Source organism: Sciurus vulgaris, assembly GCF_902686455.1.
Source record: "Sciurus vulgaris genome assembly, chromosome: 11".
Lineage (NCBI taxonomy): Eukaryota > Metazoa > Chordata > Mammalia > Rodentia > Sciuridae > Sciurus > Sciurus vulgaris.
Window position 1 is genome coordinate 17,398,186 of NC_136472.1, and position 72,089 is coordinate 17,470,274.

Genomic DNA, 72,089 nt, shown 5'->3' on the forward strand with positions numbered 1-72,089 from the left:
TCACCAAGACAAAACTGGGTTGTTATCTGATCTTCTGAGAAGTTAAGAGAATGAGAGGTAAGAAGCCAAATCCTCAGAGGAGCTAGCTGTACCCAGGATTATAAGAAGTTCTCTGCTTTAACCTTCATGAGAAAGCAATATTGTAATGAGCAATCTGCACTTGGTCTGTTTCTGCTTTACCAAGTCCATTTCTGTTCATAAAACCGAACGTTGGGGTGTGGCTTATTGTAACACTCATTCTTGCTGTCCAATGCTAGTGACAAATAGAAACCAACCAATATGTTAAATGCATTTCTTGTCGTTTTGCCTTTTGGCTTTTGGTCATTCCCACCATGGCAAGGATTGGTGATTCTCCCACTGAGGACAGAAGACTCAACTCCTAGCAACCTGTGAACGTTTGGTTATGGCTTTAGCTGACTCAGATCTGAGGTCGAAATGATGTCCCTGTGCTGTGCTGCTCTGCGGTAAGCAGGTTGCATCCAGTTTTGTCTATCTGCCTGACTCTCACTGGGACCCAGAGGATTTCTCTTTTCTCTTGAAGAAATTGCAGTTGCTTTCTTTTGCCAGGTCATGCTACCATGTTAGATAGAGTAAAATGTTTGTGAATATGGTTACTATGGAGAAAAATACTGAAGGATGACTTTCATGGTGAAATCATTCAGGTCTATCCACTCCAGAATCCTCCTGCAACTGCCACAGCCCTTGGAGATCTTTTCCCTTCAGCTCCTCCAGATCTGTAGGCTGATTCTATGTATCCTTTTCCCTGGCATGTAGCCAAGGTGACTTTGACCTTTAATTACCCAGTGAACAATTTCTGATGGAACACAAGGACCACAGCCATAGAATGTCAGATGAACTTAAAAGAGCAAGAATCGGAGAGATCTTTGAATTCAATTCCTTCATTTGACAGGTCAGGCACACAGAAGCTGGGACTTATCCAGTATCACACATGCAGTAAATTCTAGATCCATGCTATACCCATGCTTTTATTAAGAGGTCAGTGACCTCTTAATAAAAGTGATTCCTGAAGATAAGGGTGTTTGGTCACATAACACGATAAGTTAAGATTGCTAACTGTGAATCCAGATAGATCTAAGTTCAAATTCATTTCATTATTAAACCAGCTTTATGACACATGGAAAAATTTCTCATCTCTAAACCTCACAATTCATAGATCTACTGGTGAGGATTCACTGAAACAATGTATTTAAACTGTTTAGGATAGTCTTGTCCCATAGCAAATATTTCAGAATTCTCATTCTTGTCCCCATTATCACATTGAGTGTTTGGAGTTTGTAAAACTCTTTCACATACATTTAATCTTATCAACCCACACAAGGCTTTTGGAAGCAGGTGCTAGTGACATTTTATAGATGAGGAAACAGGTTCAGAATGGCGAAGACAATTGTCTAAATCCACACATCCTGTCAGCATGAAGCACAGGTCTTCTGACGTGAAGACGTATGCTTCTCTCATGTTCTGTACCTCCCAGTTAAGAGTTTTGACCTTGATGATTATTCCAGGGTTTTGCATGTAGTAGGTGTGGAGTAAATAGTTTTTAGGGACAATTCTTCTCTTGTTTCTTGTGTGTTTATCTCCTCCCCCATGGACACATTTAAACTAATGCTTAGCGGGCAGATCTTATCTCAGGTCCCTAATCGGCCACCTGTCGTTTGGAGCTGAAACCACAACTGATGTTCCATAAATATTTATTGACGTTGTTAAAGTTGTAGTGACCAAGGGAGATGTGATATGAGCGCTGATGTCCAGGAAGCTTACTGCGTAGGCAGCTTTGTAAAAACCAGAGACAGGCCCACATGGAACCTGAGGTCAGATAGGTAGGGTAGGGCCAGAAGAGATCACCCACTGGGGCTCATTAAATGCTCTTTGTCACATGGATCAGGACATACAAACAAAACAACACAAAACAGTGGTCCAAAGAGGAGAATTCAATAAAAAGGTATTGCTGCTATCTTCAATAATTCAAAATGCTCAAAGGCAAATGTACTTTTACCATATGATTTATAAAAATGGTATGTTCCTTTGCCTTTTCTTGACATAGCCTAAGTAATAACAATAACTCCTATTTAAATAAGATTTTAATATATGACCTTGTATTATTCTTTAAGGAAGAGACCTGCCTCCCAGGCCAGAGCCACAGAGGTAAAAAAGACTAGAGAAAGAACTGAAAATGAAGACCTTTGTGCCTGGAACCTTGGAGGAGAGTTGGGTAGTGGCCTGGAAAGAGTACGCAGGCTATGGATTCAGAAATATCCTGGTAACCGGGTGGGGTAGGGATTTTTATTTGAGATACAACCAGTCATCATTAAGAGGTTGTACATAGCTGAGGGACAAGGATCAATTTTGGATTTTCAAAAATTATTTATTCTGGATGCTGTGGAGAAAGATGCTTGAGAAGAATGTATGTGCAGAGACCAAGAGGAAGCCCGTGTAGTAATCTAAGCCAAAGGTGGTGGTAAGAGTAGAGAAGACAAAACAATTGAATTCCTCCTTCAAGATTCTTTTTGAATATGCTGCCCTTTTTAACCAGGAAAATATAAAGTTCAATTGGAGATAGGTGGCACTTGGTCCAGGTAACATTTTTGTTCAGTATAATAAATAAACTTACATCAGTGGAACAAATGCTGGTTATGTGCCACCTTTGTGGATGTGCTGGTTCCTATCCCACCGTACGAGTCTCTGATCATCTGGCTTTGCCAACATACAGGGATATCCTCATTCCCATTAGAAGCAGAACCCTGACTTTCATATCCACATTCCTAACATCCTACTATTAATCTTATTTTTAGTGATTGGTTAAAGAAATAAGGAAAGGATAAGGAAGGAATAGAAAGGATCCTCCTGTAACTCCTACCAAAATCCAAGTGGATGTTAATATCATCCATTGAGACAAATTCCTCGGAACATTAAGGAAATAGTTTTAAAGCTCAAATTGGGCTTCCTCTGTGGTGTGGCATTATTTTCCACGTTTGGCTCATGCTTTGGAACACCTTCTGGAAGTAAATGGCCAGATTCTGGTTTGCAGTCTCTATGGTGGCGGCTGGGTAAATGACCAGGGCATCTAAAAAGTCTTTTGTCAAAGGGAAATTGGCACCTGGTGATCTGAGTAAGAGCTATGCAAAACAGCATGTGTCACCTGGGCCTGCAGCTCTGTGGGGTAGGTTTCCTGGAATGGAAGGTTACACTGGAATTTCCGCTGCTAATCCTATGAGATCCACCATCACCCTGTCAGCAATCTAGAGCATGTGATTTCTGAACCTTCTTCCATGTACTCTGGGTCAAATCCAAACCACGGTCTCTGTAGTATAATGATAAACAGCATGTTGCTCTCCTTTCACAAGCAAAATTTGTAAACACACTCAGGCACATTTGTTTGAAATAATGATGAAAATGGTGATGACCATAATAGCAATAGTAAAACAGGAATGCACCTGAGATGTGCCAGCACTATGCTAAACACTTCACATGAATTAGAAAAGTCAGTCCTACAACAGTCCTATCGGCCAAGTACAGAAAACATCAGTGACTTGCACAAGTATGCACAGCTCATAAACGATAGGGCTGGGAGTGACTTCTGTAGTGATTTTTTTCTCCTTAATCTTCCATCCACAGTCATTATTTCACCTTCCGACCATGAACCATGAAAATTCCTTCTGCTGCACATCTCATAACTTTATTTTTTATGATTCACCTTTTTCAGAAAACCTCCTAACCTAAAAGCTGTTTTGAAGCCATGAACACATAGTTAGGGAAATTTGTGAGTGCCTCTATTTCCTGCCAATTTCCTTGGTGGGTTGGTACGTGTGTCTATAACATTAAATTACATTCAGTCTCTGCTCTACCGAACAGACTTCTAAGAGGAGCAGCACTATACTTCTTTCTTCTCCTCTTCCTTGTGCTCCTCTTCTTCTTTCTTCTTTCTTCTCCCCAAGACCTGGACCAGATCAATGCCCAAAGAAATATTTGTGTGTGTGTGTGTGTGTGTGTGTGTGTGTGTGTGAGTGAACAATGAAAGAGTGAATAAAACAACTCAATTGTCTTACAAAAATCAAAACAAAACCCCGAACAGCCCAAATGAATGGCAATGGCAGAACATTCATGCTCAAAAGTGCCTATCCGTCCCAGAGAAGTGCTGTTCAAATGTACAAAACTGTCTCTTTATCATTTATGTCCAGTGGCATTGTCTCAAACATTCTCCAAGACTATGGTTCCGCTGGAGCAGATGCTATGACCTCTTTCCTCTGAGCCACAGCATCTGGTCCAGGAGAGCCGCCCAACCCAAGTTGAGCCTGGGAATTCATGTTGAAAGTGGTCACTATCTTGAATGGGGATGTTATTTCAAGAACTGTCGGAAGTGGTTACATTCCACCATTTGGACCAGGCAACCACAAAGCCTTGTTTGTAGCAAGTGAATCAAGTGAACTGATGCTGGAGGGAAAAAGTCAAATTTACAAACTCTGGTGAACCTCTTGGGTGGAGCTTCCTAGTACTCTAGTTGCTGAAGTCTACATGACTTCCATGAGAAAAAGACCATTTTTGTTAAATTCACTGTTGCATTTCCAGCTGTAGTGTGGTAAACATGTTTAATGATTGTGCTCAATGAATGAATAAGTAGTGTCTCAAGCAGAGGAAATAGCTGGGTGAAGGAAAGGGCTTGCTGGTTCTGATTACCTTGTTTTTGGACAGTTTTATATCTCATGTGAAATTATAATTGACTGCCACAGTTGATTTTATTATTTTAACATAGAAACTTTTGCTCTGAAAAGTGTGGCAAAGGCTCACTTAGGTGGACTATGTTATCCTAAGAGTCACCTGTGAATGTCAGGTTCTGGGTTTTAGACTGTGGAAATTCTGATTCAATTAGTTTGGGGTGGGGTTCCAGAGTCTGTATGTTTTTGAAAAGTTCCTCAGATGATTCTGCTGAACAGCCAGGTTCTCATAGTTCCATGAGTACCCACACCCTGTGTGGCTCACTCATCACCTGATTCAAAATTATTTATTACATTAAATGGATATGAAGGTGATAATTTGTTATTCATTCTGTGAATCCTTATTGTCATATATAAGTAAAGCATGGCACAAAATGCTTGCTTGCTATGCTTTTAAAATCTCCTAGCAAGAAAGCAGTTACTACCTCCCTTCAATTAATAATAAGAAAACAAAATGCAATGTATCCTTTAAGGTCAGAAGTTTTATAGTACCATCTTCTATGATCCTTGAAAAAGAACCAGGGAGAGACATCAAACACTGTGTTCCTGAGACCTACCTTTCTATTTCCAAGACTCTAGTCAAGTCCAGGGGACCAGGTTTAGCTGAAGGAACACTGACTCCATCGCACGTGTACTGGGAACTAGGGCAGACCAGTGTTATCTTTAGAGGCTGCTTTCTTGCACGTACGCCAAAGCAGCTGTTCCTATGAATGCTGGTCACACAGTAGAATGCAGTAAGCCAATGGAGTCACTGCTTCTGAACCCTGTGAGGGTAACTGGCACAGTGCAGAGCACTGTGGAGAGGGTAAGTGCTCATTCAACCAGCCACCACCACTGGGCCTTCTGGCAAAGCACCATGAGGGATGCAGGTGCTACTTGTTCAGTCCATTGCTGCTGGACCTTCCCCATAGCGTGTATGAATAAACCTTCTGTCTTGCTCATCCTTTCTAGTACTTTCTTCCCTCTCTCGGCAATCTATCCTGCTACCCCAGCACACTGGGCTTTGGACTGGATACATCTCCTCACCATGTAAATAAAATTTCCTTTTATATGTAGGAAATAAAAAAAATTCTACCAGAGGATCAGAGAAAATAAGCACCATTTTTATTACCCTCGGTTGGAATCATTTATTCTTACCTGCTCTGCCTGTTTCTCAGAGGGGCGGGGCAGAGAATGAATCCAAGATAAACCAGAAACTGAAACTCTGAACATGAAGGCAAATTGCACCACTGTAAGGTATAAGGTGACTTCCAAATTTGGATCTGTTCTTAGGGATCTGCAAAGGCATGGTGCTGACTATTCAGACAGGCGGTTGCTGAACTGTGGCACCTTACACATTGATCCCAGCACCTGGGGTTCAAGTTCCCATTATGGAGTACCTGGGTGCCATACAAAGTTACTTACCCTTTTTGGGTTCTCTATATCCTCCTCTTATCAGATAAAGTTGCACTCGAATTTGAAGAATTGGGGGCCCCAAAGAATACTGTATTATGAGTCAAAAGCTATCCTTGCTTCCTTATTTGGTATCAACCTTTCTCTATCAAAACCACAAACACAAAACTCAAGTGTCAAAATTCCATGGCAGGACTTAATAAGATGATTATCCAATAGGCATATTATTTTTACAATTTGAATGAAAAAGAAAATTTTCATAAAGTTGTTGAGGATGCCAAGTTAAGAAACAACCTATCGGATAATATCCAACTTGTGGGATTCCCTTGCTGGGGTCTGTCTGCTATTGGGTCATCTTCAGTTTTCTATGATCTATAGATAAAGTATGGTTCTGCATTTGTTTGTCCCCCCCATGTGGAGATTGTCTACAAATAACAGGGGTTGAATAATAAGCATCTCCTGAAAACATACTAAGTGCTAAGCACCCTACTGGAATTCCTGGAAGGAACACAAGAAAGGGAGACCTGTGGTCAGTCTCTGCCCACCAGTAGTCTGCCATCTGTCACCCACTGCCATTTTCTGTGCCCCCACATTTCCCAGGAACTGGACTCTGCATGCAGTCATCAAGAGCTCACTCTATCCTCCCTTGTGTGGCTTCTTTGGTCTGCTTGCTCCACACCATCCTGCCTTCCCAGGGAACCCCTTGCTCATTTTAACCTATTTTAAAATTTAAATGAAATTAACTGATACATGAAGGCAAAACTGTACATGTTAATGGGGTACACGTGTACAATGTACCATCTTTAAATTGGGTTAAACATATTTATTTTTCCAAATATTTATCATTCCCTTATGGTGAAAATATTCAAAAATCCCTTTCTCTAGCTTTTAAACATAAAAACTACATTATTCTTTTCATCTGCAGCCACCCTACTGTGCAATCACACACCAGAACTTACCCCCATCTGTCTGTAGCACGCACCATCCATCAACATTTTCCCATCCTTCCCGCTCCCTGATATCCCAGTCTCTGGTAAAACCACTCTTGTCTCGAGTTCCATGAATTCAACGTTGTTAGATTTCTCATATGAGTGAGATAGAACATGCTTGTGTTCCTGTCCATTCTGGAGCAGGGTGTGACTGTACCAGGACAGACCTTGCTGGCATTTTTGGTGCTGCTGTGTCTTTCCTCCATTAGAACATGCATGGCAGGAGGAAAGGGCCATGTCCTCTTTACTTCTGCGTGTCTCCGACATGGCACTAATTCGTGCTCAGCACTCGATTACGGAATGAATGAATGGATCAATGGTGAATCAAGACCCAGGATATTCACATCCTGCTTGGTTGTGTTCTCTAGGATGAAGGTGGATGGGAACAAATGTCAGTCAGGTTAAACCCCCAAGTTCCCATCTCCTCTTAGCAATGCCAGGGCTCTGTCTCCTTTCAGGGTCATCACTGATTATTCTCCCCTGTCCTAATTAGAAGTGTCCTAAGGTCTTTCATTCCAGGTGCATGCTTTTTTTTTTTTTTTCTGAGGTGCTGTTTACACCCTCATGTCATTTGCATTATCATCTTTAGATCTGATGATAATTGCAGAGCCTGCAAAACAAATTCTCACCCAGGGAGAAAGGCCTAATGAATCCTTCAGGTGACAAGATAATGACACAATCCCCCTTTTCTAAGAGGTGTTCGCTGTAAGTGGCAGTTTTGTGTCTCTGCAGGGTAACGTGACGCACATGCAGCTCTGCTGTTGATTTTCTGATTCTTAGAGTTTTTTCACTTTTCACTGCATAACTACAATGTGCCAAAAGGTTAGTGACAATTTTTCCAGGGGTCATCACAGCTGACCCATGACCTTATTTTACAGGTGAGATTCAGAACCGACAGGAACCTGCTCAGTCACACGCTGGAAAGTGACTGGGATTCTGACGTGTTTGCTACTGGCTTCCTGGTTGAAGCTCTTTCCATTTTGGCACAGTGTCATTCAGGTATGACTAGTTTTATCGAATGTTTATTATCACACTGCATCCTAATGAGCCTCCATCTTCTCCCCTGTCTTTGGGCAGAGCCTTTGAGTATTGCATAAAGGGAGCTCTCCACTTTCTGACCTATTCTCTGTGGGCTGGTTCTAAACTGAAATTGAATACTAAGGATCTCTCAGCCCTGTTCTTTCACCTAAGATGATACTGAACACTCACTGTGCTCCAGGAGTGTTACCAGGTCCTTTAGGAGATACAGAGTAGATTAGTTTTGCCCTCAGAGAGCTTACCATCAAAAACGTGATTTCCATAAATAAACGTGATTTCTATTTATGGAAATCTCTACCCATTTATGGAAAGTGGGTAGAGAGTCCACGCTGGAAGGATTCTCACTTGATGGGATCAAGAAAGACTTCTGATCAACTACAGTAGTAAGGGAAGAACCAGTGGGCAGTGGTAAAAGCTGAGGAAAGACCTCCATTTGTGAAAATTAACACAGAACTCAGACCAGGAATGGTGAATGCTCAAGGTTTCTGGATGAGAGCATGAACGAAAACATGAACTTGGAAACAAAATGAGAATTATAACATGGGCGTGGGATGGCAAGAGTCTTTAAATGCCATGTTCAGGCAACTGGATCTTAATATTCTTAGAGTTTTCTTTTTCCCATTTCTATAATTTTATCTGGAAGGTGAGCTTCAGACTGTATGAAGGAGAATGTTTCTAGAAGAGGTTACTTGAAAGCTGATAAATTGGGCAAGGTGGTAGAGAGCAGAGAGAACCATGAGGAGGTTTGCACAATGGTTCAAGGTGAGAGGTAATGAGGACTTGAAAGAGGATGGCCGGTGGTGGGAATGGAGAGGTGAAGTTGTTGGCACCTCCTGGCCTTTTCATTCCAACCATGGAAGCATCTATTTACTCTTCTGGTGAAACCCCAAGAAGTAATAATTCTCATGGAAGCTCTAATTGGAAGACCTGTAGATGCAAATGAGTCACCTTTTCTTTATCAGTGTACACTGAGGCCAATGGAGAACTTAATGCCCTGAGCAAGTTTTATAGATCTTACCTCTTTGTTTCATAAGATTGGAAGAAAACAGAAATGGAAGAAAATCATCTTCCAGCCATCCTGTTTTGAAAAAGAAGATCTAATATACCAAAGACAATGCATTGGAGATTAGGATTGGACATGATAAAACGTAGTGGAAAGAGTCTTGGAATAGGAGCCAAGAGATTGCAGGTTAATGGTAGGAACCTGCAACTTTGTGTCACCACCTGATTTCAAATAGGTTAGATATGTATATTTTAGAATTTGGATAGAATTTGGATAGATTTGGATAGATTCTTTTGAGACTACAGTCTGATGTTATGGTATAATCAGAGATCATAATTAGATCTGGATTCAAATTCCAGTTCCTGCAAATTATATTTACATCCATTGCCATACACAAATATAAACTCCAGGTAGTAGAATGATATCTTAAAAAAAAAAAAAAAAAAGCAAAACCCCAAACATTGCTTGAAGGATGATGCAGGGTGAATTTTTTTTTATAATAATCTTGGAGAGTCTTTGTTGCTGACGCAAATATCTACATGCAATAAAAGAAGGGTTGACAAATTTGATTACCTTAGAGAACAAAATCAAAATAAAAGGCAAAATAGATTCATCCACATGGCAACACAAAACAATGAAATGAGAAACAATAAAATGCCAGCCATGCTGTAAGTAAAATGGAAAGACAGATGTCATGTTGAAGAAAAGGATTGCAACTCGTATGCTAGAGAAAGGATTCAGTTCCTTAACATAAAGAGAGTTGCCACAAATTAAGATCCACACAGAGATGCCATTTCTTACCTATCAGATGGGCAAAACCCAAAAGTTTACAAAGTACTTTTCTGATAAGCTTTTGGGAAAATGTTCCCTGAAGTAGTAATGGAAGGAAAATTTACTACCCTAATGGAAGACTGCAAAGCAACTTTCATCAACTTCTCTGACCCAGTGATTTCACATATACATGATGGAGTATATACAAGGCTATTCATTGTCTGTGTTAGCAAAGACCTAGGGATAACCTATATTTCTATCAATAAATGATTAAGTACATAAACTTCTGTTCACCTCCTCCAGAGATGCTCTATGGTACTATCATAGAAAGGTAGTAAAATAAGGAATATGCAGTATAGTTTATTCCATTTGGATAAGGAAGGAAGGTAAGGATATAAAATTGTATTTACTTGTATATGCATAAACACTTGAATAATACCAAAGAAAACAAAGGTATGTGATTTTAGCACTAGCAAGTGGGAATGAAGGATGGAATGGTTTAGACAAGAAAGTTAGAAAACTTCCCAATGAATGTCTTTTTCTAGTGCTCTATGGAAAATATAAATATTGAGTCTATCTAAGAGGTCAGAATAAAGTTAAAGAGAATTTCCAGCAGTGGGATGTATTTATAAAGTAACTTTGAGAAAGTTTCTTGAAATTCATGTGCTTCAACTTCCCATCTATAAAATGGGGGACATGACATCTCCTTCACACACATTAAACTCATTCTTGTTTCAGGCAATTACATTCTGTGCCTTCTGTGTGGTTTGGGGGAGTTCCTGCATTTGATCATTCCACACTCAGTTCCAATTCAACCTCCTCCTCAGAAAAGCCTGCAGTGGTCACTCTATATAACAACAACCCTGCTCCACCCATTAGTCTCTGGTCTAGTTTTTCTCCATAACTTTTTCATTAGTGGGACGTCTCTTCATTTTTAAACTTACTCTGATATTTTATGACTTTCTCATTATAAACACCCTGAGAGAAGGGCATTGCCTGCTTCTATCATAGAGTCCCTGGAAACTGGAAGCAAATCCCATGTCTCAGACATGCTTCTTGGATGAATGAATGTTTGTACTCAATGCAAGATACATGGAGGAGGCTCAGTCAGAATTAGCTGTTTCTATCATTGATGACACATCAGAGGTCAGGCTGTACTGGACATATTTCATCACTTCAGAAACCCAGGTTGCTAGTTTGTAAGGATATAGCTATTTTTTGGTTTAATCTTAATCTAAAGAGTAAGATTGAAATGGATAGCATTTGGGATAAGAATTAAAGAAATGGGAGACTTTCTAAAAGGTAGGCCTCCCCCTTGGTATCTGATTCCACCCTTCATATTGAATTTGACCTCTGGCATTCTCCCAGACTCATGATAATCTCATTCTGCCTTTGGCCCAGAACAGTCAGAAGCACAAGAACCATGTCCTCCCCAAGGTGTGGGCTCAGAGCGAAAGCAGCCTGCAGCTGCTTGTGCCTTGGCATCTGATAATTGCTCCTAATCGTTTACATATCTTATCAGAGAGAAGAAGCCTAATTATCTCCTCCCTCTGCAAAGTCTCCAGAGAGACCGTTCCATCTCTGTTTTCTTTTTTATTTTTCCCTTCTTAAGAAAAGTAATATGTTTGAACTTGATTTCACCTTGGGGATGGAAGCAGGAGTGCAAACACACACACACACACACACACACACACACACACACACTCAATTTTTTAGGCAAATGAATTTTTAACTCTGTGTTTTTAAACTCTTCTCTTGCATAGGTATTTAGAAAGGCCTGAGGGAGTAAGACCCTTCAACCTCTCCTGTGCCCCGCGCCTAAGTTGAGCTGTCTCCAGTGCAGATGACCTCTGCATTCCACTCTCTGTTCCAGGCACAGTGGGGCCTGTGGGAAGCTGGTTCTCAGGCTCAATTGAAAATGTATATTACCATGTTATATTTTAACACTATAAATATATGTATCTCTAAAATTATGTGTACTTACGTTTGTGTCATTCTAGCAAAATGCAGTGGAGAGTGAAACTATTTTCTGAACCATTTGCCTGAGGTCAGCAGCTTATCTGGCTAATTCCAAGTCCCCCAGTAGCAAATGTTTAGTTGTTAATTATTTGGTTTATTTCTTCAAATTTCCACTGGACAATACAGATTGAATTCATGAGGTAAACAAGCTGGAGGCTTACGTGTGGTGTTATAAAAATGAGTCAAGGAGTCAAGGGATTCTTTAAAGAGTCTGTTTTGTACTTGGAGCATTAACAGATCTCCATGCTGTGTCTGGGGAGGAAGGTGCTCTCTGAGCCATCCTTTCAGTCCCTAGCCCTGTCCAACAATGTCCATCACTGTCTTTGTTACAGCTCTTGTTTGCCTGGTGTATGAAGAAGTGGCTCTCCGTGTGGGTACTGCTTTCATAGGGCAGGCTATTGTAGACGAGAGTGACTCACTTAAGGACAAGATTCCGGAGCCAGCTGTCCATATTCTCTCTGTCCAGGCATTCTTTCCCAGCATGAAATGAACAGATTTCTCATAAGCCAGAGCAGGATCAGGAAAGCAAGCCAGTGGGCCAGAGGCTTTATTGCATTCAGTTATAAAAAGTTCAAGGCAGGAATGATATCTTGTGCAAATTTAAACCCTCCAGTGGTATGTAGTGGGCAATTAATTGCCAGTATATTTTAGTATTCATGGTAATGGCCGGGTTGGGGATATAGCTTAGGGGAAGAGCACTTGCCTAGCATTTGTGAGGTTCTGGTTCCTATATCAGCACTGTAAAATAATAATAATAATAATAATAATAATAATAATGTCTTGTTCAGGCCATAATAACAATGCCTTATGTTTACAAGTCACTTTTCAGCATTCAAAGATTTTTCATATTTATTATATTATTTAATAAAAAGGCAGTTTTTCAAGGCTGCTTATGGTTTTTGTTTTACAAATAAGGAAACAGAGAGTTTATGGAGTTGCCCAAAGTCACAAAGCAGTCAGTGGCTCTGAAGTCTGGCACTGGCTCTTCTATCTCTAAGTTGATTCTTTTTTCTATGCCTGTGCTGCCCTCATTTATTGTATGAATGGGAAAAAAAAATGGATGAATCAAAGCATGATGCAGGGGAGTGCACTTTGCCTCAGGGATGAAGGGACTAACCTGGCAAAGTAGATCCAGACAGAAGACCCATCAGGATTCCCCTGGGAAAGCCAAGCAATCGACATTAGATTGCAAACTGCCTATGTAACAGGGCTGAACTTTGCTTATCACACCTGGATGTGCAAATAATCTGTATTGCAATTTTTTTCTGTAATTAATTTTATCTTTATTGTGAGCTCACGTTCTGCTGGGTAACAGGGTCCACTGCACTGAGTCTTACTTGTTAAACGTAGCTGGACTGGTAATCTCTAACAGCTCTGGATTTCAGATACCACTTCCTCTTCCACCTCCTCTCTAGATTGGCCTCTAGGAATGTGGGAAAGGAGCTCTGGGAGATTTTCTGGGAGAGGGATAGAGGAATCTCTTAGGTTAATGTGAGTCCTTTGGATTTCCTGGTTTTTATGATAACTACATCGTCAACCTGTTTGTGTCTATTATGGTTGGTTGGGATATGAGATGTCCCCTGAAAGCTCATGTGAGACAATGCAAGAACATTTAGAGAAAAAATGATTGGGTCTGGAGAGGTTTAACCCAATCAGAGAATTAATCCCCTGATAGGGATTAACTGGTAATTGAAGGTGGGTAGGGTGTGGCTGGGAGAGATGGGTCATTGTGGGTGTGCCTTTGGGGTATATATTTGTGAGCTAAGCTTAGTCTTTCTGGGCTTGCTGATCATCATGTGAGCTGCTTCCTCCACCACATTTCCGCCATGATGTTCTGCCTCATCTCCAGCCATGAGGAATGGAGTCAGCTATCCATAGACTGAGACCTCTGAAAATCTGAGCCCCCAAGTAAACTTTTCCTCGTCTACAATTGTTCTGGTCAGATCTTTTAGTCACAGGAGCGAAAAAAAAAAAAAAAAAAAAGTTGAATTAAACAGTGACCCACCCCACTGGGCTGGCTTCCACAGCTGGTCATCTCATCTCGTGGGTCTTCCCTGTTTTCAAGACCCTGATCCCGTCATGCTGGCAATAAGAGTATGTTACAAGAAGAGGTGCAGAGACTCTGGCAAGTGTGGATTATCTGTTGGTGTAGTCCATAGACAGAGTCAACATTGCTTATTATGTGAGGCAGAGTAGAACTCAGACTGTTCTTACTACCAGACCCAAGAGAACACCTCAATTAAGTGCCCCACCTGTTACAGCTCATTCCACATTGGCTTACATTGAGTGAACAGGGATGAAGGGGAGGAGAAGTGACGAAAATGCCTCAGAGAGTGAAGGAATTTGGGGAGTGGCCAAGCGTCCTGCTACTAGGAGGATTTGATTAGTACCTTATGGAAGTATCTTAATGAGATTGCAAAGACCAGAAAATGTAGTCAACTGTATTTCACCCAACTTCTCAGGATGTGCCCTTCAGAGGTGAGGTGGTCTTTGTGTGAGGGCAAGCCTTGAGGGATTCTGGCTCCTGGAGAGGCTGGATATTGTGTGAGATGATCATCAGAAATGTTCAAATGTTCAAATGTTACAAAAATAAATGTATTTTTGATCCAGAGCTATTAACCTCAAGGTCTCTAGAACTACACCAGGGAAATTTATTGTAAATTCAGAGGTAGAGTGAGTGCATTTTGAAAATTTAGATAAAGCCATTAAAATAAAAATTACTATTTATCAAGCATCTACCTTGTACCTGATACTTTCCAGGCACTGGAGAGAAAAGCAATAGGGTGGTAATTGGGGGTTAGGAGATGAAAAAAAAAATATAGACAAAAAACATCCAACTCCATGGAGCTGATATTCAAGAAGGAGTGTTAGAAAATATATAAAAATAAGTAAAATATATAATGCATTAGCTAATGATAAAAGTAGGGAAAAGGCAGGGAAAGAGAATAGAAGGTGTGTGTAGGGGTGGTGCAGTTTAAGTTGGTTTTGTCAGGACATATTTCACTGAGATGGCATTTGAACAGAAACTTGAAGGGTGTAAAGTGGTCCGTGAGGGTATCTGGAAGAAGAGAATTCCAGGTAGAAGGAATACTGTCTCTGCTAAATGTTGGGGGAACAGGAAGGTGGTCAGTGGGCCTGGAAAATAATGCCTCAAGAGAAGAAACATGGCAAATAAGGTTAGAGAAATAGTTAGGGCTATGATTATAAACTGGCTTTGGGTTGTATTCCAGGTGAGATGCAATGGAAGCCATTAAGATTGAGCAGAGGAGGAACCAGGTTTGATTTTTTAAAAATTAATTAATTAATTAATTAATTTTTGTGCTGGGGATTGAACCCAGGGCTTTGTGCATGTGGGGCAAGCACTCTACCAACTAAGCCATATCCCCACCCCTGGTCTGATTTCTTTTCTCAACTTTATTAGCTCTTTATACCTATTGACTGATTCCAGTAAATAAATTGACATCATAATTTTAAATTGATAAATTTATTTCATATAATGGAGATGCTAAAATTTAATCCAGGCCTTAGTGTGCACACGTAGAAGCTACACTCAATTTTTGAAATATATAATGTCATTAAAACCATTTTTGATATATGAATTATGGATTTTTTTGTTCAAACTTTTCATATTTTGGAAGAATATTCATGAACTAAAAGATGCTCATATTTTTAAGTCCTTTTTTACATCAGAAAATACATTAATTTGCTCTTAGATTAGTTCATTTGCATTTTAACTTTTGCCTATTTCCCTACATCTTTTACATGACAGGTCTTTTCATTTATTAAACTATAGAAATAATAATGACATTATTCTGAAACCACTCTGAGTATACATAAAGAAAATTTAAAACTATGTTTCACTAAGATAAATCCTTAAATCTTTGTGATAGTTTAGTTCTAGGTTCTAAACTGGATAAAATCCTAGGCATTTTTATAAGTTGCTAATTATCTAACAAAATAACTCTATTCTTAATTTTCCTATTTATATCTAATATTACATGACCTTTGTGAATACAGTGGTAATGAATTTATTGTTTTCCTCACCATAAGTTACTGAACTTTAAATCGAGTAAATTTGATCATTCTACTATGCATTGTTTTTGAAATTTTTAAAAAATTTGTTCTAATTTGTTGTTCATGACAGTAGAAGTCATTTATACATTTTGATAGATCATACATAAATGGAGTGTAATTTCTCATTTTTCTGATTATAAGTATTGTAGGATCACATGGGTCATGCAGTCATGTACGTACATGAGGTAATAATGTTTGTTTCACTCTACTATCCTTCTTACCCCTTTATTCCTTCCCCTCCCTTCACTCCCCTCTACCTAATATAAAATAACTCTATTCTTCTCGATCCCTGCCCCTTCCATTGTGAATTAGTATCCACATATCAGAGAAAATATTTGGCCTTTGATTTTTGGGTTTGGCTTATTTCACTTAGCATGATTTTCTCTAACTCCATCCATTTACCAACAAATGCCCATAATTTTATTCTTCCTTAAAGCTGAATAATATCCCATTGTGTGTGTGTGTGTGTGTGTGTGTGTGTATATCACATTTTCTTTATCAATTCAATCCTATTAAAATCCCAATGACATTCTTCATAGAACTAAAAAAAAGTAATCATGAAATTCATTTTGAAAAATAAGAAACCCAGAATAGCCACAGCAATCCTTAGCAAGAAAAATGAAGGGAGGCATCACAATATCAGACCTTAAACTATACTACAGAGCTATAGTAGTAAAACCAGCATGGTATTAGCACCAAAACAGACATGTAGAACAATGCTACAGAATAGAAGACATAGAAACAAACCCACATAAATACAGGTATCTCATACTAGATAAAGGTGCCAAAAACCATTCACTGGAGAAAAGATAGCCTATTCAACAATGCTGCTGGGGAAAATGGAAATCCACATGTAACAAAATGAAATTAAGCTTTATCTCTCACCCTGCATGAAACTCAACTCAGTGGTTCAAAGACTTAGGCACTAGAACAGAGGCCCTGCAACTACTAGAAGAAAAAGTAGGACCAGATCTTTACCATGTCAGCCTAGGATCTGACTTCCTTAATAAGTTCACTAAAGTACAAGAAGTTAAATCAAGAATCAATAAATGCAATGGATTCAAACTAAAAAGCTTCTTCTCAGCAAAAGAAACAATCAATAATGTGAAGAGAGAGGCTTCAGATTGGGAGAAATATCCTTACCACATGCACCTTAGATAAAGCATCAATCTCTAGGGTATATAAAGAACTCAAAAAACTTGACACTGAAAAACAAATAACCCAATCAATAAATGGGTTAGGGAACTGAACAGACATTTCACAGAAGATACACAATCAATCAACAAATATATGAAAAAATGTTCAACATCTAGCAATTAGAGAAATGAAAATCCAAGCTAAGATTTCATTTCATTCCAATTAGAATGGCAATTATCAAGAATACAAGGGAGGGGGAGTATGAAAAGTGGTGGAATGAGACAGACATCATCACCCTATGTACATGTATAATTATGCAAATGGTATGAATTTACATAGTGTACAACCATAGAAACAAAATGATGTACCCAATTTATGTACAATGAATCAAAATGCAGTCTGTAAAAAATAAAAAAAGAATACAAGCAACAATAAATGTTGGTGAGGATGTGGAGAAAAAGTTACACTTATACATTGCTGGTGGGAATGCAAAACTGTGCAGTCACTCTGGGAAGCAGTATGGAGATTCCTCAGAAAAGTTGGAATGGAACCACCATTTGACTCAGTTATTCCACTCCTTGATTTATAATCAAAGGGACTTAAAATCAACATACTACAGTGACACAGTCACATCAATGTTTATAGCAGCTCAATCCTCATCTGATTTCTTAAAGGATAATTTAATTGCTATGCTGAGAAACTACTACTTTAGGGGGAAAGGTGGAAGTAGAAAAACCAGTTAAATAATAATTTTTAAATGTAGCAATAACTCTAGTGGTTTTAACCAGAGTAATAACAAAGGAAGGACTGTATGAAGATATTTTGTAGTACAGTTGACAGTATTTATGAATGAATTCAATGTGGGTAGAAGTGAAGAAGGTGTCAGGGTTGACTTTAAACTTTTTACTTGAATAACCAGAAAAAAATTGAATTACCATTAATTTATTTTAGTCAGCTTTTCTGTTGTGACTAAAAGATCTGACAAGAATGATTATAGAGGAGGAAAAGTTTATTTGAGGCTCATAGTTTTAGAGGTCTTGGTTTATAGACAGTCAGCTCCATTCCTTGGGGCTCCAGATGAGGCAGAACATCATGGCGGAAGAGTGTAGTGTAGGGAAGAGGCTGACATAATGATCAAGAAGCAGAGAAGAGCCTAAGCTCAGCTCACTAAATATATACACCAAAGGCACACCCCCAATAACCCACCTCCTCCAGTCACTCCCTATCTGCCTTCAGTTATCGCTCAATTAATCCTGTTAAGGGATTAATTCACTGATTGGGTAAAGGCTCTCATAATCAAATGAACCATAAAATCATAAAAAATGAACCTTTTTGCATTATCTCACATACGAACTTTTGGGGGATACCTCATATCCAAACCACAACAGACGTGGAAGATTACAAGTGGATCAGGTTAAGAGGGTAAGTTCAGGAGTTAGTTTTTGAGATATTAATTTCAAGATGCCCAGAAACTGTCTACAAAGTGTTGAATAGGTTGGGTAGGTATTTCGAATTTGAGTGTGCAGGAGAGTTCTGAGCTGATCATTTAAATGTGTGGGATATTGTCACATAGATGGTTTTGAAAGATGTGTAACTAGATGAATGAGTGTATACAACAAGAACTTAACATGGCAGAGACTTCCCCAGCATTTCAGATCTTTAAATCCTGCTCAAAAATTATAATGGGCAATACTTTTGAGTTCTTATTATGTTTCTGACATTTTGCTAAACACTTTACATGCCTTATTTAATTTATCATCAATATATAGTCTGAAGTAGATATTATTATTTTCTTTGTACTACAGGGAAGAAGAATAAGGTTAGAAAGTTTGGATAAATTGTCCAGGGATAGACAACTACTAAGTGGTGAATTTGGATGGTGATCCCAGGTCTCTTGGAGTCAGAAATTTTAATTATAAGCACGAAGTCATATAGTGTCTTGATATTCAGGAAGAATAAGTCTAATGACTTTTCTGAATACTCAAATGTGTGACTTGTTTTGGGTCATGGGGTCCTTTGATAATCTGAAGCAAATATGGAGAAATTCTTTGGAAATATGCACATATGCAAAGAGATTTTATATTCAGTCCATAGGTTTTATAAAAATCTTTCAAAATGTTTTTATCAGTGCATTACATTCATAAATAATAGTGGGGTTCATTCTGACATCATCATTCATCCCTAGATATAATTTGCTCCACTTCAATCCCTAGTTATCCCCCTTTCTCTCCTCTCTTTCCTCTTCCTATTCTACTTCTCTACTCTGCTAGTCTTCCTTCTATTTATGTAATTTTTAAAAATGGTTGCTTTATAACTATACATATAGTTGGAATGCACTGTGGTATATTCATATACCTATGTAGCATACTTTGTTGAATTTCATTCTTCAGTTCCTCTCCTTTTCTATTCTTTCTCCCTACCCCTTGCTTCCCTTCTACTGCACTCATCTCCCTTCCATTTAAATGGGATTCCCCTGTTTTTCCCTTATTTTATTCTAGCTTCTGAATATGCAAAACCATTTGTCCTTTGACTTTCTGAGTTCTGACTTATTTCACTTAGCATGATTTTCTCCATTTCCATTCATTTTCTAGCAAATGCCATAGTTTCATTCTCCTTTATGGGTAAGTAGAACTCAATTGCATGATAAACCACATTTTCTTTATCCTTTCATGTGTCACAGGGCACCTAGGTTGGTTCCATAGCTTGGCTATTATTAACTTTGCAGCTAGAAACATTGATGTGGCTGTATCACTATATTTAAATATTTTGGATAAATACCAAGGACATGGGATAGCTGGATCATTTGGTGGTTATATTTCTAGTTTATTGAGGAATTTCCATACTGCTTTCCAGAATGGTTGTACTAATCTGCAGTGACATCTACAATGTATGAGTGTTCCTTTTTCCCCATATTCTTGCTAGCATTTATTGTTAAATGTATTCTTGAAGGTTGAAATTTTGATGGGAGTGAGATGAAATTGCAATGTTGTTTTGATTTACATTTCCATGAATGCTAGTTGTTAACAAGCTGGTGCTGGTGCCAATGAGCTGGGGCATTGTGCCTATGTTTTCTTAAATCCCATCAATGAACTTGACCATTAAAAGATCAAAGGAACTTCACCGGAGAATTTGTGCACTATGCCTCCAACACTTTTCTCACGAATGGCAATAAACATTGGAAATATGTATGAGTCCTTTAGATCTTATTTCATTTATAAATTTAAAAAGTACCTAGGTCAATACTACATACACTACATTCACTGAGAAAACTCATTCTTATCAATATTCCAATCTACTTTATCCTGCCCCCACCTCTCATATTGCTAATAATTTCTGTGACTTTCTTCAGTAGCTATTTGTGTTTTCTTCATGTTAATGTAGGTATGAATTTATCTGTTACTCTCTCACCCAACTTCTTTCTTACATAAAGGCAACATTCTTTGCTTTTAGTTCTTTACTTTGCTTTTATTAATATATTTATATTCTGGGCATGTTTCCAGATCAATATGTAGAGAGCTTCGTTTTTTTTTTTTTTTTTTTTTTTTTTTTTCTTTCTTGCAGTACTGGGGATTCATTTATTTTTAAGTTGTAATATATTTCAGTGTTCCCTCACTGTTGAAAGTCTAGGACGTTTCTGATATTTTCCATCAGAAATAACACTGCAGTGAATAAGTGACAAAAGTCATTTTGTAAATGTGAAGGACTATCAGAATAAGCTTCAGAAATACAATACCAAGGTGAAAGTGTAAATTCATTCATAATTTTCCAATTTTCTGGAGGTATGATTGATTTGGAAAAAAGTCTGTACATATTCAGTATATGCATCTCAATGAGCTTGGGAATGTGTTAGTCAGCTTTGAATTTTTGTGACCAGAATATCTGATATAAATGACTTAGAGAAGGAAAAGTTCATTCCGACTCAGAGGCTTCAATCCAGGGTCTTCTGGCTCCATTGCTTTGGAACTGAGGTGAGACAGAACATCATGGTTGGAAAGCTCTTCAGCCTGTGGTAGCTGGGAAACAGAGATAAAGAGAAGAAGAGAGCGAGAGAGAACACAAGCATGGAGAGAGGGTCTGGGAGGAAGATAAGCCTTTCTTGTCCCCAGTGACCTACTTCCTCTAACCAGATCCTATCACCCAGTAGTCCATTCCAACTATCAGTGGATTGATTCATCAAGTGAATTAATCCTCCAATGAGATCAGAGCCCTTGTGATTCATTAATTTCCTAAAAGTTCTACTGCTATGCACCTGAGAGTTTGGGGTTCAGTCCAGATCAAAAGTATAAGAGTATATACCTGTAAAATCATCACTATCATCCAGGCCATAAGTCTATCTACCACCTAACTAACAAAGCTGCCTCCTCCCTTCTCTTCCTACCTTCCTCCTGCTTTCTCTCTCTCTCTCTCTTTCTCTCTCTCTCTTTCTTTCTTTCTTTCTTTCTTTCTTTCTTTCTTTCTTTCTTTCTTTCTTTCTTTCTTTCTTTCTCTCTCTTTCTTTTGTTCTCTCTCTCTCTCTTTTTCTTTCTTTCTTTCTTCCTGCAGTAAGATCTTATTGTTATCTCTCAATGCTGTGGAGTATTTTTGAATGGTGAAAGAAGTCCAGCTTAACAATGAAGCCCAAAGAAGATGAATCAGTTTATACTGGCATTGAATCAAAAAGCTCATTACTCCTGGGATATATTTGTGTACCAAAGCATTTTCACCCAAGATATATATTTTATCCATGTAGAGAATTTACCCCAGACTATAACCTCTGAAATGAGCCTAATTCATTTTTCAGTTTAGGAAAAAGTAACTAATAAGTCAAGGAAGTCAATTGATATTCTTCCTATGATTAAATTTACATTAAGAAAGGAAAAAACTGTTCTTAAAATTCTCCTAATTCAATGATAAACTTCTACTCACTGGTATACTTTGCTTAGGCAGGCTCACTGGTTTCTTTACTACCTGTAGTTTGAGAACATGTACCGGTAATCCTGACTTTGTTATGAGGTATATATCTACCAAGAGGCATTTGTTTCCTGTCTCTATCCTCATAAGAAAAGTAAACCAACTTTTCAGATTTCACTACTGTTTTTATTTTTTACCTGAGTAAATTTTTCAACCACAGGAATACTACTGAAATAATTTTGTTAAACTTTTCCTTTCTGTGTAGAGATTGCTTGGACTCATTTCCTTAGTAAGCAATTACTAACTTTACTTTTAAGAAAACATTTTGTTTTTAATGTGAGAACCATTCCTTCCTTTGTCTTTATTATTCTTCATTTCTACTTCCAATACCAGAAGTTATCATTCTTCATGGAATCACTTTTTTTTAAAATCACTTCCTGTCCTGGGGCGGGGGGGGGGGGGCGGGGGGGAGAATGAATATAAAGGAATGAAGCTTTCAAAATCATGGGCAAATGGCCAGGCCCCCTCGATAACTAACTGATCCTCTTTGTACAGACAGAGGGTGAGATAAAAATCTTTGACATAAGAAAATCAAAGATGGTGGCAGAAAATAAATCTGGCAAGTGGGCCTGAGGACCTGGATTTTCTTTGAGGAGTACGTGTCTGAAGGCCATGGAATAAACATTCCTAGGACTGGGATTAAGAAGGGACAGCAGCTTTCTGTGAACCTCCTGCTGCCTTTTGCCATTTTGATAGATCAAACATGATGCCTGTTTTGTCACAATTCTGTTTTAATACATTTTTGATAGGTTAATAGGTACTCATACATCTTCTATGAATATCTCTCTTCTTTTGGAAAAACTTAGCTCTTCAAAGGAAGGAATCATGTTTTCTTTCTTTTTTTTATACTTGGCAAAAGGTTATTAAATTCAAAGTGTGTATTTTTTAGCACTTATACCTCACAGAAGCCACTCAGCCCCCTACTTCAGAAGACTTTTCCTTCTCATTCTTGTGTCGCACCCCCAATCTCTTTTGCGTTTGTATTTACTCCCCTCCAGTTCTTACCTCCTACATAATGAGCAGCTCAGATGCCTTATATACATATCTCCCTGGTTTCAGCTCTCTGGAGAGGGTTGCACAATTTCTACTTTGATTGCTCTTCCTGCAAGGGGCTGTTAATATAATTTATGACTTTTCTCTTTAGAGAGAGAGAAAAAAAGGCACTAAGCAGGTCATGGCTAAATGCTTTACCTGGGCTGGGGAACAGAAGAAAGGAGTTTGTAAATCTAGATGTAAATCTAGATACAATGGTGTCTTTGTCTTTGATATGCTCACCATATCTATCCTCATGAATTCCTGGGTGTGTTGAGAAATCATTTGTTTCAGGAATAGAGTCATTAGAACTATACTCTAGTCTCCCTTTTTATAACCAGACTATTTGGTGGGAATAAATAAAAAAGTGTCTACCAGATACCTATTTCCAACTCCACCATATTGGGATTCAGTCTATGTCCTCCGGGGCTCCCTATTACTCAGAGGACAAGTGTAAGTTGCTGCATGACTCTGACCATTCCCTTTTATGGCCTCCTGTGGTGTCTTGGGAGGGCTGGGACGTGCGGTCTGTGACTTGTACCCAGGCTGGCTATGGGGTGGGGATGACATTTACTCATCTAAGTCGTAGGGGCCCTCCTTGAACTTCATTCCTCAGTTCTGTGTCCTATCGTGCATGTGATTCATGTGCTCCCAAGTCATGTTTACATCCAATTAACTTTCCACTCCTTGGTATAGGGATGATTCTCAACATTATTTAATAAGTCCTGACTGTATATTGCTCAATCAAAATCTCGGTTTGCTTCCTTATGACCTTCTAATTTTATGCTTTTTGCGGTTGGAGAATGGCATGCTCTAGTAGTTTTTCAAGTTAGGACCTGAATTGCTAACTTGTCATCCACATTCTGGTCAGAGTCCACCCTGGTTAACTTTGTTTCTAGGGCAGTGAGTCAGTCTTCAAAGAAGCAGTAATTTTCATGGATTCGAGTTTACCAAGAACCTATAAAGGAAGCCCTTATAAAGTATCAAACAGAGACATCTGGAGCTCCACGTTGTGTATCACTGGAAATTTCATCATGTGAATCTCTGAGATTTGAGTGGAGAGCAGTTTCTAGCTCCAAGATTTGATATGTGACTAACCCCACGGTAGCAGCCAAAGCCCAGAAGGATCTAGCCTTAACCACTTCAGAAAATACAAAGATTTCATCTATGACAGGCAGAGAAACAGTGATTTCTCCCTCTTGTGCCTGCGATGAACACATTTATGGAAGTTGGAGGGAGGACCCACCAACTCCAGCCACAGAGATGCGAGTGGCCAGCTACGAATTGGGTGTTACCCAGGGATCGTCACAGCCAAGTCTGGCCCCAAGAGGAAGAGCAACTACTAGTCTCGATTTTAGCCAGCAGCAGCCAAGAATTCAAACATCATCTGAGCCCTGATAAGAGCTGAAAGGGAAATGTTTGAATAGGGGGAAGTAGGGATAAAGGGTGGAGTGAGACAAAGATGTTTTTCCTATCATTGTTTTAACCATGCGATCTTCAATTGTCCTCTTCTGGTTTGAGAAAGTTCACATTATCTGTTTACATACAGGATTAATCTCAGCTGGCCTGTTGCACTCTTAAACTCATTTATAGAGATAACCCTGGGCCAAACTAGAATGAAATCAACTAATTAGTGATAAATGGTTTTGTGCTAGGGTCTGAGACAGATCAAATGAGCAACCTGTAGTAGTTTATTAGCTTTGTTCATAAGAAGAATGATGATTTGCACCTGGTTTTTGCCATGGTCTCGATTTCTTAAATTGTTTAGCATCATATGCAGCCTAGTTTTGGTCATGTGACGAGGAGGCACTACGAGACCATTCCAGGGACTAGGCTATCCTCTCCTAAGCCCAGTTTATCTTATGTGTATTTTGGTAATTTGTGACTCAGATACAAAGTGCATCCTAATCAATTGAGAAAGGATCCTGGGAGTTGAGTCTGGAAGTCTTAGAGCTCCTTGATGTTTGCGTATGCTTTCTTTGACCTTCTGTAATTTCTGTCTTTGTTGAAAGTCTAACCTGTAGCATCTCATGAGTCATTTCAGTTACTTGAAACCTGTAGAATCGATGTATAATGCTAGCTTTGCATTCATTCTGGCATGTATCATTAAAGATCTATACACATTTTCAGCTCCTATCTCAAATATCTTGGGTCTAGCTGGATTAAGTCAAACAACAACACCCAAAGTCAGTCTTTGAGCAACCCAAATTCCTGATTCTCCAATCTCCTCCTCACACTCCATTCTCCCCATTGCCCTCAGATAGAGAATGTCCTCGTCATTTTTCTAACATTATTCCATTGATGCCTTCTGTGGATTGTTTTAAGAAACTTTCCTAATTCACCATTAACCTTCTCCATTCAATAAAATTAGTTTCCAGTCCTCTGCAGCCACAAAAGCACACTTTTATAAAACTGCTATGACCCATCATGTCCTATTAAATTCTTCTCTTTTTCGATACACTGTAAAATCTGTGAAGACAGCAGACCCAATTCATTTCCAGTTCTCAGCATAGACACTGATAAGAAAAGACACTCACTAAACACACCATCAAAGACATCAGTGAATTAACAAATAGCTCATTAAAGAAAGAAATACTTGTAACTTTGAAGAGGTACTTAAATGTTGACTGACTGGTAACATATCTCATAGGTGTATTTGCATTCTTAATGTAAGAGCTGGCTAAAACCTTAAGCTAAAGCAATGCTATTTTAATTATGGCATGTCAGAAATTGCCAGGCTGTGGGTGAGTCAACTGAATCAGACATTTGTATATATTTTTAAGTTTGGAACCTCTGGGACTTGCACAGAAGCTTTAAATGATGTCTTGTAGATTATTATGACCATATATTCACTTTAGAACTTGGAAAGGTTATTGAATATTCATTTATTTAAATTGGGGTCCATTCTATCACCAATAAAGCCTCCACCTGGATTGAGGTCATTTCTAGCATGGCACCAGAGTCCACTATGATCAGCTTGGCGCTCTGCCTCTAAAGAGTTGCATGACCATGAGTCAGGATGTTTGTGCAAAACCTCCATTTCCTTATTTGTAAACTAAGAGGTCGAATTCTATCACCTTTTGATTTCCCTTCCATTAAGTGTTTTCTATGACCATGAATAAATCAATCATCTGAAGATACATGACCGGAGAGCTGAGAACTTTTGTGTGAAATTGTTGAAATCCATCACCTTTCACTCTCCTGGTAAATGTAAGGAGGGAGCTCTGGCATGGAGGATTAACTAGTCACATTAGGACTGGGAAAAAAATGTGATGTTTTTAATTGTCATTTTATTTGACTCAAAACAATTATTACACAGAATTTGCTTCCTTTTGGAATATATATTTCACTGATTGTCTGTGGTGTTCTTTCTGCTAGCATCTACCTGTCTAATGGCCTACATGAGTGGGAAGAGACCACATGGAAAATTCTTACCTTCATGAAGTGTTCAGGAAGTAGGCAGCTGACTCTGTCTCCATCTCTGTGGAAGACAAAAGTACTCTCACATGTATAAGTAAGCAGAATATCCTCCAAAGCAAATAAGTTATTTTGAAAGTAATTCCCATGGTGTCTTGGGAAGAAGTGGAATGGTTGTCAAAAGATTTTACAACAAATATTCACTCGGGGGGATTCTAATCAAAGACCTAATTAAGTGTTCAAGTACCAAGTCTTGGTCTCAAGGCTAATTGGATTTATGGGTGCCGGGTCGAGTCAAAGAAAATCCTAACACAATGATACCTTGAAGCACCCCCAAAGCTCACAAGAGAATGATTCATAAAAGCAGAATACCAGGTGTCATTAGGTATGTAGTTTTCATAGACAGGAAATTCACATTGACTTGATTGGTTTTGGCTTTCTTGGGAAAGATCTCCATGGATGAGGGGTGCCATATGCCAGTGTGAAGCTTTGTGGCCATGGAGACGAGTAGGCAGTTGTCAGTCTAATTTGAATATTTAGTAGCTGTTGAACCAGATGCAGTAAGATGACACTGCAGGGCTTTTTAGTCCATACTCTGCTTTTTAGAGGTCTTAAAAAATGCTTCCATTCCACAAACTCTTTTTTCTAATGGATCTGCTCTGTCTTTAGGTAAGGCAGTGCTTCAATTCTATTCCTGTCCAGTGTAATGGTACAGACCTTTCAAAATCAACCTTTTATATGTTCTTTCTCCATTATTTTTACTAACTTATAGCTTTACTTTCAGAACGTGTGATCCCAATTTCCTTTTTATTTCAAAGATTTTGGGAGGGAGGTAGGAGGGACTGTGGATGTGAAGTGAGGTATCTTAATGTTACCCCTGTGAACTGCCTACACAACATAAGGTAAAGATAGCTACATAAACACTAGTATGGATTCATAAGTAAATCTTAATTTCAATGATAGTCCTTACATTCTTAAGGGTTATTTTTGGTTTTGCAAATCAATTAACAGTAAGGATTTGGGGAACAAACAGTTATGAGAAATTTTGCTCTGAGTTGGAAACAACATTCATAATTAGGATATTTGAAACTTACACAGGAAAAGGAGATAATTTAACACGATCAGGAGACTGATGTAATTTTAAGCAGGGAGAAAAAACAATTTGCAGACAGGAAGGCAACACAGACAATCTCTTTCTATGTGGACGTGCTGCCACCTGTTGGTCATTCCTTGTCATTGGCCCAGTTTCAAAGGCTGCTTCACAAGTGGGTTTCCCAGACTATGTTTCTTAGAAGCAGAACCTGAGATAAGGATTCAAGTTTGCACAACAGGGAGGTGAAGGAAAGACGAGTATAGGGGTGAGGAAAAGATGCAGGAAAAGGAAGGTGACAAGTAAAAGGTAACCACAACTGTAGGCAATGGAGATTAATATAGTCAAGGGTAGCCTGGGAGGCTATGTAAAATATAATTCAGAGACAGTCCACCTGAAGGCATTTATATACCAATTCTCATTATGCTGACACTGATAGCAGCTCTTGGGGGTTGTTAATTAGTCAGCACTTTGGGACAATCACACAGGTGGCAATGAAAGCCTTCAGGCTAAGAAGCACAGCGTCCATCATTCTCAAATTTGTAGTGACAGGAAATGTAACCCCCACCCCCAATCAGTCTGTGAGTAACTTTGATGGGGTTACTTCTACGTAACTTAGATCTTTCACTAATGCATTCTAGCTTCTGGGGGCCAAACACAGCATATGATGACCTTTGGTTCACACAACTAGAGCATTTTGGAAAATAGTATCCTCACTGTGGAGTACTGTTAGGGATATTCTAACACTATCTCCAAACCATTACCCTAACACTGCTAATGCTCTTCATGAGGCCATTTCAGTATTCAGTCAGCCAAAGTAGCTCCTGGGTTGTGGGACATAAAGGAGATCATCTTGGTCACATGGTCATGAGCTTGTTGCTCCTTTCTTGTCCTTGGTCTGAGATGATGTTAGGGGGAAACCCATAAGGATGAATTAGACACTCTGTGAGCTTTCTAGTTAAAACGTTAATTAAGGCATTGTAGGCTGGGAGGGAAGTTTATACCTGAAGTTTTTGTTAATGTCAGTAAATGAAAACACTGTTTCCTTCATTGTGTAAAGGATATGATAAAATCAACCCTATATGATGTGGCTCTTTGCTCTCCTCAAAGGATGGTACCAAACTGATGACCCATAACCAATCTCTTGTATTGATAAAATGAACATCCAGCATCAGCAGGATAAGCAATACTGCTCAGATTGAGTCCGTGCTACTGGGTTTATGCATGACCTTCATCCCTGACACCATGGTTACTGTTTGTGGATTTTGGTGATAGCATTGAGGTGACTGAGGACAAAGACTGGCTGCCCTCAACTGGCTGAGTCATCCTGTCTACGTGTTCAAGACTTCTGCAGGGTGTGATTATAAGTTGACACTGATACGGGACACTAAGATTTGCATATATTATTCATGCAAGCACAGTTCTATTTGCATGCTTGTCATCCAGATCTTGTTGTCTCTCATCTTTTAATCCTGCTTCTTCCAGGTACCTAACCAAACATCCAGGCAATTTGTAACATCTCAGAAGTTTGAGTATATTTTTAGCTTAGACCCCTTCCTCTTCCACTAGCATGATGAGCATTTACTCAGTCAAGTTTGCTTCAAAGAGTAGTGTCTGAGAGCAGAAGAGTTAAAATATCCCAGAGCAAGGCTATTAATGTGTGCTGCCATGCTTTCCAGGTGGACACTGAATGCTTATCCTGTATCCGAGAGACTACAAATAAATGGAAAAGGAAAGAGTACGTCCAAACTCATTTTATGAGGCCAGTGTGATGTTGAAGTCAGACAAGAACAGAAAATTTTGGGCCAATATTCTTGATGAATGTAGATGTGAAAATTATCAGTATAATACTAGCAAGCCAAATTCATCAGTAAACCAAAAGGATCGTTCACCTCAATCCAGTGGGATTTATCCTTGGAATGTGGGGATGGTTCAACACAAACAAATCTATAAATGAACACACTGTATTAATAAAAAGAAAGTCAAAAGATCATATGATTATCTCAAAGAAAGCAGAAAATATATCTGACATAATTCAATATCCTTTTATGATAAAAATTAGTTACAGAAGAAACATAACCCAATATAATACAGACCATAGATAACAAACCCCAAGCTAATGTCATACATAATGGTGAAGAGATAAAAGCTTTTCCTCGAAGAACTGGAACAAGATACGGATTTTCACTCTCACCACTTCTATTCAACATAGTAATAGAAGACCTAGCTAGAGCAATTAGGCAAGAAAAAGAAATAAAAATAGATCCAAATTGGAAAGAAAGAAGTAAGTTGGTCTCTGTTTACTGACAATATGATCTCATATGTAAGAAACAATAAAGAACACACACACACACATACACACCTGTTAGAATTAATAAACAAATTCAGTAAAGAGGGAGTACTAGGGAATGAAATGGAACAAATTATATTCAATGCATGTATGATTAGGTCAACAATAAACTATCTGAAGAAAAAAATTAAGAAATCTGTCTCATTTATAGTAGTGTAAAGAAAAAATAGGAGTAAATTTAACCTAGAGGCTGAAAAATCCTCCATATTGAAAATTGTAAAACATTGATGGAAGAAACTAAAGAAGACACAAGGAAATAGAAATATACCCATGTTCATGGATTGGAAGAATTAATATTGTTAAAATGCCCACACTACTTAAATTGATCTACAATTCAGTGCAATCCCTATCAAATATTTTATGGCATTTTCCAGAGAAATAGAAAAAAATTCCCAAGTTGATATAAGATTTAAAAAGACCTGAAGTGAACAAAGCAGGAAGAGAATGACACTGGAGACACCATGCGTCTCGACTTTGGAATACGTGTTTGGAAGCTACAGTAGTCAGAACAGCACAGTGTGAGCCTGAATAGACTCATTGGCCAATGGAACAGGAGGGAAAGCCCAGAGGTAAAGCATTAATTTATGGTTGATTATTTTTTGACAAAGATCACAAGATTACATGATAGGCAAGCGATAGTCTCTTCAATAAGTATTGTAGGCAAAAATTGGATATCCACATGCAGAGGAAATAAATTGAACTCTATCTCATATCATATTCAAAAATAACTCGAAGCTGATTAGAACTTACAAGACTGGAAACTGTACAACCAATATAGGGGGAGAGCCCCACAACTTTGGTTTGGATAATGATTTTTTGGATATGACTCCAAAAGCATAGAAAACAAATATAAACCTAGATAAACTGGATTTGCATCAAACCAAAAAGCTTGTCCATAGCAAAGGAAATGACAGGGTAAAGAGACACCTCACAGACTGGGAGAGAATATTTGTAAACTATACATCTGATGATGCTCTGTTGATAAATAGTAATACATTATACTAATGATAAAAGCAAATAATAAATTATGTTATGAACATTTATGAATATTACATAGTGACTATTACCTTTGTGTATATCTATAAAACACCAACTTTAAAAAAATCAATCAATAAATAGAAGGAAGACCAATAGAGTAAGGGAAACAGGGGAGGGAAGCGGGGTGTAAAGAGGAAGCACTGGGGACTTAGGTAAAGCAAGTAATATTCCATGCATGTATCAGTGTGTCAAAATAATACATATTATATATAATTGTATAAAATCAATATTATGTATAACTATAATGCACTAATGAAAACATTAAAAATCTATTGAGATTTTTTTTATGACCCCAAATATCATATATTCTGATAACAAATCTAAATGTACAGTCTCTTATGAAGTTGTTAGTTGGAGTCTTAATTAAATGCCATTTTTTGTGTTTTTGTGGTGTTGTCTAAGTCTTCTATATCCTTTCTGGTATTTAGTCTCCTTCCTTTATCAATATTGAGGGTACAATGTTGGAATCCCCAACTAAATTGTGGATTTATTTCGATCTACAGTCCCATCAATCCTTCATGCTTTTAGGTGAATAGATATTTAGGATTGTTATATAATCTTGTTGATAAGTTGGACCCTTTGTGATCATGAAATTTCTCTCTTATGCCTGGTAAAGGAAATCCCTGGTAATGTATACGAAGGCAGATGCTAACATCTTCTTCTGAGATAGATACTTAATAGGAGTTAAAAATGAGCTACTAATGGGACGTTGTGGGCTTTTGTAGAGTCAGACAGTAGCTCTTCCTGATAGGATAAGCAGCAAGGTTTTCAGAAAAGGCATGACTGCACCACCTACGTCATCTCATTTCTTTCTCTCTTGTGTCATCGTCCCATCCCAATCTCCTTACTTCTGTTCCTGATTCCCTGTTTCTGCTCATCTTATTAGTACTTCTGGAATGACTTTCTTCTTCATTCAGTTTACCTAAATTATACTGTCTTGACAATTCTTTCTGGGAAACTTTCTCATCTATTCCAGCTTTCTTTAGACTTCAGTAACTGCATTGTAAGATTACCTAGAAATAAACAAATGCCAATTAAAAAGTAAAAAAAGGAAAGAAAAAGGAAAAAAAAAAAAGATAAGCAAAAGCCACATTGTCCAACTCCTTTAAGTCTGTGTATTCTAGCCATGCCTTGATCCCTAACAAGTGACATTAAGAGAACTTACTATGTGTTGGGTGCTCTTTTAAGTACATGTATTACTTGAATCAATCCTTCCAACATTTATGGGAGCTAGCAACCTTTGTTGTTACTGTTTTAGAGATAAAGGGAATGAGGAACAGATAGGATTAAAAAGTTGCTGAAGTGACACAATCATTAAACTGAAGATTTGGGGATTTATGCCTAAATGATGTGACTGCAGAGTCCTGGCAGTGAATTACTTCACTTCATCTCATCCATCTGTTCCACTAACAGAAAAGAGGGCTGGGTTTGGCAAGGAAGATCCCAAAGAGGAACACACACACACACACACACACACACACACACTTTTCTTAGGAAACTTCTGTTTGACATAACATACTATTAGGAAATAAAACTTGGCCTAAATGCTAGTGAGATCATTTCCATTTTGTCCCTTCAGGTGTTAGCCCTTGAGGTTTAAATTCTTTAGGGACCTGGCTCTAAATTGTTGAAAATGCCCAATAAAGTGTTCTTTGTTCCGTACGTATGTGTACAGACTGTATAATGTGCAGGACGAGAGGACAAGGACTATCTCCTGACGACCAGGGGTTTGTCTTCTTCACTTAATGCCTTGAAAGTCTTGCTTTTGGAAAGTCGAGTCTTCCTGGAGATTACCTGGAGAAAAGATCCTTTCCTTTGAAGCAGTTGAAAGAGGTACATGAAGGACTTCCTTAGAGAAGTGAGTAGACTGCATTTTGGACAATATGAAGTTATTGGTTTGAGGCCTGGGAGTCTAATCTTGCATGCTGAGTGCTCTAAGGAGAGCAGACTTGAACATTTTGCTCACAACTTCCTGAGGTTGAACAACTGGTTCGTGTGACTTCCCCTGGACAGAATTGCATTTATTTAAAAGTAATACAGAGACACTGTCAGTCACAATGTACTGTAGTTTTGAAGATTGCTAAGTGAGATTTCAGGTGTTCTCACCAGAAACATGGAAAGTAAGTTAAACAACGTCTATGTGAATTAGCTTGAGGTAGCTGTTCTACAAGGTATACATACATCAAAACATCACATTGTATATGAGAAATATGTACATGAGAAATATACACAGACTTTATTTGTAAATTAAAAATAAATTCTGTAAAATGGGAAAGACATAATGATCATTCTCATTGTATAGAAGACTCAAGATGATTATTTTTAAATAAATAAATGAATAAATAAATAGTCATTGGACCAAAACTAGAGACCATCTATACTACCCTTATTCTCACCCCTCCTATCTTCTCATAGTTGGACGAGCAGCAACAAAATCATTTCTTCAATGGATGTTTCTAACAAAAATCTTAGTTATCGTTACAACTGCTGAAGAAACACTCCATAGTGCATTCAACCAATGAAAAACTAATTAAAACTCAAGTAGATGAAGTCATTATTATTTAGAAATATTCTGTATTGAACTCCAGAATCATTACATAACTTGAAGATACATGGATTTTATTTACACAGAGCATTAACTGATTGTGTTGCATAAATTGGAAGTTTTTCCTATAAATTATCTAACATAATTGTTTTCTTCTAGGAAATTTAAACTGTTTTGTTTGTTCTTACTTGACTAATGAATCACTCAGAAAGTACTTTCTCAAAAGCTTTCCCTCAAAGTACATTTGACATTTCACATACATTATCAGCATAATTGATGTCAGGATGAGTGCCTTCAAAGAAGTTCTACAAAATATAGGCAATCGTTAACAGAGTTCTATGTCATTTTAGCTCAATGGATGCTTTATTTTCTATATAATTTCCATGACAAGTTGTGCCAACTTATGCCAATTATGCAGTTTGGAAAAATTCTACCCTCTTCCCCATCTTCTCAATTTTTGTTCTGATTTTTTTCATGATGCTTCATTTGACTTCACGTCTGTCATCAAGTAAATCTATTCTCTTTTTCATGAACATAAGTAACTATCATTTATTTTTACTAATCTATCTTCAGAGTGAGCAACCTCTTTGTTACATGTGCATATTGTCTTTTGACATCCCATTATAAGGAGGAATAGAGAATAGACAGATGGATACATGTCAATTTTGTATTAATATCATCATGATATTATTCACTCACTAAGAATAAGAATTCCCTTGCTGAGCTTTTCCCTGATGTCTAACATTAGGACCTGAATAGTCCATTGATTTTTATGGTATGCTCCATTAAGTTATTTCTAAGTGGGTTTTTTGGTTCCATCATACACTAAGTTGAAATATGGAGAGTAATTCTCATTTCAAGGGTTAATTTTATCATCGAAGGGAGTTTTGTACCATACAGTTGAACCATTCTTGATGTGGGTAGGGATAGAATACAGAGAGATCCAGGGTAGGTTGCCCAAGTTTACAAAGGATCTTTGCACAACTGGCCAGATCTAGTATCTAGGAATATTACTGTTCAACACTATTTCACAATTGTCTGTGATAGACCTAATTAAGATAATCCACCATTGGCTTAAACTATTATTTATACCTGTTAAAGACTGATTTTTTGAAATAAAATAATTTCTTTTTCTTTCTTGCAACAGATTCCCATTGACCAATGGAAGTAAAGAATAGGACGGCAGTGACAGAATTCCTTTTCTTGGGCCTCACAGATCATCTCTGTCAGAGGATTGTCCTTTTCGTCCTGTTGCTCTTTGTTTATCTTGTCACCCTGGCGGGTAATTTGGGGATGATCACGCTCATATGCATTGATCCCAGACTTCACTCTCCTATGTACTTTTTTCTTAGTCACTTGTCCTTTGTTGATGTTCCTCTTCTTCCATCACACCTAAGACTCTGAGTGATATCTTTGCAGAGAGGAAAGCCATCTCTTTTGTGGGCTGTGCTGCACAGATGTGGTTCTTTGGTCTCTTTGTGGCAGCTGAATGTTTGCTCCTGGCCACCATGGCATACGATCGGTACGTAGCTGTCTGTAAGCCATTGCTGTATACTCTCATTATGTCCCAGGGGGTCTGCGTGCAGCTGGTTGTAGGGCCTTATGCCATAGCTCTGATAAGCACCATGACCCATACAACACTCACTTTTTGCTTACCCTTCTGTGGTCCAAACATTGTCAATCACTTTTTCTGTGATATTTCCCCTTTGCTTTCTCTAGCATGTGCTGATACCTCCATCAATAAGTTGGTGCTTTTCATTTTGGCCGGAGCTATCGGAGTGGTCAGTGGTCTGATCATCATGGTCTCCTATGTTTGCATCCTGGTGGGCATCTCGAGGATTCAGACTGCTGGAGGGAGGTGGAAAGCCTTCTCCACATGCTCTTCTCACCTGGCAGCTGTCACTCTCCTGTATGGGACACTTTTCTTCATTTACGTCCGACCTAGCTCAAGTTCCTCTCTGGACATTAATAAAGTGATTTCTTTGTTTTATACTGTGATGATCCCTGTGTTGAACCCCCTGATCTACAGCTTGAGGAACAAGGAGGTGAAAGATGCTTTGTGGAGACAATTGGAGAGGAAACATTTTCTAATAGCTAAGTAAGATAGGATTCTATTTATTCAGTGCCATAGATATTGATGCTAAATAGACAGTAAAAGGAGCACTGGACTGGGACTCAAAGGCTGCATGTCAGCCCTGCTTTGGCCTTTTCACAGGTTATTTTAAAAATGGGAAAGTTCTTAAATATTTTTCCATTTCTGTCTGATTCTTTGTGATAGATGAGTATTTCAAAATACTCTAGAGATGAATTGAGGACATAAATGGAAAAATATACTAGGAGAAAATTAGGTGAATCATGATTTTGTGAACATTTTGTAATCCAGCCATGAAAACTGGAAGTGTTAAAGGAAAGATCAAAGCACTACTGTGATAAAAGAAGAACAATTAAAGGTGAGAAATGTTTGAATGGATGTGCCAACAGTGAGGTAATATCCTTAATACACAAATAACTTCCAACCTATAATCAAAAAGAAAAAAATAGAGATACGCAGCCAGTGAATGAATAGACAATTCACAGACACGGCAATGCTAGTTGCCAAAAGTATGTAGAAAAATGATCAACGTAATTATTGATCAGGTAAATGAAGTAAAATTAAAACAAATGCAGTGCCTTTCCTTGGAGATGAAAAACTAATAGTTTTAATCTTGGTGAGGTTCTTATTTGACTACATGCACTTGTTTCATGCTGAGAATATGTATGACTCCATTTCCATAAAGAAATTTGGTAGTTTCCATTTCAAAAGATAAGTTCACATGCTTTTCTTTTTATTGGTTCTTTTTCATTTTACATGACAATAGAGTCCACTTTGACAAAATTATGCATGGATGGAATATATCTTATTCTACTTAGGACCCCAGTCATGCTTTCTAAAAAGTATTTTTGTTTTTTAAAGTCAATGTGTATCAATTGTACGTGTTAATGATGTTTAGAGCAATATTTCATCACATGCATAAAAAGGTGTACCAGTTAAGTCATAGTAATTAACATTTACCCCTCCTTATTAGTTCTGTATGCTTGGAGCCTCCAAGCTCCTCTCTTCCAGAGCTTCATTAAGCATGTAGTGGACTCTTGTGAACTACAGTCACCTCACTGTACTGCAGAACATCGGAAATTGTTCCTTCTATCTAACTGTGTTATGGTACCTATCATCTGAGCTCTCTTTCTCACCCTTGGTCCTAACATTTTGACCTAGAAACCTAGACTGTAAAAATAAAAATGGCAATGCATAAAGATTACATATATTGCTCCATTATGTCTAGTGGCAAAGAAAAATTGAAAGAAATAATGTGGATATCCATCATCAGAACTTTCTGCAAAATGTTTTGCAACAAATAAAAAGAAGGAATTAGGTATTCATTGACTGACACAGAAAGAATTATTTTTTAAAATGTCTTTATTAGTGCATATAGATATGCATAATACTGGGGTTCATTTTGACTTAATTACACCTGCATGAAATATAATTTGCTCCACTTCAGTATTTCCACTTTCCCTTCCCTTCACCTGTTTCCCTTCCTTTATTCTACTGATTTTCCTTCTATTTATTTATAGTTTATTTTTCAAAACATTGATGCTTTATAGATAAACATAAAGGTTAAATTTTGGCATATTCATATGTATGTATATATTTCTTTCAGGGTCTATAGTTTTGATACTTTGATAGGTTGTGTCTATGCTAATATCATTATTTTAAAAAGCACTAATTAGAAAATTCTTGAATAGTAATGATATAATCATACAGTTACTGAGCATCAAATAAATTTACTACATGTTGTATTAACAAGTTAGTTGAGATTTTAGCTCCCATTTCTAGTGAATTTTTAGTTCCACTTTATACCTAGAGAACTTGGGGCTTCAGAGAACTTGAGTCACTTGCTTCAGGTCTCACATCTACAAAAAGGAAGAGTTGACGTTTGATATCACTCAGAGTCCTCCAGAAACAAGGTCTCTTCATGTAACCAGTGGGAGACCATTTGGTGGGAATAAAACTTACCCCTTTTTTTTTTGTGCCCAGGGCCTAAATAAATATCTTTAGATTCTCATATGTTTATTCTTCCAAACTAAAATTAGAAGTAAATTATTTAGAATGTTGGTATTGAATGTTTGAATAATATTTGAATAAGATTTTGCATTTCAAAATACCTGACAAGACAACTTAAGGGGGAAAAAGTTTATTTTGGCTCATGGTTTCAGGGGTTTAGTCCATGGTCAGCCAAGTCCATTGCTCTGGGCCTAAGGTGGGGCAGAACATCATGGCAGAAGGGCATAACAGGAGTTCTGTTCATTTCATGGAAGCCAGGGAACAGAGATTGGGAAGGGCAGGGGCTGCAGGAAAGATGCACCCTTCCAGGACACACCCCCAGTGACTCCATCTCCTTCAGTCATGCCTCACCAGCCTATAGTTACCACACAGTCCATTAAAATGAGGACGGACTAATTAGGTTACGGTTATCACAGTCCAATCATTTTACCTCTCATCATTCCACATAACACAGTAGTTTTGGGGGGACACATCATATCTGAAAGATAACATTCCATCCTAGCCACCAAAATCTTGTGTTCATTTCTCAATTTTAAGTGCATTTGGTCCATTTCCCAAATGTTTAAGACCAAAGTCTTATCCAACACTCAAAGCAAAACTTGCTGTGAACCCCTGTAAAAATCAAAAGCAAGTTACATACATCCAATATATAATGGCACATAGTAGATATTCTCATTTTAAGTGGGAGGAATGGGGCATAGAAAGAGGGATGGGACCAAAACAAGATGAAAACTCAGCTGGGCAAACAGGTCCTGTAATTCTGAGGATAGCATCGAAGTTGGAGGGTGGAGATGTTCTCTCCAAAGTGCTTGGGTAGCCATGCTCCTTTGACCTTGCCAGTTGCAGCATCCATGGCTCTATGAAACCTGGGTCTTTCCTCAACCAGCAACTTTTCTTATCAGACAGCCCATGTTAGTAAGAATAATCTCTTTAACAACCATACTTTCCTTGGCACCAGTTTTACATTCACTTTTCTGGTCAAATTGCAAGGTTTTAAGATCCTTCTACTCTGCTCTCTGCTCCTGATTCTCATAGTAAAACTGACTAAAAGTCATATCACTGATAATGATGTGCTGCCTTGACATTTCCTCTGTTAGATTAATTAGTCCATCACTTTTAAATTCAGCTTCAATAAAGGCCTCAGGACATGGGAAAAATATAGAAAAGTTATTTGCCAGAATGTAACATGTTCTACCTCTTGTCAAATTTCCAAAAGAATCCTCATACCCTTCTTAAACCTCATGAGCACAATTTTGGCTTTCCACATTCCCATTGGCAATCTGGTCTTCTGGGCTCCTTCCAGAATTGTCCAGAGGGTCCTCTTACCACATTTCAAGACTTCTCCAGCCTTCATCTCCAAATTTTTCTAAGCTATTCCCAGAAATCAGTTCCAAAGTTTTCTTAATCACACAGCTAGTTTGGTCACAGCGAAAACCTCACTCTTGGTATTTCTGTATTAGTTAACTTTACATTGCTATGACCAAATTACCTGACAAGAACAACTTAAGGGAGGGAAAGTTTATTTTGACTCATGGTTTCAGAGATTTAGTTTGTGGTCAGCCAAATCCATTGCTTTGGGTCTAAGGTGAAGCAGAACATCATGATGGAAGGGCATGGTGGAGGAGCATTGCTCACCTTATGGCAGCTAGGAAGCAGAGAGGAAGGGAAAGGGAAGGGGCCACAAGGAAGCTATACTTTTCCAGGGCCTGGCCTTAGTGACCCACCTCCTCTAGCCATGCCCACCTGCCTACAGTTTATCACCTAGTCTGGGAAGGACTGATTAGGTTATAGCTCTCAGAATCTAATCATTCCACTTCCAAATATCCTTGCCTTATTACAGAAGCTTTTGCAGGAGACATCAGGTTTTAGTCAGGTCTTTGTGAATGTGATCAGAAGGCCTGAAAAGAACAACTTAGGGCAGGAATAGTTTATTTCGGTTCACAGTTTCAGAAGTACAGTCCCAAATCAGTCAATTCCATAGCTCTGGACCCTGAGGTGAAGCAGAACATTATGGTGGAAGGGTGTGGAAGAGGAAAACAGCTCAGTACATGACAACCAGGAAGCAGAAAGAGAGAGAGAGAGAAAGAAAGAAAAAGTGACCTATCTCCTCCAGCTATGCCTCACCTGCTTACAGTCAGTTCATTCAAACTAGGATGAACCAATTAGGTTACAGCTCTAATAATCTAATCGTTTACCTCTGAATAGTTCTGCATTAATACAGTAACATTTTGGGAAACACATTATATCAAAACCATAACACCTAATATCCAAACCATAACTATTACATAAAACTCCTCAGCTAAAAAGGATTTAGTGTTAAGCTTTCAAAGATAATCATCTGAGGCAACAGAGAAACACATGAGAAAGATAGTGTTTGCAAATTTGTTCTGATAATCAATTTCTATTTATTTACATGTATTTTAATTTGAAAATACAGAAACATTTTGCATGAACTACTTTGATGTAGGGTAATTCTTGTGTACTTATCATATTCATTTGCTCAACAACTTGGAACATAGAAGCTTATACATAGTAGGGCTCTGAGGCTGCCTCTTGAAACCATTAAAATATTATCTTTGCACAGTGGGAGTATTGTCTAGCAAAGAAAATAAAGCCTAAATAGAGAATTATGACATATTGTGATTTCTAAGGGAGAGAAGAGAGGAAGAGGTGCTTCTGAGTTTCAAAGGGATTGATTGTTCTGATTGCATAGAATCAGGAAAAGTTACCTGGATAGAGTTCTAATTAACACACCCCCTCATAGTACTCATGGAATTTTGTCTTCCACTACCTCCATAAATGAGAAGGGAATGCCAGACTAGGTTAAGGAAGAATTGTATGTTTTCTGTAGGGGGTGGTACATTGCTAGGCCAGGCTGAAACATATAATGTCCCTACAATGGGAATAGAAGTTGTGAAGTCATATTCCATAGAACTGAAAAAGCAATATTGAACCAGTCCAGGCCTAGCTCTTCCTAACATTGAGATGACTCTGAGGTTTATCTGAAAATACAAAAGACTAAAATAGCCAAGCTAATCTTATATAATATCAAGGATGGATGTCTTCCTTTTCTGGATATAGATTTATAAATACATAGCAGTCAAGATAAGACCAAGAGTAGAAAAAAGGTCCAATGGGACAGTGAAGAGAGTACAGACACATTAGCTAATGTATGTGAATAGCTTTATTATTAAAGAATAAATAGATGCTGTGCATGAATTCTTTATTTCTGGCAAGGGTAGGAAGAAACAGGATTATAAAGCAGAGTGTTCAATATGTCTGTATGAAAATAAATGGATTTGTACACTATCTCACAACAAATATTACTTCCAGTTGAATTTGACATTTATATATGAAAGTCAAGGACATGAAGCAAGTAGAGCATAACATCAGAGAATATATTTATGACATGTTAGGACATGTTAGGACATTTTTCTGGTAGAAAAATAGTTTTTAAACAGAATACAAAATTCACTGAACTTGAAGGCCAATATTGATTACCTGCATTGTGTTAAACCCAATTTTGATACATCAAAAGTCACCATTAAGACCATAAACATGCAACCCCAGAGTGGGAAAATATATTTACAATGCACATAGGTGACTTATATATAGGATATGTAAATTATGCTAAAATTTAAAATATAAAGACAGACAATCCAGTGAAAAAGTACACCATGCTGAAAAACTGAATATTGTGAAGTTGCTCATCTTCACTAGAAATCAGGGAAATGACAACTAAATGTGCAATGAAATACCATCACATACTCATCAGAATGACCAAAATTATAATTATTGCCTCTAGGACATTAGTTTTGGGTGTATGGTTCTACCCTTTGAAAAACCTGTGTTATCACTCCATTGAAAGATGCAGGTATTGCATTGACCAGGACTGCCCTACAGTGACCTCTCCCAACTTGACTAAACTTAAGATAATTTTCATACTGACTATGGCCCTGGATCACCATTTTCTTTAGGGCATTTACTTTAAGGGCATTTACTTTAAAATCATAGATACTTTACCTCTATAAAATAAATCTCCCATTTTCTTATCAGTTGTACGACCCAGAAATATCTTTCTCAAAGACTTGAGAGCCATCTCTTGAACATGTAATCAAGAAAGGTCAGTTCCCTATCTTCTGGTCTCTTTGGTAATGTAAATCTAATTTCAATTTTTGGAGTGTAGCATAGAAATGGCCTAATTGCATTGACCACCCTCCCACCCCTGCAATATCACCCAGTGCTTTTTTGGTAGCTCCCTCCAGCAACTAAAAAGTCTAGCTTTTCTCCAGGGGAAGTGAGTTTATTAATTCTCCACTGTATTAGGCTTATAGAGAAACAGAATCATATAGATGATTATTAAAAGAGAATTTATTAGATTGGCTTACACAACTAGAAACTGGATAGTCCCACAATAGCTGTCTGCTGGCTGGAGAGCTGGAGGGACCAGTAACTGTTCAGTCTAAAATGCTGAAACCTCAGAACAAGAGGAATTGATGATACAGCCCCAGTCCAGTAGTAAAGGCCCAGAAATTCTCTGGAGAGTCACTGGGAAGAGTCTGCTTTGGAGGAGTGAAGGAGCTAGATTCTGATGTCCTCAATTGATCACAGCAACAATCAAGAACCTGCTCAAGAAGAATGGCGACTCTGTCAGCTGCTGCTTCCTTGTTCTTCCAGCTTTGGTTCCCTCCAACCCTCCAACCTATTGGACAGTGCTGTCCACACTTAGAGTGGGACTCTGCTTCCATCTACTGTCCCACATGCCAATTATTCCTAGAAACACCCCACTGACACACCCAGAAATCTGTTAATCTTAGCCATCTCTTAATCCAATCAAGTTGACAATTCAGATTAACCATTCCATCCACAATTGCAATTGTTTTGAATAAAGACTATTTCCCTTGCCTATTTAACTCTGTCTGGTAAACAATTTATATTTGACAGTTCAACCAAATGATGTGATTCCCAGGCATATTTTCAAAACAAATGTATGCTCACATTTACCAAAGATGTATATAAGGATGCTTATTAAGAAAAATTCACAATGGTTAGAATCTGGAAACAAACTCAAATGACTAATGACAAAATAATATGTAAATCTGTGAAATATTCATTTAATAAAATAATATTGGCAATAAAAATGTATAGACTACAGATTTATTTAACAAAAGATACATTTCACACACAAAATACATCCATTTGATGATGATGCTGGTGATGCTTTATTTTCTCATGTGACTTGACACTACATACATGTATTGACTTTCTGATAACTTACTGAGCAGTACACTTAAGATTTGTGCAACTTTCTGTAAAGACTACCATTATTTTCAATAAAAGTTTAAAAAGTAGCATCAGACTGGCATGTAAGAAATTTTTAAGTAACCAATCCATCCTAACAAAACTAAAAAATCTCAATAAATTTAAAAATCAACAACTCATCTTGGCTCTATAGAGGTGAGGTCACAATACACAGTACTTTTCTTTTGCACATCTGTAGGTTTTTCCTTGAATGGTGTCTGAATGTACATCTCTGTGTCTATCTTCCTGGAGTTCTCAGAAGATCCAAGCTCAGACAAGGAATAAAGAAATACAGCAAATCATGGAATAGTCAAAAGAAAACTTAGGTCTTCTCTAAAGATATAGTAGAAATGGGAGTATAGGTACACTAGGACCTGGGAAACCCCATGGTCTGTATGTTGAGATAAAATCTCAATCTCTTGAGTCACTCATGATCTTAGTGGAAATAAAGTATGGAAGCCACAGGGGACTAAAGCAAGGACCAAGTGTCATTGAAGTCAAGGAAGACAGAAAAACAGCTGTGAAAACAATATGGCACTTAGAATTCCATTTTGGCATAACTCCTTCTTTTCCCTTGGCTAATCAAAATCCTGTCCTTTCAGGCTTGAGTTTCCTAAAACTGTAGCTCAAGGAAATAGCAGTAATGCCTTTCTAATCTCAGAGGAATTTCTCATTATCAAATTTCTAAAAAACATTATATGAATCTCCTAACTCTTCCTCGTATAGCGATACTCTTAGAATCATTCATTTATTGAATACCTTTGTAAAAATGTTTATTGTCAACTTATTTTTAAGGGGAATATTTGGAAACTGGAGAGACATTCTCTTACGATCTGTGCTTATTTTTATGAAGTGGGTGGATACAATAAAAATTCTGTGTTCAGTGATGATCTTTTCTCTGAAGAAAAACAGAACTAGACAATGAGACAGAAAGTCAGTGAGGCTTGGGTATGGTCAATTGTACTCTGAAAGGATGCTCAGAATCTCAGTAGATAAAGAGTCAGCATAGGTCAGAAAACCAAACCTGGCTCTGAGACTCCCTTCATGAGGTGTATTGTAGCAGCAGCCTGACTGAAATGAGGAGATAAATAAATTCTGTAGCTACATGGGGAGAAAAATATTTTAGACCGAAGGAAGGAGACTGAAGATTCTGAGGCAGGATCCTGCTTCGCAAGTCTGAAGAAGAAAAAGTGATCTGAGTAAGGAGAGGTAGGAGATTCCAGGTCTCTTAATCTATTCCTTGTGTGTTCTTATGCTGTTTCAACAAGTAGATTTTCAAATCATTTAGAAGGATGTGCCATATATGATAAACACCAGGAGTGACAAGATCAATGTCCTGTAGCAACTTTTATCTGAATAAGTATTATCTGTTTTCTGAAACAAATTGGAAGGCTCCTAATTACACACGCAAAAATTCAAATTCTTGCCAGGCACAGTGGTGCGCATCTGGGAGGCTGAGGCAGGAAGATCACAAGTTCAAAGCCAGCCTCAGCAACTTAGTGAGCAACTCAATGAGATCCTGTCTCTAAAACAGGGCTAGGGATGTGGATCAGTGGTTAAATGCCCCTGAATTCAATCTGCAGTCCAAAGGAAAAAAAAAACAACTCAAATTCTTTTACCTAATGACAATAAAATTTAGACTTATGTTTTCAAACTAAAAATTTGAAATTTTTAGACAACCAAAGTGGATAGCCCTTTATCTCTCAAAAAATGTCTTAATTTCTAGCTGCCCCTTGCTTCATGAAAACCCCAGTTCATTTTAATTTTACCTACTTGTATCTTAGCCTTCCTTTGAGATTTACCACCTCCAGGAGACTATTTTCAAACTCTCTGTTTACTTTTTAAGGAACTGCTGGAAAGCTTACCTACCTAATCACTCCTGTACCTAGCATCCAGTACCATGAAATTCCCCTTCTCATGCTAATCTCTCCAAAGCAGGACTCTTAGAATTCTCAATTCTGCATGGTAATGTGGACTGGCGCTTATCATCATGCAGCAGCTGAAGGTTTAAAACTAGAATTTCTAAGGCAGAGGTAGTGTATAGGGGAGATGGTCTTATTATATGCAGTTGCAGTGGATTCAAAATTCTCAAAAATATTTTCTTAAAAAATAGCATTAATATCTTCCCTATGAGACCTGATCTCCTGAGCATCTGCCTTCTTGAGGGAGTTGACTCCAATTTAGTCAGAGGTCTTTGGAAAATCTCTCCTATGTGCTTTGCAGCATTAGTTAATGAACTATTTTTTTTTAAAGGTGTTACCATAAGGCTGAGTTTTGATGATGGGGTCACTGCACTACCTTCCTGAACACCTGAAGAGGTAAAGAAGAAGGACAAGCCTACATTTCAGGGTAATTCATTTTCGGAGCAGAAACCATGTTGGTTTTGTAATTCACTCTGACAAAGGCAGCTTTTACTTCTTTAGAGAGGCAGGTGAACTTGGTTCCTAAGTTGCATCCAGGAGCCCAGGTATGCAAACATATGTTAAGAAGCATGGAAAATATCATCGCTAAGCTCATTGGGGAAACAATTCAGTACAAATAGAATTTAGTCAGAGTTCTTTAGTGTTTTCCAGTTATGGATTTAACAATCTGTGTTTTGTTGTCTGGCATGGACATTTTGAAACATCATGGAAGAGTTTTGGACTTACAGAGGTTAGAATGAAGAGGATCTGCTCCTCCAGGTCTTATTCTTCACTATGCACAGCTTATGTAAGGGGAATAGGAAAGTGTTCTCCAAGCACACTTCCCTCATTCTGTTCCTCCTCCTGCCCAAAGTCAAAGGTGCACATGACATGATGTTTTTTTTTTTTTTTTTTTTGTCTATTAAAATCTCTGAATCACATAAACTGGGAAAAATAGCTTAATAAGCTCTTCATAACTGCCAAATACTATTTCACACAGAATTTCAAGATGAATATAAAGCTTAAGAAAGTAACGAGTATCAGTTTTGTATGTAGTTCATGATCTGTTTTTTGCAAAAGCAATTAGTTGCATGCAAAGATGTGTAGGGGAAGAATAGAAGTTCAGTGGATTAGGCAAAGAAGAGTGAAGGGAAGGGGGGGCATAAGAATATGGAATAATTTGGACAAAAATCAGACATAACTTTCCTGTGTACATATATAAATATACCACAGTGAATCTTAAATTGTGTAATAAGACAGGGATCCTAATTAGAATAAGATTTATTTTGTGCTTGTATAAATTTATCAAAATAGATTCTTCCATGATATATAACTAAAAAGAACAAATTAAAAAACCCCAAAGATATATATATTCTAATATCAACTATATACACTTTTTCCAAGAATTAACTTTATTGTGTCACCTAAAATGTTTTCTTTCCATCTTCTTCTAAAATGCCAAAAATATAAAGAACTTGAAATTATTTTCCATGTGTAGAATATATGAAAACATGACAGGTTGAAATGTTTTACTACTAAGGTGTAGATTTTCTGATTAATCTTCAATTATGTTCCCTCAGGATTTTTCTGATCCAAGTGCTTTTGCTTCTGATACTACAGGAAATCAGTAGTTTTTCATTTCATTAATGTTCATTTAGCCAGCAGGGTACAATGGCAAACAGGAGCAATCCCTGATACTCGGGAGGCCATTTGGGACAATTTAATGAGAACTTGTCTCAGAATAAAAAAAATAGTGTTCATTCTTCAGTATTGTGAAAATAAAGAAAAAAATCAATATTTATATATCTATATCTGAATACCTATTTATTTAGATAACACAATCCTTTTAAAATCTTTTTTTTATCAGGGGGGAAAGTAGTTAAATTATTTTCAATAGTCTCCCTTATCAAATCTTATGAATATCTTAGGTTGTTTTACCATTGAAATTGTAATGAAAATTTCAAGGTTCCAAATAATAGGCCGCCCTTCCTCAATTTTCCTTTTTTCAGTGTCCTGCCTTCCCCTTCTTTTCCCTGATCTTTCATTCCTTCTTTTTTTGTTCTAAATTTTTATTCATTGCATATTCACAAGAAGCACAAAGATAGTACGTAGAGGTCCCCAGAGTCTATGCCCAGTTTCACTGATGAGAACATCTCTGGCTACTGTAGTGCAACTTTAAAACCTGGAAATAATGCTGATATGTGTGTCTAGTTCCACACCATATTATCACATGTACAGATTTGTTTGAACATAATCACAGTTAGGACATACTGTGTCACCACCACAATATCTCCCTGGAGATCCACCCATGGTGTTGGTACACCGTAAGTGTGTTCACTTGTTGTCACTGAGCAATGTACAGTGTAATAATTCAACAGCTGCAGGATGTTAGGGTAGTTTTAAGTTTTTGCTAATTTACATGAAGCAACTGTAAAAAGTTTTATGTAGTTATTGTGTGCATATAAGTTTTTATTTCTCTCAGATAAGTGTCCAGGTATGCCCTTTCTCTCTTCAAATATTTATTTCTCTCTCCCGGGTACCTGGTAGCAAAGATTAGGTCACAACACCCACTCAGTATTTAAGAATTGGTCTGTCCTTTGATGGACTTCAAAATTCAATGGAGAGTAATTGGATTAATGGGTATTTTTTAAAACATTGACACCAGGACATGAGGTGGATCAGAAAGTGGGTCCCAAAGGAGAGAGAGTTGTTTGATCCTGTTCCAAAGCTCAAGTTCCCTCTTGCCACTAAGGCATCTATAGTTATCTTCTGGATAATTTGACTGTTTCTATGGAATCTAAGAGAGCAGAAAGGAGGTTAAATTGTTAATACGCTAAATCTGGAGTGAGTGTAGATATCAGCTTGAATTCATAGATTTCATGGAATGTCCTTTTCTAAGAAATGGGTGTTTTGAGATAAGTAAGATGGAAAAGTGAGAGGACTTGCCTTAGGTAGCCTCCAGAGTTCACTTCTAGCTGTAAAATTCTGATTTGGGACAAAAATCATCTTCTGACTAAAGAGAACACTAAAGTACCCAGGGGAGGTTCAAGTAAATAACTCAGATTGTTCACAGAGACTTCACAGGTCCTCTGGGGTAGAACTCTGATGGTTGGCTGTCAGGTTATGCTGTGTGACTTTCATTTGTTTGTTATTTCCACAATCCCACAATGCTGGGGACTCGAACCTGGGCCTCCAGCATGGGAGTCAGACACTCTACGTGATGTACTATATCACCAGCACTGCTATGTGACTTTTAGAAAGTAAAATTCAGATATAAAACTAAGAAGGTTTTACTTAGAATGCATTGCATAAAAAAAATCTTATTTTTTTCTCAGCAGATTAAAAAATGGACTATGGAAATCAAACTTTGGTGACTGAGTTTTTTTTCGTGGGCTTAACAAATTTGTTTGAGTACCAGGTCCTCCTCTTCCTGACCTTCCTCCTTGTTTATCTTGTTACTCTCCTTGGAAACCTGGGCATGATCACTCTCATCTGGATGGATTCCCGACTCCAAACCCCCATGTACTTTTTCCTCAGTCATTTGTCCTTTGTGGATGCCTGCTCCTCTTCCATCATTGTCCCTAAGATGCTGACTGACATGTTTGTGGAGAAAAAAGTGATCTCTTTCTCTGGTTGTGCGGCCCAGCTGTGGTTTTTCGGTCAGTTCGTAGTGACCGAATGTTTCCTTCTGGCTTCCATGGCATATGACCGGTACATGGCCATCTGTAAGCCCTTGCTGTATGCATTCATCATGTCCCAGTGTGTCTGTGTGCAGCTGGTGGCGGGGCCTTATGCCATGGGCCTTATAAGCGCTGTGACCCATACAACCTTTGCCTTCCGCCTACCGTACTGTGGTCCAAAGATCATCAACCACTTCTTCTGTGATCTTCTTCCTGTTATCTCCTTGGCGTGTGCGGATACCCAGGTCAATAAATTTTTGCTTTTTGCCTTGGCTGGAGCCCTGGGAGTTCTCAGCGGTGTGACCATCGTGGTATCCTACATTCGCATCGTGATCGCCATCCTGAGGATCCGCTCTGCTGATGGCAGGCGCAAAGCCTTCTCCACCTGCTCTTCACACCTGACGGCCGTCTCCATCCTTTACGGGACTCTTTTCTTCATCTACGTACGTCCAGGCTCTAGTTTCTCTCTGGATATCAATAAAGTGATTTCCCTGTTTTACACTGCAGTGATTCCCATGTTGAACCCACTTATCTACAGCCTGAGAAACAAGGAGGTCAAAGATTCCTTCAGAAGGATGTTGGAGAGGAAGAAGCTTCGAATTGGCAGATAAACTAGGGTTCCAATTGTACCACAGATAGAGATGTAATACCTCATGAAGCCCAAACCACTGGTCTGGGTGATGGGAGCCCCAGATTTAAGTTGGCATTCCCTTTTAATCGTGTATCTCATTGTTAAGTCTTAACAAAGTCTTTGATCCGAAGTTTCTTCTTTTCTCATCAGCAGGAATAAGATTTGAAATTCAGACTGAGATGGGGGGGATTGGTATAATCATCAAATTGAGAAAATAATGCCAACATTTTTGACTAGGAAATCAACATTCTTTTCAAACCTGAATACATGTAAACCTCATAACCAATGAGATTAACCATACCTCAGTGCTGGTACTTAGAACCAAGTTCTGCTGTTTGGTCTTTTTATTTTTTTAATTTTTTTTTTAATATTTTATTTTTCTTGAGTCTTTGAAAATGTAAATTGCTACAAATGGTGTTACTTCGTTAGAATGCAACCATGGTGCTTTGTAAAATTTCAATTTGATTATAAAGGTCTCCGTGTCAAAATATCAAGGAACCAAGATGGAGTGTTAGAGTTTATACTATCGAAAGAGTACTGGGGAAGTGTCTTTAAAAAGGGTAGGGATTGAGACAGATGAAGACCTTCTGTTTTTGTGCATAGCTTTCTATGAAGTCTGCATAACATTGTTGGGATAAGAGAAGGAGGAAAGGACCCTCCACAAAATGGTAACAGGGACTTCATATTTGCCAGAAGAGGGATTCTGTTTGTTTGGAGTTGATGTCTTTTGAAGCTCTTTTACTTCATATGTACTGCAGTGATAGCAGCACCTGGTCAGGATCCTGCCACCCAAGTACATGATTTATGTGTATGCATTACGGCATGCACTGCAGTTCTTTAATAATCTGGTAGGTTACTATTGTTACTGGTTTCTGTATTTCTGTCAGGGCATTATTTGAAAGATGACAAAACTGATAGTTGTGAGGATTCAATCTATTTCCTTTGACCTTGTCATTTGAGTTCATGTTTTTTTATTCTTCTAATATAATATTCTTTCAATCCTATTTCTGTGTTCCTTTACTAGAACAGAGCAACTGATGCAAGAAATGAGGGGAACGTGTGCTTGATACAGGTGTAAGGCCCATTGAGAGCCCCACTCTGTCTTTTCTCCGAAGACCTTCATTGACAGGCATTTAATTTTAGTCCACAGAACTTGAAGGGTGCAAGAAACTTTAATGTCCTAGAATTTTTTTTTCCATTTTTTTTCATCATTCTTTTTGCACTGGATGCTGTCTGTCTTTACCAAGGATTTGGGGCAAAATTCAGGATGATACTATTCATGTAAGGGGGAATGGGAGTCAAAGAACATGGCCATTGTGAATGAGTGTAACATTATTATGTGTTTCCACCATGTCCCAGTTATTATTATGCATATTGAGTGGGAGTAAAAGTGCTTGTGGAATTTACCCACTAGAAGAGTTAGAAAAACAAGCACTCAAAAAAAAAAAAAAAATTCATCAATTTGATTATAAAGGTCTCCGTGTCAAAATATCAAGGAACCAAGATGGAGTGTTAGAGTTTATACTATCGAAAGAGTACTGGGGAAGTGTCTTTAAAAAGGGTAGGGATTGAGACAGATGAAGACCTTCTGTTTTTGTGCATAGCTTTCTATGAAGTCTGCATAACATTGTTGGGATAAGAGAAGGAGGAAAGGACCCTCCACAAAATGGTAACAGGGACTTCATATTTGCCAGAAGAGGGATTCTGTTTGTTTGGAGTTGATGTCTTTTGAAGCTCTTTTACTTCATATGTACTGCAGTGATAGCAGCACCTGGTCAGGATCCTGCCACCCAAGTACATGATTTATGTGTATGCATTACGGCATGCACTGCAGTTCTTTAATAATCTGGTAGGTTACTATTGTTACTGGTTTCTGTATTTCTGTCAGGGCATTATTTGAAAGATGACAAAACTGATAGTTGTGAGGATTCAATCTATTTCCTTTGACCTTGTCATTTGAGTTCATGTTTTTTTATTCTTCTAATATAATATTCTTTCAATCCTATTTCTGTGTTCCTTTACTAGAACAGAGCAACTGATGCAAGAAATGAGGGGAACGTGTGCTTGATACAGGTGTAAGGCCCATTGAGAGCCCCACTCTGTCTTTTCTCCGAAGACCTTCATTGACAGGCATTTAATTTTAGTCCACAGAACTTGAAGGGTGCAAGAAACTTTAATGTCCTAGAATTTTTTTTTTCCATTTTTTTTCATCATTCTTTTTGCACTGGATGCTGTCTGTCTTTACCAAGGATTTGGGGCAAAATTCAGGATGATACTATTCATGTAAGGGGGAATGGGAGTCAAAGAACATGGCCATTGTGAATGAGTGTAACATTATTATGTGTTTCCACCATGTCTCAGTTATTATTATGCATATTGAGTGGGAGTAAAAGTGCTTGTGGAATTTACCCACTAGAAGAGTTAGAAAAACAAGCACTCAAAAAAAAAAAAAATTCATCAATTTGATTATAAAGGTCTCCGTGTCAAAATATCAAGGAACCAAGATGGAGTGTTAGAGTTTATACTATCGAAAGAGTACTGGGGAAGTGTCTTTAAAAAGGGTAGGGATTGAGACAGATGAAGACCTTCTGTTTTTGTGCATAGCTTTCTATGAAGTCTGCATAACATTGTTGGGATAAGAGAAGGAGGAAAGGACCCTCTACAAAATGGTAACAGGGACTTCATATTTGCCAGAAGAGGGATTGGATTTTGCTAACTCACTGTGTCTTCTGGTCTTCAGGATATTTTTCTTTCCTCCGTATATTGTGAGTGTTTTCGGAATGGAGAGGGCTGACAGCAGGAGGAGATTATTTAATGGTTTGTTAGGAGATGTGATTTACTGTGAACTGTATAAGTACTAAAGAACATTATCATTTTTGTGGTTCATTAAAATTCTTGTTACTGTTTCAACAAGTGATTCTTGGTTGCCTAAGACAAAAGTTATTACACCACATACTTTTTTTTTTTTTTTTTTTGGTGCCAGGGATTGAAACCAGGATTTCTTAACCACTGAGCCATATTCCCAGCCGTATTTATTTTTTATTTTGAGACAGGGTCTCTCTAAGTTGCTTAGGGCCTTGCTGTGTTGCTGAGGCTGGCTTCAAACTTGGGATCCTTCTGCCTCATCCTTGTACACAGTATTATGCTATTGAATTTCAAAGGCAGTGATTCCTCTGATTGCCTGAGATCAGGAAAAGCTTTTTGGATAAGGTTAATTAGCAGATATCTTTAGTACACATGGAATTTTGATTTCCTGTGTTTCCATAAGTGAGAAGGAACTGTCAGAATAGGTTAAAGAAAAGGGGCCATATGTTGTCATGTGGGGATGACACATTGACAGACCACAAAAACATACAATGCTCTATCATGGGAGCAGACGCAGTCAAGTCATATTCTCCAGGATTAAAGAAATAATATTGAAAGAGTCCAGGCCTAAATCTTCCTGAAACACTGAGATGATTGAAAAGTTTATATGGAAATACAAATGATAAAAATACCCAACTTAATCTTGAGGAATAAAATTGAGGTGGGGGATCTTTCTCTACTGGTGATAGACTTATGAATATATAGCAATCCAGACAGGATCAAGAATAGACTAAGGTCCCGGTTAGCATTGCAGAGAGTACAGATGTATTATCTTTATTATTAGAGTATAGACAGATACTGTGCATAAGCACTTTATTGATGGTAAGGTAATAGGGAATCATGAGATTTTTAAAACATGGCATTAGACCCATTGGATGTTTGTATGAAATAAATGGAATTTACCCTTATCTTTCAGCACACACCAAGAACACATGAAGTGTGTTCATGTGAATGGCAGGGACATAAAGCATGTAGAAGGCACTATCAGAGAACATATTTAGGATCTGTGGTAGTGCCTAGAGGTAGGGATACATATTTTTTAAATCGAGTACAAAAGACATAAAATTTGAAGGAAAATATAGGTATCCTGAACCATGTTAAATCCAATTTCGATATATCAAAAGTCACCATTAAGACCATGAACACTCAAGCCACAGAGTGGGAAAGATATTTATAATATACTTAACCAACATATTTAGGATATATGAATAATACTGTACTTTAAGAGAAGACAGGCAACTTACTGAAAAAGTATACCAAGGTAGACACTCTACTGCTACAAAGTTTTTAATTTCACTAGAAATCAGGGAAATTACAACTAAACAGGCAATGAGGTACCATTATATACTCGTCACAGTAGCTAAAATTAGAATTATTGGTTCTCATACACCACTGAGGGGAGTGTGGTGCTATCCCCTTTGAAAATGGGGATCATCACTCCATTTTAATTGGCACATATCTTATCATCCAGGATCTCCTTATCTTGACTCTCAGCTTGACTAAACTTTAGGTAGGTTACTTTTTGACTAGAGGCCTCTGGCCTCCCTTTCCTGGGAATACTTATTATAGAGAACTTGAAATGGCCTATTCTTTCTTGGTCTCATTGAGATGAATCATTTCCCATTTTCTTGTCAGTTTTACAAGGCAGAAGTGTCTTCCTCAAGGACTTGGAACTGTTCCCTGAACATGTAATCAATCATCAAGAAAGATAGTGCCCTGTTGTCCCGTCTTATGAGAAGACCAGGAGGCTACCTGTAGTTTTTGGCAATTAGTAAACGGATGGTCCAATCAAGTACCTCCAGTACTTATTCACTAGCTCTCTCCAGTGTTTAAAAACTCTTCTGTCTTTTGTTCCAGAGGAGCTGAGTTCACTATCACTCTTCTATTGCAAGAGTTTTGAGTAAAATCTTCCCTTCCTTTCTAACTCTGCCTGGAACAATTTTATCCTGACAATTCAATTGTAGTTTGATCCCTGGTATATTACCAAGAATATAGCAATAAAATAATAAATGCAATATTCATATCATGGAATATTAGCAGTAATATAAAATATATGAACTATAGATTTGTTCAACAAAGGACGCATGTCACAAACTAAATATGGATGGTGGTGATTCTCTGTTCTGATGTGAGTGGTGGTTATACAGGCGTTTTTATTTTGTTATAATTCACTGAGCACTAAATTTAAGACTCATGATCTTCTCATTCAAGTGTTATTTGTTGGTAAAAGTTTTAAAAGGCAGTGTCAATGCTGTTTTTCTTGGTTCAACCTCTCCTGTTAGGAGGGGCTCAGATAATATCTGTTCATAGACGACAAAACTTCTTCACATGTTCCAAAGCAATTTTTTTCCTGCCTGCCCTAGAAAAAGGAGCTGAACTATCACAGTGGCACTGGGAAGTAAACCAAGTTTAAGTGGCTAAACTCAAGCAGTCTTTCATAAAATAAATGACAGTTTACCCAACTCTCTAAAAAGGCGGAAAGAAATTTTGTCAGTCATTCATGTCTCTGGAGATTCAGGATCAGAATCAATCAGAAAACTCAGCATTTAGTCTTCTGTTGTCCAGATATTTATTTTTGATACATGAGAATACATTTTTCTGTGATAAGCAAGGAAAAGATTGTACACATTATTATTCTGTGTAGGATTTCCTCTCCAAGTAAAGTAATACTACTTGGAAAGAGATCTAGCATGAGAATTGCCCTGTGGGACTTTGATTTCCCATTACCTATCATATCCTCGCTACTCAAAGTGTGAAGAGACCACATTGCTGTCCTCTGGGAACTTCTTAGTCATGCAGACTTACTCTTTATTGATTGAATCAGAACTTGTATTTTAACAAGATACCAGGCAGTATGTAGATATATTAAAGCCTGAGAAGAAATCTTGTACAAAGCCTGAAGTTCAGAGGTTCAGGTTGTAAAGATTTAAAGTAAAGGATAAGATTATATGTGTATGAAATTCTATAAAATGAATAGCCTATGGGTTTATCTATCCTAGATCCTCATTCAAGAATGAAGAAAGAAAAAAAAAATACAGAGTTGTGAAATAATACTTTACAATCAATGCAAGAGAAGTATACTGGATTTAGAAGAAAGAACAAATGTTAAGTTATTAAAGAATAAGGAGGTGGGGCATGATGGCACATGCCTATAACTCCAGAGACTTGGGAGGTTGAGGAAGGAGGATCACAAATTCAAGGCCAGCCTCAACAACTTAGTGAGACCCTGTTTCAAAATTAAAATAAATAAATAAATAAAAAGTACTAGGGATGTGGATCAATGGTTAAGTGCCCCTGGGTTCAATCCCTGGTGCAAAAAAAAATGCTTGTGTGTATGTGCAAACACATGTGCATGTGTGTGTATGTGTGTGCATATGTGTGTACATAAGTGTGAGTGTGTGTATGTGTGTATTTCCTTATCTAAAGAGGAGGCCATGAAGATGGATGAGGATCCAATAGCATCTTATATTGCACAGGCATTCATGAGGATGACTGATGTTGAGTAACATCTTTCCAATGACATTGGTTTCTGAAACCTGTGAGTTGACTGAGAAGTCCTGAATGAATGGATGAGTAACTACTTCTGGGATGAGTAATGGATGAGGTAACTACTTCTGGGAACTTCAATGCAAACAAAGAAGATGCTTAATTTGCTCCAGAAAGAACTCCCGCTAGTTCCTTGGGAAGATTAAGAATAAAACCAAGTAACCCCTGGAAGCCCTGACTTCTCTGTGCAGTGGTACAGGGGTCAGGGGATAGACTGCAGGCTGCAAAGGAGTCTGGTTTACACTCCATATCAATCTTAATTCTATTTGTTATTTCCAGCGAAGAAAGGACCTCATCAGAAAGTAAGTGTAGGTCACGCTTAACATTCATTTCTTTCTCTCTGTCTACACTTTGAGAAGTTCAAAATGAATCAAGTGGATTTATAGGAAAACAAATACAACTGATGTTTAAAAAGTAACATAGAATGATATTATAGTCAGACCATCACTGGTTAAAATGCTGCATTGAAATCCAGCAATCCAGTACTGTGAACTCCTGAAGGACAGACAAAGAGGTTAGGATCAGGTTGAAGACATTGTCCAGTACAGGAGCTTTACTCTTCCTGAAGCCCTTGGGAGATCCCAGGTTCCCTCCTCTGGAAGTGGTCTAGTTGAAAGTCTGGAGGCTCTGAATTCATACCGAGCAGTCAATCTCATCGCCCCCCAGGAAATACAAGCTCTGGGGCTTGGTTTCAACACTCCACGCTCAGAACCTTGATTACTTGTTTTGTGGATGCAGATAACCTTGTTCCTCACCCTGGTTTGAGCGCACATCAAATGTGTTGATGTTTGTAAGGAGCTCAGGGAGTCTGTTGAGCTCCAAAACCCCACAATTGCTGTTCCCAGTCTCATACACATTGTACCCCCAAATCTTCTGTATCATGAAGTCAGTCACACCCAGTCTTAGCACTGTATGATAGAAAGCAATTTTCTAGTTTGCCAACATTTCTGTGGTTTTTGGGTACATAGTTTGAAGATTTGATTCTTAAAGGGTGAGGTTGGGGCTAGAGTTCTTTTTAGCATCTTCGAATTTTAAAAATCTAAAGCTCCAAAGATATACCTTGTCATTTTCCCCCCTATTTCCTACCTGATAAGGGTTCATAGATTTCTTGCCTCTTCTCGATTCACTCCCAGATCAATTGATTGTGGCTCTTTTCTTTTTGTAATTGTTGCAATTGTTTAAGGAATGGCTTTAGATTCTTCTTCTTGGTGTGGATTTGGATTATTTTTTAAATAACAAAGGTAATACATTTATATTTTCTTCTTGTCTTAAAATCTTAATATCATGGTAAAATTGGGGATCCATTTGATTATTTGCCAGTGCATTTTCCTGGTCCTTTTTTATCTCAGAGGTCATGACTGCTAGTTTGTTGTATTTTCTTCCACACTTTTGTGTTATTTACACCCAGATTTAAATAATTATCTTTAAGTAAAATGTTGATTTTTTTAAGATGTAATTTTTATTCATCATTCTGTAAGTTTCTTCTCTTAAATCTGTATTTGAATAATGACTATGTTGGCAACCTAAAACCACCTTATTTTTAAGCTTTGGTACATGATACTCAGGTTTATTTTGCTGCTATTGCTTCAGACAATATTTACATGGAGCCTAGTTTTGCATCATTTTGAAGAATGGGTGGTGTGGACATCATTGTCATTCCCCTGAGTCTCCTCAGGGTCAAGACTCGGTAGTGGGATTTTCTGAGTCATCCCATAAACACTTGAAAACACCAAATGGCAATTCATAGGATATTACCACACAGAGGCCCCTTGCCCTCACGTATCCTTGATCATGACTTCCGCTGCCTCATAGGTATTTCGCGTTTTTGTGTTTCTCAATACTTTGTAGGTGTGATGGGTGGAAATTGTATATAATCATTGTTTCAATTTGGTTTCTGTTTTTGGTTTTTATTTTTCATGCTTATTGAACTTTGCAGATTTCTTTAGTGATATATGTATACACACACACACACACACACATATACACACACACATATATATACGTTTTGTTCTTGTCCATTGCTGTGATGGGGTTTGTTAATGGTTTGTGATATTTTTGTGTGTGTGTTCTGGTTTTAACCCCTTGCACTAGATGTTGCATTATATCCCCAGTCTGAATATCTTAATTTTATGTAAAGTGCATGTTGGCAGACTTTCACTTAAATTTATAAGATATAGTACAATCATACTTCCTTCATTTTGTTAATGATTTTATGCTTTAAGAAGAGCTTTCAAATATAAGCAACAATAAATGTTAGTGAGGATGTGGGGAAAAAGGTTCACTCTTACATTGCTGGTGGGATTGCAAATTAGCGCAACCACCATGGAAAGAAATATGCAGATTCCTCAGAAAAATTAGTATACTACAGAGATGCAGGCACATCAGTTTTTATAGCAACTCAGTTCAAAATAGCTAAGCAATGGGACCAACCTAGGTGTCCTTCAACAGAAAAATGGCTAAAGAAAATGTGATATACATACACAATGGAATATTACTCAGCCATAAAGAAGTATGAAATTATGGCATTTGCCAGTAAATGGATGGAACTGGAGACTGTCATGCTAAGTGAAATAAACCAATTCCACTGTCCCCACAAAAAGAAAACCATTGTACAACAAAATAGTAATTCTGTTTACTGTTTCTTGTCTTATATTTAGAGTTAAGATTTTTTAGTTTTAATCATGTTGGGTAGAAATTCAACAGCATTTTTTTTTCAAATGCATTCAAATATTATAATACCTTTTGATGACTAATTCATTTTCATTTCTCTGTTTTGAAATAAACATTTATTTATGCTAAACTGAACTGGTATGTATGCTTAGGTCAGCTTTTGGTTTTCCTGATTTTTCTATTCTTTCCTACTCATTTCCTTTTCTGTTCTAGGAACATTGCTTTACTCTTGCAGCTTTATAATTTTTGTTGACTGTTGGCATAGAACACTCCCTCTTTCGTTTTTCTTTTAAAAAATCATTTTGGCTAATTTTCAGCACTTTTCCATATTTTAAAATTGGATTATTTCATTTAAACTTATTTTTAGATTACAGTTGGAATTGCATTAGATTTCCATGTAGTTTGGTAAGTATCCTCACTCAGTCTAGGAAAACCAGGAGTCAGCCTGTGTTCTGACCAAACCGGCTTTATTGGTTCTTTGTAATGAGAGAGGCCACACACCTTAAGAACTGTAAGTGTTTCACGGAACAAAGTGAAAAGGATGGAGTCACTGAGAGGGGTTGAATTTAGGTAAAATTTATATCAAGAAAAATTTTAGAGGTTCAAAGCAAAGCAGAGCTGCATGCAAAGGAATCAACCTCAGGTAGAAACAAGGCAGACACAGGGCTCTGTTTCCTTGGAAACTGCAAAGTTAAGATTGATGCGGACAGGTACAACCTCAAGCCCCTTACCTGCTGCTCTACCTGTGTGAAAAACCCACAGTTTTCCTATGTCAGGGACGCAGATCCTCCAGAAAAGAATGTTTCATCTACTGACATGATTTCAAATCCCCCAAAATTTACTATTTTAGGAAATGAGATTTCTCATTGTGTGAAAAAGCAGTCTCTTAAAGCAGAGAGTTGTTGGGACAGTTGGTAGCTCCAGCACAATGAATGGTTTCCTCCTAATTTCACAGTTGGCTTGGTCTACGTCTGTTAGACCAGCTTGAAGAATAGCCAAGCAGGTGCTTACTGTGCCCAGTATGAGCAGAAAAAATTTTAAAGGAGGAAGTACATCTTTACAACTGAGACTTTTGATCCATAAAATGTAGTTTTCTACTTATTTAGTCACTTCTTTGTTTCAGTAACAGTTGCATAGTTTATATTTTGCTTCACACAAATCCTAAAGATTCCTTGCTAGACTTATTCATAGTTATTTTATGAATTCAAATTGATATGTATGATTTTTCCTGTTACAATTTATATGTAATTATTTTTCATTTTCATATTAATCTATTATACTACTCTTGTATTTTTATTTTTTAAAAATGTGTCTTTAGATTATGTAGAAGGAAATGAGAGGGAGGCGGGGTATGAAAAAGGTGAAATGAGACAGACATCATTACCCTATGTACATGAATGATTGCACAAATGGTATGAATCTACATCATGCACGACCATAGAAACGAAATGATGTATCCAGTTTGTGTACAATGAATCAAAATGCAGTCTATAAAAAATTAAAAAAAAAATTTTAAAAAGTGTCTTAATTTTTATAGGTTTCCTTCTTTCTTGCTTACTTGGTTTCTTGCTTCCAGATACTGTGGATTGAACCAGGGCCTCATTCATACTAGGCCTGTGCTTCTCCACTAAGTTACATCCCCATCCTTTCTTCTAGGTTTTCTATGTGGATATTTATGTTGCCCACAAATGGTGCTCACAAATATGGTCTCTGATAATAAGATGGATGTTTCTGATGTTTTATTACTGCACACATGTATTTACTGGACATTTCTTTTTATTAAATAATAGTTCTTTTTTTAGATTTAATTTTATTATATTAAAATATAATAAAAATAAATATTTATTATTTATAAATATATTTTATTATTTAAAATCTTTTTTTGGTTCTACTTAGTTGTACATGGCAGTAGAATGCATTTTATACATTTTGATAGATCATCCATAAATAATAGTTCTTTTAATGTTTAGTTTGAAAAGCTTTCTGACAGTATCATTTTATTGAACCATTTTTCTTTTCTTTTTTTTTTTTTTTGGAATAGTCGTGCTTTTCTGTGTAGTCTGTAAGGGTAGTGACTAATTTCATAGGTTTTCTAATGCAGAACCATTCCTTAAATACCCACCTCCTCTTTAAGGCACTGAAGTCATATTACTCTTTAGCACTATGATACACTTGATTCGCTAGCGTTTTATTTAGGCTTTAAGTAATATCTAAAGTCCTAACTCCGTTTCTTCTCCACTAGGTTATGATTTGAAGGTGTTGCACGCCTTATAAATTCTTGGCTTATCTCACCACAGCAACCAAAGCCTCCTGATGGCTGATGACAACCGCACACGGATCACAGAGTTCATTTTCTCCGGCCTGAAGTTCCCTCCTCAGCTGCAGGTCTTTCTTTTCTGGCTCTTTCTGCTCCTCTTCCTGGTCACCGTGATGGGAAACCTGGGCATGATGGTCCTCCTCCGCCTGGACTCCCGCCTCCACACGCCCATGTACTTCTTCCTCAGCCACCTGTCCTTCATGGACATCTGCTTCTTGACTGTCGTGGGTCCCAAGATGCTGGCCGACTTCTTCTCGGAGCGGAAATGCCATCTCTTTCCTGGGGTGTGCCTTGCAGCAGTGGTTCTTCGGCTTCTTAGTGGCCATCGAGTGCCTTCTTTTGGCCTCCATGGCCTATGACCGCTACGTGGCCATCTGCAACCCGCTCTTGTATGCAGTCGCCATGTGCCAGCGGCTGTGCACCCAGCTGGTGGCTGGACCCTCCGCGGTGGGTTTCCTGAACACCAAGACCCATACCACCGCCGCCTTTCGACTCTCCTTCTGCAGCTCCAACATCGTCAACCACTTCTTCTGCGACATGTCCCCGCTCCTCTCTCTGGTCTGCGCTGACATCCGCATCAATAAACAGCTGTGTAGAACTCCGACACCACCTTGTTGAGGTCCAGGGAAGAAATGGCACCCAGCTGCACGGAGATGAAGAAGAGGGTCCCGTACAGGATGGAGACGGCCGTCAGGTGGGACGAGCAGGTGGAGAAGGCTCTGCGCCTGCCATCGGCTGAGCGGACCCTCAGGATGGCGACGAAGATGTAAAAGTAGGAGATCATAATGGTCAGGCTACTGACCACCAGGACAGCTCCGGCCACCACGAACACAGCAGTGGTCCCCATGCTGAACCCACTCATCTACAGCTTGCGGAATAAGGAGGTGAAAGCTGCCGTGGGTAGGACCATCACCAAGGGCAAGTTTTTCATCGAAAATTAAACCCCCGCAGGGGGCGCAGTGGTGGCTCTCGCCTGTCATCCTAGAGGTGAAAGAGGCTGAGGCAGGAGGGTGGCGAGATCAAAGCCAGCCTCAGCAAAATCGAGGCGCTAAGCAACTCAATGAGTCCTTGTCTCTAAATAAAATACAAAATAGGACTGGGGATGTGGCTCAGTGGTTGAGTGCCCTTGAGTTCAATCCCTAGTACCCCTCCCCTCAAATTAAAATCCCATCAAATCAGAAAACAAAGGAAAAGCTTCCCAACATGGTTAGACTACCTGGACGCTATTCCAAGGTGCCAAACCTTTTGCACAGTTTGGGCAACGTCATCCTTCATTCCACATGACTTTTATTTTACCACTTAATAATTTAAGCTCTTTGTCATCATGTCCCTATAAACAATCAAAGATTCTAGTCACTCACAGAGTCAGAATATTTCGACCTCTTTTAAATATCTTTGTTACCGGAAATACAAGACCCAATACATGCTGGAACCACAGAGCTAGTAATACTGTTGTTGTTGGAATAATGTGAACTTCCAACGTGGCAACATGTGTTCCCCATCCCTCTGTGCAGAATGGAAAATATCAAACAGAGCAAGTTACTGAGGTCCACAAATGATCTTCTTAACTAAAGGAATTCCTCATGTCTATTTTAAAATTTATCTTATGAAGATTTTCTTTATTCTTCTAAATATAAAGTGTAACAATCATTACAGAAAAGAAAGAAAATATAGAGAAGCAAAACAGGAACAACAATAAATGTAAAAATCCTCCTGGGCATGGTGGTACATGCCTGTATATCAGAGAAGCAGGAGACTGAGGCAGAAGGATTATAAGTTTGAGGTCAACTTTAGCAACTTAGCAAGACCCCATCTACAAAGCAAACAACCCTCCAAAACTGACTGGGGGATATATCTCAGTGGTAAACCACCCCAACCTCAAGTTCTAATACTAAATAAATACATAAATATAAATAAAAACCTAAAATCCTATTCTGCCCAGAGGCAAATCTTGATGATAAGAATTTCCAGATGTTTCTCTATGTAATTGACTCTTGTTATTCTAGCTATTGCTCTATTATTTGATATCTATTTTTGCTTGTTCTTCCAGATAAAAATCAATAGGAATAGCATACTATAGAAATTAAATATAAAATAGTGAATGGGAACACCAGAAAGATTCTACAAACTCAGAGGCCATGAGTATTGAGAAATCAGAGGTAACTAAGATGCAGAAAATTTATAGCCTATTTTCATGTTGGTTTTTGTTGTCGATTCCAAGTTGTAAAGCAATGGAGTTTAAAGGTACTTTGAACACCTCTCTACTATCTGAAAATATGCTGAAGGATTCAAGAGGGATTATAGCTATTTTCAGAGAAGATAAAATCATGCTTGAAAAGAGTCTGTTTGGTAAAACCAGGGTCTGCAGGGTTTTTTAGTCCTAATAGTTGGACATGATATGCAAATGTACAATGATGTTCAGACGATGTCACGATTTATAGCTGAGCATGTGGAGAGGAGGGGAAGCAGGGTAAGGCATGTTTGAGAAGGGATGCAAGGAAAAACCAGGGTGTGGATTTAGCTTAAGCCCTGGCCTCGGGGATCACAGGGTGAGAGGCGGGGTGTGCTAGGGCTTTCTGAGGCAAAGGATGGAATTCACAGCTGAGTGGATTTCCTCCTCCAGGGACAGGGGAACCTGCTTTGAGTATTGCAGTTGCTCTAAAGGAAGTTTTTTACAGGCACTGATAACAGAGTCGCCTGAGTTCAGAGGGGTTGATCAGGCTGTGCAGGGAGCTGGACGCAGAGGGAGAAGATAAAGGAACTGGGGGAAAGGAGGAGTCAGGAAACCGGAGAGAAAATAATGCCCATAGGATGCTATTAAATGGATTCATAGTGTAGCGCACAAAGTTTTCCAATTCGATTTATATTTTTTGTTTATTTTTGAAAGAATTAGGTGGAAGATGGCATAAACCATCACAGATGTGAATGCGTTTGCTGCTGATAGTAAAACAAAGTAACATTTTGTTCTTCTTTCTTTCTTTCTTTCTGTTTTTTTTTTTTTTAAAGGAAAATTATTAAGGCTTGGTCTATGCTTGGCAGCAGAGGTTCTTTGGACTCGTGGGGCTGAACAGGGTTCCTCTGGTCAATCATGGTACATATGCATCCACTGAAACCCAGAGCTCCGTAATTGCCACGCCCCACAGCTGCTGTGTCTTAGTAGTGGGTGAGTTCTGTGTTTTGGGGGTTCATGAACACCTCTGTATTTCATGACAGCTGCTGATTTTCAATTCTTCTCCATTATCATTTTTGAGATATCTCCCTACTATGCACCACTGAATAGTCTGATGCTTCATCCAATATATTTTCCCTTAAAAGTATTATATTAAGACTCTTTTAATTGTATACATTAATAAAATAGAACAGTGAATCCTTATATCCCCAGGTTGTTGTCCTTTAAATGTGAAGTTAACCTGAAGTTCAGCAAACTTTAGTGGCCTAACGTCTGTTGTTTCTTCTTCTCCTTCTCTTTCTCGTCCTCTGCCTCCTCCTCCTGCTGCTTCTTCATACTGGGGACTCGACTCAGGGGCACTTAACCACTGAGCAACGTGTCCAGCTCTTCTTATTTTTTATTTTCAGATAGGGTCTCGCTAAATTGCTGAGGCTGGCCTCAAATTTGTGATCCTCCCTTCTCAGTCTCCTGAGCTGCTGGGATTACAGGCATGCCCACAACCCCAGCTTATTCCTTTACTTCTTTAATGCCATTGTGAGAATCCTTTCTGCAGATGGAAGGCAGTCTTCCCTTGGGCTGGTGTGATGAGTGATGTCTGTCCTGGATGGGCATCACTTTGACATCTGTTAATTGTGTGCAGCAAGTTATCCTGACTGTCTTTAAAAGAGCCAGTGTTCTGGGTTGAGATGTTCTGCTATTGAGTTCGATTCGCATTAGTATTATTGGCAAAGAACATGGCCTAAATTTATAGTTAGTGTAGGAAACAGGGAAAAAGAGCCTCCAAGCAAAGCAAGTGAACCCAGAATATCCTAGGATCCTAAGATTCTAGGACACGTACCAATGCTTCAGTCATCAGTCACTGGCAAAGGAATGGCGGCCTCATCTGGACTTATATTTCTACCATTTTTCCTGTTGTCCCTGTTTCCTTCTTTTTCTGAATAAGAAAAAGAAAAGGTCAAATCTGATGCTCAGAACATCCAAATTAGCTTTGCAAGACTGCATTTCATCCAGACTGGGAGACGCTTACCTTTCCTCAAGACTCCATGATTGCATCTCTGCACCCAAGGAAAGTTCTAGAGCATTCCCTTTTCTATCATCTTTCCAACCGTGTGTGAGTGTTTGGCAGTAGAGAGTCTCATCTCTAAGTTTGATGCTATAAATTACACCCGTTATTCTGATTTTTGATGTCTTCTTGTCTATGACTTTGGTGTAAGAAAAAGAGGCAACAGGCTACACTAAACACCACTGAAACGAACAAAAAACAAAACCCCAAAACAAAGATCCTAGAACAAAACAAAACAGCCCCTTCACCTATGCCGGCTACCCCACCACCATTCTCTTGCTGGTTGTGGGATGCAGGGAGACTGGGTTAAGCCTGAGGCCCCGGCTGCCATTCAGCAGAGACAGGGGAGGAGGCCAGGTGGAGAAGGTGAGTGGCCCCCGGGGAGGCCAGGGGGCTCCTCTGGACAGCTGAAATAGCCCTGGATGCAGAAATCCTTCTTCAGAAGGCAGCGGGGGCTAGCAGGTCCCCCGGTGCTTGGAAATCCCCCTGAGACACCAAAAGAGTCAGTGTGTAGCTGCTACATTTCCTAAGGCCCTTGGTATTTTATAGGAAGCCCCCAAGGATGGATCACGGCATGGACTTACATAGACAGGGCCCTTGTCTGAACTCGGAGCCGTAGGCCAGGATCTGCCATCTCCTGGAACCTCACCCAGGCAATTCCAAGAACAAATACATTTTGAAATTTCTAAAGCAAATCCCAGGGGGCTGCCAAAGAGCAGACTTCTCTGTAGCCTTGCAACAGATTCCGCTTGGGCTGACAGGAAGATGGAGGTCCCTCTCAGAGACTCCAGAGTCACTTTCTCTGACCCTGTGTTGTACCTCTTTTTTTTTTTTTCTTTTCAAAGGTGAAGCAATTTTTTTTAAGGATATAATATTTGAACTTAGATCATTTATAATGTATAAGTTGAGTTGAAATGCATTTCAAAAATATATGCCTAAATTCATGGTTGCTGTTGCCTAGGAAAAGCAATGAACATCATGTTTTGTAGGGGATAGGAGCTAAAATCATTGTAGGATATTTGAAAAATAGAACCAAAAGAAGCTAAAAAACATAAAACTCTACTATTCATATATAAAGACAGTGTCTATTTATTTTAATATATATACTTCTAATATTTCCCCACATATGTATATTTATGTAGTATATTTAGAAATATATAATTTAGATCGTCCCTTTTTCTAAGATAATAGGATCTTGAAAAACATGTTCTTGCAGTACAATTTTATTTGTACAGATAATCCATGTTAAATCTATTGCTCATATTCCTTCAGTATCTTTCTACATTCATATATATATATATTTTTACAATAATATTTCATGTTATCTATTATTTTTAATCAATCTTAAACTAAATCAAAATATCTAAATATTTTGAAATAAATTATCATTTATTAAATATTCCTCTCAATATGACTTATAATTGTCAAAACAATTTATGGGTGTTAACAAATTCATGTGTTCCTAGTTGGTGGGCATTATTCCCTGTTCTGGGCTATAGGAGTGAATGACGCAGGCCAAGTGCCCTCCTCTGTGGAGGGGAGGGGCTTGCAGATAAAGGCATATATATATATATATATATATATATATATATATATATATATAGTGGGGCTGCCTTTCTAACCCAGGTCTCCAGGCAGCAAAATTTAGGGTTTTCATTTTTACACAAACACTGTATGTTAGTAAGGTCACCAAGGATAAAGAATGACTGAGAAAGAAAGAAGCCAAATAAATTACACTTACCTCTGTGTCATAAAGCACCACATGAATCCCATCTTTCATTCTCCTCATGTTTGCTAGAAGCTTCCTTTTTAGCTGAGTATGTTGCAACCAAAATAAAAGACTGTTTTCAAATGTTTTCTCTATGTGACTGTTCCCATATGAGCAAGTACTGACCAATGAGTGACATGTAAGTGGAAGATTTGTGAGAGTTTCTGGAAAGTGTCCTTAGATTTTCAAGGCTTTTTTTCCCCCATCACCTTTCTTTGACCTAGAATCCAGACTTAATGGCTGGGACTTAAGCAGTCATCTTGTACCCCAAGGAAATACTCAGATACCTTACCTGTTTTTCAGTCCTATCAGCTCATATCTGGTGGCTAGCTCCAGATTTGTCTTATGAGAGAGAAAATAAAATCCCTTAAATCATTTCTTTAAGTTCCTATTATTTTAGATCTCTTGTAGGCAAACCTAAGCCAAGCTCACAGTAGTCCAGGGAAGTATATCCACATGAGAACTTTGCTAGACTATTGGCTTTGACTTTTAAGCTTCAGTACATTGGAAAAGAATAAAAGTGGAAGAATATAGTTAGGAGAAGTTTCCACTCATTTTTTCTGTCACTATTTCATACCCTCAAAGAAGAAGAAGAGTGAGAAAAACAACCACATGTTTGACCAAATTTTTGGTCAACATTTGTTGCTCTGGTAGCTGTGCCCAGGGCCTTAGTGTTCCCACTGACTTCCTGTCCTTTTCACAAAGGCTTATTTCTGGTTTTGGGGAGAGGCAGAACCTCTGGTCAGACAGTCCTGCCCCCTGAGGGAGGGACAAGTCATTCACACTGAGAGAGTGGGTCTGTCTCCAGGAGAAGGGAAAGGGAAAGGGAAGCCTGTTTGGGCAGAAGAACATTTGGAATGGGATTTTGAAAAGCGAAAACAAAGTTTTGGAGAGAGGAAAAAAGAAAATGAAGCCGAGACACTGTTTTCACACTTTCTATCTTTACCTATGTGAGAGGTCTTAAAACAACGCATTTTTAATACTTTTCGTTCAAGGGCGTGAGGTCGGGTGGGGAAGGAGAAAGCAAGGGAGAGAGGAAGTGAAGTATGAATGGCAGGGTTATATTCAGTTGTACTATTGGGGCTACATATTGCAAAATTCAAATCAGAACCATATCTAAAATTATGAAGACTTTAAACCAAAAATTTAATGAACTCCTCTATGAAATGGAGATAATGTCATATAGGGCATTATATTATTATGTGTTTAAAAAAGACACTGCAGGGGAGTATTGAGAAGAAGACAGTTGACGTTTCCATTATTATTATTATCATTATTAATATTAGTATAAATTCTGTATGTCCACCATTGTGGATATCAGAAAGACATGACATTATCTGCTCCTGATTAAAATTTATTTGACTAGAAATAGAGGAATTCTTTTATCTTTTGTCCTGAGGAGACACTGCTTCATTTTTTTTTTAATTTTTATTTTTTATTGTAAACAAATGGGATACATGCTGTTTCTCTGTTTGTACATGGCGTAAAGGCATACCATTTGTGTAATCATAAATTTACATAGGGTAATGTTGTTTGATTCATTCTGTTATTGTTTCCCTTCCCCCACCCCTCCCACCTCTCTTTTCCCTCTATAAAGTCCTTCCTTCCTCCATTCTTGCCCCCCTCCCTAACCCTAACTCTAACCCTAACACTAACCCTTCCCTCCCCCCATTATGTGTCCTCATCCACTTATTAGCAATATTATTCGACCTTTGGTTTTTTGAGATTGGCTTATTTCACTTAGCATGATATTCTCCAATTTCATCCATTTGCCTGCAAATGCCATAATTTTATCATTCTTTATGGCTGAGTAATATTCCATTGTATATATATACCACAGTTTCTTTATCCATTCATCAACTGAAGGGCATCTAGGTTGGTTCCACAATCTGGCTATGGTGAATTGAGCAGCTATGAACATTGATATGGCTGTATCTCTGTAGTATGCTGATTTTAAGTCCTTTGGGTATAGGCCAAGGAGTGGGATAGCTGGGTCAAATGGTGGTTCCATTCCAAGCTTTCTGAGGAATCTCCATACTGCTTTCCAGAGTGGCTGCACTAATCTGCAACCCCACCAGCAATGTATGAGTGTACCTTTCTCCCCACATCCTCTCCAACACCTGTTGTTGCTTGTATTCTTGATAATTGCCATTCTAATTGGAGTGAGATGGAATCTTAGGGTGGTTTTGATTTGCATTTCTCTTATTACTAGAGATGTTGAACATTTTTTCATATGTTTGTCGATTGTTTGTAGATCTTCTTCTGTGAAGTGTCTATTCATTTCCTTAGCCCATTTGTTGATTGGATTGTTTGCATTCTTGGTGTAGAGTTTTTTGAGTTCGTTATAGATTCTGGAAATTAGTGCTCTATCTGAAGTATGATTGGCAAAGATTTTCTCCCACTCTGTAGGCTCTTTCTTCGCATTGATGATAGTTTCCTTTGCTGAGAGAAAGCTTTTTAGTTTGAATCTATCCCAGTTATTGATTCTTGCTTTTATTTCTTGTGCTATGGGAGTCCTGTTGAGGAAGTCTGGTCCTAAGCTGACATGTTGAAGATCTGGACCTACTTTTTCTTCTATAATTTGCAGGGTCTCTGGTCTGATTCCGAGGTCCTTAATCCATTTTGAGTTTAGTTTCGTGCATGGTGAGAGATATGGGTTTAGTTTCATTCTATTGCATATGGATTTCCAATTCTCCCAGCACCATTTGTTGAAGAGGCTATCTTTTCTCCATTGCATATTTTTGGCACCTTTGTCTAGTATGAGAAAATTATATTTATTTGGGTTTGTGTCCGTGTCCTCTATTCTGTACCATTGATCTACCTTTCTATTTTGGTACCAATATCATGTCGTTTTTGTTACTATTGCTTTGTAATAGAGTTGAAGATCTGGTATTGCAATACCCCCTGTTTCACTCTTCCTGCTAAGGATTGCTTTAGCTATTCTGGGTTTCTTATTCTTCCAGATGAATTTCATAATTGCTTGCTCTATTTCTGTAAGGTACATCATTGAGATTTTAATTGGAATTGCATTGAATCTGTATAGCACTTTAGGTAGTATGGCCATTTTGACAATATTAATTCTTCCTATCCAAGAACATGGGAGATCTTTCCATCTTCTAAGGTTTTCTTTAATTTCTTTCTTTAGTGTTCTGTAGTTCTCATTGTAGAGGTCTTTCACCTCTTTTGTGAGAATGAGAGACACTGCTTCTTAATGGTCCAGCAGAGTAGTTACTCAACAGAAGTCTACCACACTCACCTGAGCTTATCTGTCAGACTTTATTTTTCTTCCAGTGCCAATTTGAAAGGAAAGTGTTAAGGGACTAACTCTTAAGTTTAATTTGCCCTTTTCCAATTTCTCTGTTAATAAACATTACCTCTACATGACCTTATATCCTGAATTTTTTTCATCATTTTATATAGTATAGTTGTTCATGGTGGTGGGATTTGTGGTCACATATTCTTACATGAACATAAAATAACAATATAATTTGGCCAGTATCTTTCCCCCACACTTCCCTCTTTCCTGTATATCCTCAAGTTTTACAAACCTAGTACTAAATATTAGTTCTATTTTAGAACATGAGGATCTAACTTTTTCTTTTACAGTAACCAGGCATAAGAATGTCACAGCCTTTGTCTCCTTCTCCTTAGCCCCAGGCATCTGTTAACATGGTCTCACGTTAATGTGGGAAAGCAAGCCCCTTCAGGACAAGGGATGCAGCAGCCTGGGCTGCTTCTTCTTTATGTGTTGCTAGACATTGCCACTAGATGGCAGCATCGGCTCGTCAGTCAAAAAAACTGTCCACTGAAGTTGCCTTTGGTAATAGAAGTGTTTTTAAAACTAGGCTTAGAAAAAACTTTCAAAGACTGTAGTGGACTGTGAAATCACATGCAGGTTCTGTGTGCTTGTGCCTATGCACAGTTATTACACAGGAAAGGACAAGAATTTTCATCAGATTGTCAAGTTCATGGCTCATAAATATTGTAAATCGTTGATGTATTTCAACTTTCATAGGTTTGGACTGTGATACTAAATTATAAAGGAAAATCAGTTTTCCACGATAAATATTTAGTATCAGACTAGTACTATCCTGGACGTGATATGATTTTGCTGAATTAACTAAGTATAGCCTCCATCATTGATGGTCAAAGGGATATCAAGTCCCCCACAAAATTACCATAATCGAAGATTGCATTGGTAAATTCCATATGTAAGGTCACCACAGGTCTGAAATACAGGAGAAGATATTGCTTTAAATCGTAGAGGTCAGTGGGAAGAACATCATTTTGTGGAGGAAGTCATGTCTGAGCTACCCTGAAGACAGGGTTGCTTTTGGACTGGTCCCACTTTGATGTGACCCAAAATTCGGAAGTGATTGAATTCAGAGTCCATGCGGTTGAGCTGCGATGGTAAAGATGGGTGAATTATTATGTAGGAAAGGATTTTGTAGTAGGACTAGGGAGTTTTGGAAGATAAAGGACTTGAGTCAAACTCTGAACATATCAAAAGGCTGGTCCATCTCGCTCACCATGTAGGACCTGGTGCTTGATGCCGGATGACTGGAGTGAGGGTGGGGGACTGCAGGGGTGGAAGGGCACTAGGGGCTCAGCTGCCTAGGGCTGGAGTTCTCCAGCGGCCAGACTTTGTGACCTCCGGGGCTCCACCAGACATTCTAGTAAGTTCTCTTAGAAAGGACCCAAAGCTCTGAAGTCATGTCTGATACATCGAATACGCTGTCAAGTTGAGGAGCATGATCTAGATCTACGGTTCCTGGTCTAGGTCTGTGGTTCCCACCCAGGAATCTGAAGGCTTCGTTATATTACTTATGACTCTAAAGCTGTATGAAAATTTTGAATTTTTTAAATCATTTTATTGATAATTTGTTATACAGATAAACCCTGTTACTGGGTCTGTCCACTGGGAATTTTCCATTTGGATAGACCAAGTAAAAAACCTACGTAATTCCTGTTGATTTGCTATGACTTTCAAAGAAAAACCACCTTATTTTTGGAAGAACGAAAATTCCCAATTGAAGAACATTTTCATAACGCTTTAGTTGGTTAAGTTCATGTGTCTTAAATTGTGTTAAAAAAAAAAAAAATCCCTGGATATCCACGGTAGTTCTCTTACTGGTCCAAGAAAAATACTTATAGTTTTTCTTTTAAAAGTGTCTATAATGGCATCATTTTGACTAGAATTGTTTAGGACTGAGATAGTATAAGACTAAATCGTATAAATGCTGTGATATCTCTATTAAACAGACTCCCTCCTGTTTTCAAGTAAAATAAAATACAAAATAAATAGACCTGACTTAAAAGTCCCCTGAGCAGACAGGGGAATAGTCAAGCCATGGAAGTACACTTTGTCCTTGCATGATTTGCAAATATAATTAATATTTGAATACTTGTGTATTTCTTGTAAATGTCAATATTAAAGAAAAGTGAAACTGACCAATCAGAAGCCAACAATTAACTTAGAGTTATAAAACTAGGGATTTTCA

The 72,089-nt window shown here is 38.1% G+C and overlaps 2 protein-coding genes and 1 pseudogene across 3 annotated transcripts; all 3 read left to right on the forward strand.

Moving 5' to 3' along the window:
• Positions 1 to 7,504: 7,504 nt before the first annotated feature.
• Positions 7,505 to 35,677, forward strand: LOC306639674 (olfactory receptor 5G3-like; the record flags this gene model as incomplete). The annotated part of the gene is given in 3 exon segments (XM_079103454.1): positions 7,505 to 8,110; positions 34,723 to 34,947; positions 34,950 to 35,677. Coding segments are annotated over 2 exon segments (939 nt in total). The 5' UTR covers positions 7,505 to 8,110; positions 34,723 to 34,736.
• Positions 35,678 to 48,225: 12,548 nt separating this feature from the next.
• Positions 48,226 to 49,170, forward strand: LOC306638947 (olfactory receptor 5G25-like; the record flags this gene model as incomplete). The annotated part of the gene is made up of 1 exon (XM_079102399.1): positions 48,226 to 49,170. One exon carries the CDS (start codon positions 48,226 to 48,228, stop codon positions 49,168 to 49,170), a length of 945 nt encoding a protein of 314 aa, XP_078958525.1.
• Positions 49,171 to 60,584: 11,414 nt separating this feature from the next.
• LOC306639675 (olfactory receptor 5G9-like) lies at positions 60,585 to 61,529 on the forward strand (annotated as a pseudogene). Its single transcript has 3 exons — positions 60,585 to 61,178; positions 61,214 to 61,354; positions 61,397 to 61,529. The product of its transcript is annotated as an olfactory receptor 5G9-like (transcript).
• Positions 61,530 to 72,089: the final 10,560 nt, after the last annotated feature.